General features: G+C 32.4%; 6 protein-coding genes across 6 annotated transcripts; 3 read left to right on the top strand and 3 right to left on the bottom strand.

Moving 5' to 3' along the window:
* The first annotated feature begins 31,786 nt into the window (after nucleotides 1-31,786).
* LOC123695004 (homeobox protein 10-like) lies at nucleotides 31,787-33,794 on the top strand. The gene is made up of 3 exons (XM_045640683.1): nucleotides 31,787-32,437; nucleotides 32,706-32,772; nucleotides 32,859-33,794. Exons 1-3 carry the CDS (start codon nucleotides 31,787-31,789, stop codon nucleotides 33,791-33,793), a joined length of 1,653 nt encoding a protein of 550 aa, XP_045496639.1. The 3' UTR covers nucleotide 33,794.
* Nucleotides 33,795-34,383: 589 nt separating this feature from the next.
* Nucleotides 34,384-35,508, top strand: LOC123695196. Its single transcript, XM_045640960.1, has one exon. It carries the CDS (start codon nucleotides 34,384-34,386, stop codon nucleotides 35,506-35,508), a length of 1,125 nt encoding a protein of 374 aa, XP_045496916.1.
* Nucleotides 35,509-40,869: 5,361 nt separating this feature from the next.
* Nucleotides 40,870-41,331, bottom strand: LOC123695195 (hematopoietically-expressed homeobox protein HHEX-like). Its single transcript, XM_045640959.1, has one exon. It carries the CDS (start codon nucleotides 41,329-41,331, stop codon nucleotides 40,870-40,872), a length of 462 nt encoding a protein of 153 aa, XP_045496915.1.
* A 1,838-nt stretch (nucleotides 41,332-43,169) lies between these two features.
* On the top strand, nucleotides 43,170-44,741 carry LOC123695024 (paired mesoderm homeobox protein 1-like). The gene is made up of 3 exons (XM_045640708.1): nucleotides 43,170-43,375; nucleotides 43,691-43,760; nucleotides 43,956-44,741. Exons 1-3 carry the CDS (start codon nucleotides 43,322-43,324, stop codon nucleotides 44,600-44,602), a joined length of 771 nt encoding a protein of 256 aa, XP_045496664.1. The 5' UTR covers nucleotides 43,170-43,321; the 3' UTR covers nucleotides 44,603-44,741.
* Nucleotides 44,742-45,139: 398 nt separating this feature from the next.
* On the bottom strand, nucleotides 45,140-46,487 carry LOC123695194 (homeotic protein proboscipedia-like). The gene is made up of 2 exons (XM_045640958.1): nucleotides 46,446-46,487; nucleotides 45,140-46,180 (listed from the first exon to the last, which is right to left on the bottom strand). Exons 1-2 carry the CDS (start codon nucleotides 46,485-46,487, stop codon nucleotides 45,140-45,142), a joined length of 1,083 nt encoding a protein of 360 aa, XP_045496914.1.
* A 1,949-nt stretch (nucleotides 46,488-48,436) lies between these two features.
* Nucleotides 48,437-49,768, bottom strand: LOC123695193 (homeobox protein Hox-D11-like). Its single transcript, XM_045640957.1, has 2 exons — nucleotides 49,652-49,768; nucleotides 48,437-49,543 (listed from the first exon to the last, which is right to left on the bottom strand). Exons 1-2 carry the CDS (start codon nucleotides 49,766-49,768, stop codon nucleotides 48,437-48,439), a joined length of 1,224 nt encoding a protein of 407 aa, XP_045496913.1.
* Between the last annotated feature and the right edge of the window lie 22,321 nt (nucleotides 49,769-72,089).

The following is a 72,089-nucleotide window of genomic DNA, read 5'->3' as shown; positions in this document are numbered from 1 at the left end:
GCGAACGCGCCTGCGAACGCGCCTGCGAACGCGCCTGCGAACGCGCCTGCGAACGCGCCTGCGAACGCGCCTGCGAACGCGCCTGCGAACGCGCCTGCGAACGCGCCTGCGAACGCGCCTGCGAACGCGCCTGCGAACGCGCTGCGAACGCGCCTGCGAACGCGCCTGCGAACGCGCCTGCGAACGCGCCTGCGAACGCGCCTGCGAACGCGCCTGCGAACTCGCCTGCGAACGCGCCTGCTAACGCGCCTGCGAACGCGCCTGCGAACGCGCCTGCGAACGCGCCTGCGAACGCGCCTGCGAACGCGCCTGCGAACGCGCCTGCGAACGCGCCTGCGAACGCGCCTGCGAACGCGCCTGCGAACGCGCCTGCGAACGCGCCTGCGAACGCGCCTGCGAACGCGCCTGAGAACGCGCCTGCGAACGCGCCTGCGAACGCGCCTGCGAACGCGCCTGCGAACGCGCCTGCGAACGCGCCTGCGAACGCGCCTGCGAACGCGCCTGCGAACGCGCCTGCGAACGCGCCTGCGAACGCGCCTGCGAACGCGCCTGCGAACGCGCTTGCGAACGCTCTTGCGAACGCGCTTGCGAACGCGCCTGCGAACGCTCTTGCGAACGCGCTTGCGAAAGCATTTGCGATGGCTACGCCCATGATACGCCTTGAATATACATTTTCAATATTGAAGCTTTATGCCAAGATGTCTCATACCAATTTGTTAGCCGTCAAGTTCGAGGGCTACAATTGTAACAATTCTAATTAGTCGGGTTTTATCCGCGAAATGAAAGGCCATTTACTAAGCATAATCTGCTACTTATTCATATTCATTCTGTATTAATTTAATTTTATGTTACTCATAGAATTTAATTAAGCTGAAACTTTCTATTAATATAAATGAGTGTAATGGCCGCTGTGCGAGATGCTAATTAAAAGAGGAAGATGAAATTTATTCGTGAATTACGATATGATTTGGTAATTGAAATTTGTCTTGCGACCTAGACAAATGTTGTTCTGATTTCCATAAAGCAACCGGTAAAATTATAGTAGAGCCATTTTAATAGGCAACATTTGACAGTTCAACTAAATTCAACAACGTAAACGACGACATAGATTAACATGATATTTCGTTTAGTTAGAACTAAACATTTGCTTAACTTTTTTCAATTACGATTACATATTTATAATAATAATGACCGATAGAAGTAATTTTAAGATTTCATTTTACTGATAAACCATTCTAAACATAATAAACAATTTCTGACTTGAAGAACTGACGTCGCTACAATTTTGTGTCATTAAACCTTTTTCCTTTTTAAATACCAGAGATGTTACTCTAAAAATCGAAATCTGACATCGAGAATCGAATGCATTGATTACTTGTGAATAAAAATCATCATAAATTAGTAAATTCGATTGACAAATGTATCAAATTCGTATCGATTAATTCACTTTAATCGATATTTTGAAGCAGGTTACCTCTCTTCGAAGATAAAATTGATAGACGTCAAATGTTGCCTATTAAATTGGCTCGACTATAAAAATGGAAATTCAGTAAAAAACTTCTATATCCATAAAAATAATTTAAATTTTCCATAAAAATAATCTATCAGTAATTAGAAAATCAAAAACATTGTTTTTTCATAATAGCTATTGTATTTTCCTAATTTCGACGATATTCAATAGCGATTGAATCTTCCAGTCTTCCACCGCGATCGTAAAAAGATTTATCTTCTTATCATATTCAGAGAGACCGTAAATAATTTTTCTTCTTCTTATTTTATTCATGAAATCGATTAAAACCAGAAACTTCTCTCGTGGTCGGTTTCATCCCTCTACACGGCAATCAGGCTACTTCGTGTACATTTAACTTGATCCCATTACACAAAAACTTTCCTCTTAATATTTTAGCTAACGAGTTAACTTCAGCGGTGCGGTCTTCAGAGATTGCTTATTACACACCACCGAATATGAGTTTAACTTCAATTCGTTCCATTTAATATTCAAGCTTCGGTAAATAAATTAGGGAAATTAAACGTATTTTTCAGCAGATGTGAATCCCACTTAATCACGTCGCAAAACTTAGGTACCTATAGTAGATACACGTTTCGGTGAAACATTTTGTAAAATAAATTTGCATAAACTTTCTTATGCAAGTCTAGTTACGTGCAACAACTTAGTAGGTATCCAACTTCGACCTCTAGAACTCTCTAAGATTTAAATATTCGAAATTATAATTGTCCGACTTTTTCTCGACGTCACGAGTCTTCAAAGGCTCAATAACTTACTTACCTAATCACTAAAAATTGAACCACTAAATAAAATGAAAAATATCTCCAATCACAGTCAATCATTTTATAGCCTAATTCATATTGCACATTCTATAAAACAGTCAGACACCTAAAAAATACTCAAACCCCTGGAGCACTATCTGTCCCTGCTAGCGCTATCTATCCATAATGCGAGTAAATTTTAACCCTTCTAAAATATATCACTGATAATAGCAATTAGCTGAAGCCCTAAGGCTTGATAATAGGATAGTTGTTTGGCTCTACGCCAGTGACCACGCGAGATTTATTTTATGTCCACCGGTCGATATGGCCCGCCGCGGGACCAACTTTATGGTCCTATCAAATATCGCGTCATATGAATACTATAAATATTTATTATAACCATATTGGATCCCGGTATTGTAGTATTTGCGTGTGATAGTGCTATGATATAACTCTTCTAGTTTTTAGATTAATATCGTAAAGAATATTTTTGTTTGAAAATTAAAGAAATAATGTATTGCAATTACTTTTAACGTTATATTTACTTTTTCGTTTAACGTTTAACATTATATTCCATTTCCATATAATTAATTGTAACTTTATAAAATAAGAAATTATGAAATTGAACGGCATTATAGGTAGGTACCTAAGGTGTGGTATAATAGGTAAGCTATCTACTACCTACCTATTGAACAAAGTACCTACAATATCCAAGCCTTAAAAAAACTTGTATGAGTAAGTATATAACACAATTTTTAAATGCTATCTCGAAATTACTTAACTCAAAAAGTAAACAAAAGGAAAGACACTTATCTGCAAGGAAATTAAACTCTGTCAAATAAAAGAAAATAAAAATAAAATCGCAACAGCGTCCGCTTTCTCAGCGCAGGAAATAACGAACATTTCAAAGTTTTCTGTACAATTCCTTGATTGCTGTAAGTAGGTATATCTTTATAAAAGATTCTATAATTTTGTTTTCTATGTTGACGTTTCATTATTTATGAGCCATTTTTATGAAGTGAAAGAATACTTATTGTAAAAATTCCACTTTATTATATTGTGATCTTTTATTATGATTTTTATATATTATAATAACACTAGCTTACCACCCGCGTCTTCACCCGCTTTATCTAAAACCTAAATTATATACTAAAACCTTCCTCTTGAATCACTCTATCTATTAAAAAAACTGCGTCAAAATCCGTTGCGTAGTTTTAAATATTTAAGCATAAAAAGTGAAATTGGGACAGAGAAAGAGACTTTGTTTTAACTATGTAGTGATTACGCTTATGAAAATGAACATTTAGGTAACATGCCTACATTTCGCTTGTAGACATCTTGCTAAAACACTATAACTTTCTACAACAGTCCACGAGCCACTAGAAATGATGTAGGTAATTATCATTGAAAGATCAAATTGAATCTAAATAATAAAGCAACACAACAATAAACTTGTGACTAAATGCAGAAACAGCTCAAGATTAAATGGCCGAGTGCCACAAGATTACACCAAACTTGTACTGAAACAATTCCAAGGCTTTCCATACAATATATTTCCGCTGGGAAAATTACTTTAGCTTAATTTACTTGCAAACTGCAGTAGTATCTGCATAACGATACAAAGTTAAGCTGTAAGCACATTTGCATGCTTACATTAAACTATGCGCAAACCCATTTAAGCACATTGTTAACTATGTAGGTAGATAGAGAAACAAAAACATGGCAAAAATTTACATTTTAAATATACAAAGCTTAATTTTCTTCTATATTTTTGATAAGGAAATGTTGAACGAATTCTCATTCTCATGTGGATTTCAGAAAAAAGTTTTTGGAGAACGTCTGCATATTCATTATAAAGCTTTTTAATGACTCAATTTTTTTTTAATGTCTTGAAGAAGTAGAACAAAAACTGTTACTGTACATTTTAATATAATCAAGCATTTAGTTATAAAATAAAATACAAGTTTTAAAAGTTATTGCGTTTTGATATAAATTCTCGAAATTCAGTAACTACAAATCTACCATAACAATGCATCTATAGCAATAAGCTAGTTTGGCATTATAAATCCCAAAATAAACAAAGAGTGTAGTTTCAGTCGTGTCCAACCAATTATTCCGCTCAATAAACCCCATGCAAAACTCAACTTTATTTAGTTCTAAACTGCATCTATCTGCTATAACGGAACAAAGTTGAGGCGAGGGTGCTTTTGAGTAAACTAGAAGCTATTTTAACTAACACTACGAACGTGTGCTTACATGACATTTATTTGAGTTTGCTAAAACTCAATTTTCAGAATTGAGAGTGAGAATGTTGGTGGTATGTGACGCTACTAATTTCAGAACATAAAAAAATGTAATTTACCTATAATGGATCTGTAGATTTATGTTTTTAAAGGAATAAAAAAACATAATGAGAATGGAGATAAGTCAAAGTGAATTACGTTATCCGTATGAATGCCATGAGAATAAATGGAATAATTGCTTTCTTTTGAACCAAATCATAATCTTCATACTTTTACTTGCACAGTAACAATAATCGCATTTGTATCTAAAAAGAACACTCACCAAAAATATTTCAAAAGAATTTTAGAACAATACACTAGAGTAAAAATAAGACAAAATAACATAGAATTTACATAAATTCAATTCTCATAGTTACGCTGTCTGGTTAGAAACAGCCAGCTTTAGATAAAGGCTAAAGCTTGCCAGAATATTGTTTGTTCAAATTGCATTTGCATTTCTTGCTCGAGTCTAGACTGGAGGGAATTTACGGAAAATAAAATGTAAGCACTTGAAACTTCGAAATTTGCAACATTTTGGAAGAATTGCTAATTTTATGTTGTAACATCACCACTGCTCGAACGGTGAAGGAAAACATCGTGAGGAAACCGACATGTCGAAGAATTAAAAAGTTCGACGACATGTGTCATCCGCCAACCCGCACTTGGCCAGCGTGGTGGATTATGGCCTGTACCCTCATAGGAGGCCCGTGTCCCAGCAGTGGGAACGTATATGGGCTGATGATGATGATGATGATGATGCTAATTTTATTGTGGTAAGTAGATAGGTAATAAGAACTTTATTGTTATGGGATATGGTGCATTTTGCATAGATTTTATTGTTCAATGTTTATTTCCAGTAAACTTCTGCTTCCGTCGGAGGCTTTTTAAACCCTTCAATATTTATACTTAGTTTCAACGCAGTTTTTTGTGCGTCTGTCCACATTTGAGCAAAAAGCACATTACACAAATGAAATTGTTAGAGCTATGATTTATATGATCTAATACGAAGCAGCATACATGTTCGGATATTTCAACAGTTAACTTCGGAGTTCGGAGCCCTTAATTTCCAATGACCAGACGCGCACTTTTTGTCGTGACCATTAACTTTTATAAGCTTTCGCCATGGCATAAATTCGGGAACGCTTACGCGGTAATCATTACAGCATCAAAGCAGATTCTAATAATAAAAACATAATCTTATGTTATTAAGTACCTATGTCCTATATCATTATATTTTTTTTAAAGTTATCATTATCTTATTATGCAATGTAGCCTAACTTTTCGTATCTAATAATACAATATTTTCTACTTACTCTTTGCATATTTTATTATACTTACTATGTTCAAAGTATTTTCAACTATGTATTTTCCAACACCCACAAGCCCTCACATATATTAAATACCACATAAAGACCTAAATACCAACGCTTACGTACACATAATCCCACACAGACAATTATCCGAACTCATTCTAGAACATACTTATCACGTCACTGGCAAAATCAAATAGCAAGATGGCGGCGGGTGCAAAGGGGTGTGGGTTGTAATTTCGCTCGAGGCGACATCTATAATTCCTGGGCTATCATGAATTAGCATACGTATTAGATTAGGGATCGCCACGAGTATACACTATTCTGTACATATATGCTGGACTTGTTTAATTAAAATATAAATTAGATAGATGCTATCGAATGTAGCAATTTAACGTAAACACGAATACGTATTGTTTGCATGTAATAAATTACGATTAATTTCGATTGTAGTCGGTAATTTTGTCTAGTTGGGTTTTCGACTAAAATTACAAATTCTTGTGAAATTCATATGAAATAAAGTCGTTATGTAGGTACTAGCATTTGTTCCCATGTTAAACCTTTAAAACTTCCCAACCAATTTTTATACGTTTTTTTTATAAATATATATATAGATATAATATATAATAGAGTTGTTGATGAGGAAAGTTTTAGTTATAGGTATCTACTTATTTTTTAAGTTGTAGTAAAGGCGGGCGGGGCTGCGGGCGGATAAAGCTCGTCTTTTATATCAATATAATATATATTAGGTATATGTATTAACTTATCTAGTATGAATAAGTACACGAACAGAAACAAACACAAGTAGATATACAACAAATATTTTAATCACCGTTTTATTACGGTGCATTTACATCAAACGAGCGAATGCACATTCTAACCCCACTATGTCAAATTATTTTAGTGTAAACAGGTGTAGAGCAATCTTTCGTTGTTCTTAGTGTGTTCGAAAAGATTCTATGGAAAGTTCGAATACCGAACAACACTGAATATGAGTTTTTGTTTACACTAAAAGAACACGAAAAATGCTCTTGCTAGTGCTCTATGTTAGTTTGATGTAAATGCACCGTTAGGCAAAACCAAGCCCCATAAAAGGTAAAAAAATTAAATGTCACGTAAAAATGAAGGCATAATCGTAAGGTATTATTGGCATCATTATCACGGGATTCGTTTATTTTTACGACAAAGGAAAACATCAAGAATTATATTGACAAAAATTCGATTTTATTTTTCTAGTAGGTAGATGGACCTATGGATAAATTTGTACAATTTATTGAGAATGAGTTAACGCGTATCTAAGTACCTAAGTAATTGATGTTTATAAAACAAAAGACTAACTTTATTATGAGATACAATAATTTTATAAAGTTTATTGCAGTATTACATTTCAGAAAAGATAGAATGAGGGTCTTATATCTCATCGAGCTATCTCATTACTCATTCATACTCATTTCAATAGTAACTTTGCTAATTTTATATCTTTCTCTCTACGCTTGAAGGGCTGTTAAATTTTACTTTTGCTAATAAATAAGATATTTAATGTTAAATTTATCTTGAAATTATTTGAGTTAAATTCATGAGAAATTTTAATTATAATTTATAAGTGAGCATACCTAGTATAGGCTGAATTTAGTATTTATTGTCTGTTCAATTAAAAAAGTGTAACGCATTAAAATAAACTAAAAAGTATGTTTTTACGAGAAAGTGCTTGGTTTTACGAGACTTTATATCAAGTTTTGCAAAAGAGTATTCATTTTCATGGACATTAATTTTCATGATTAATGCTGATTAAGTGCTCAATATAATAATCCTATGAATTTCGTAGACAATTAATTTCAGCGCGTTAATAACAACACAGCGTCAATGTTTCAAAATAATTATTTTCAAAGAGAAATAAGTTTTCATTTATTTACTTAACATTTAATATATATCAGGTAGGTATATTAAATGACAGACCTATAAAAACTTAATTTTTCATAAAAAATACGATATTTTACAATACAATGTTTTTCTTGTTTTCCTTACCAACTATTATACTCAAAGTTAGATTGCAAATTGAGCCAAGTAATTAAAACGGCGTAATTAAATGTGTTTGATTAAGTAGCATTGTTTGGCTGTTAACAATAATATCCTTGGGGGCTTATAACCGTAACTCGTACCTCTCCTGTCCCCTGAGATTGACCATGACACGGTGAAATCATGGGGATGGGCCGTAAAAATACGTACCTGTTATAAAATATATATACATTTCTGTGATACGATATAGTTATCTATTTTATTATTGAACTGCGCTGCAGTTGTAGCTTTTCTAATTAGCAATGTTTTTTTTCTTCATTCAATAAGTCTAAGGTCAGTATGGATAAAACTGCGATAATACTTATATACCTAACTAGTGGTCCGCCCCGGCTTCGCCCGTGGTACCTACATGTTTAAACTATCCTATCTCTCAAGTTGGATCGAACTGCACATGGTGTGCGAATTTTATTATAATCGGTTAAGTGGTTTAGGAGTCCATTGAGGACAAACATTGTGACACGAGATTTATATATATTAAGATCTAGCTAGTTAATTTATAAAATATATTTTTTCATCCTGAAATATTTAGGCAAATGAGGAGAATGAAAAAAAAGCTTCCGATAGTTAAAAGACTCTCTTCCATTTTTGCTTTCAAACGTATTTGCAATATAATTTTCCATTGAATATAATTGTTAATATCCATACATTATAAGAGAAATACATAACCTAGGTAAACATGTAGATTGTAGACGTAGGTAACCATTTGATTGTACCTATAGGTATTGTATATATTACTAGCTTACTTAGAGAAAGCGACTTTGTTTTATACTTACTATGTAGTGATGATGTATTAAAAAAATTGTAATTGGTTAGGTAGAATTACAATTTTTTTATGCTTTCAAGTAAACTCTCAAAGATCTAAAAATGTTAACATGTAAATCGGAACATGAAAGATAGTTAAACGCACCTACAGATTTTTAATAATACTTAAAAGAATGTACCTATTATAACTTCATTTTATCAATCACTACATAGTCCCTATGTCCCTTTGTATATCTTTAAAACTACGCAGAGTGTTTGAGTTTGAGTTTGAAAATCTATTAGGTTTTAGACAAAGGGGGCGAAGCCTCGGGCGTAACCTATAACCATAATAAAATCAAACTAGTGATTAAACTAATGATTATCAAGATTTTGAATGGGATTTCTTTTACCTATGTAGGGTAACTTAAGGATTTTTTGGCACGTAAAAAATAATTAACACCAATTAAAAAAGATAAAATGCAAAAAATAAAACTACTTTATGTGAATTGTAATATTTTTTTAAGATACCTTACCTAAGGGATTATTAAGTCGATAGATGTACGTAAAGCTTTCCAATAATGTAATTGTATTTTAATTATTACAGGGCTTAATCTTACTAATATTATAAATGCGAAAGTTTGCGAGGATGTGTGTGTGTTTGTTACTCTTTCACACAAATACTACTGAACCGATTACAATGAAATTTACCACACACATAAATGGTAAATTGGATTAACACAAAGAATAGGTTTTATCCCGAAAATCCCACGGGAACGGGAACTGTGCGAGTTTTTCTTTGAAAACGCGGGCGAAGCCGCGGGCGGAAAGCTAGTAGTACAAAATATATCCTATATATTTACTACCGAAATAGATCTGTAGTCTGTACATATGTATATTAATCTAAATCCTTAGTAAAAGATTAAAAGTGTATAAATATTCAGTTTACACTTATTGTCATGCGATAAAATAACGAGAGGAAAATCCAATTTTTCTCAAGTACCATAATTTGTTAAAGTACCCTCGGCGAAAATTTGAAAGATGTTAAAGTTCAGTTTAATAATGAGAAAAGTTTTAAAACCTCAGCTTTCGTGACCTCTCATCATTTCTTTATATTTTTATAAATTCATGAAGAAAAATAAATATTAGAGTAGGTATTAATTTGTATTATTAACCAAGATATTTTGATGCTATTTTTAAAAGTATTTTTATACGCTAAAAATAACCAACGTTCTATTAAATTAATAAAACTGACATGAAAAAGAAACCAAATTGGTTTAGAGCAATTATTGATAAAACGAATAAACAAAAATTTATTATAAAAAAACATAAATAAAATTAGCATAAATAAACTAATGCAAATAATACGCAAGATAAAATATGTACATTACCTTACTCGACCGCCGCGACCGTTCACCAAAATTTGTCGGCATCTGAAATGTAACAAGACAATTATTTTAGTTTCCACAGACCCAAACAACTAAAGGAATAAAGTGAGCATTTTGTTAGAAACGAAACAAGTCAACAACACTTGTGAATGTCACGCGATGAAGGGAACGAAAAGGGAGTCGTTAAGCGAACACAATTTAATTATCACCCCGTTTCGATTTTCCATTCCTTTTAAAAAAGCGTTGTAAATATACGCACCTGTTTTACATTTTCGTCAGCTGGACGTTTTTGAATTTTGAATAAAAATTGAACTCTTGTAGTATCGTTATCCGCTGAAGCTCAGTCGCGTCTAACTTTGCGGCGAGCCGCGCCCCTACACGCTACTTGTACTGAATCTCTACCCCTATTCCGGGCTTTGGGAGGCAGAAATGTTCAATACCAAAACGGCATATCTGATATCTCAAGCCACAGGTGAATTTGAACTCTATCACATTCAAATAAGGTTGCAAATCAAGTAACGCTCCCCATGATACGACCTTTCGAAGTCTGTCGAGTGCATTTCGGTACCCGGGGATGCTGCGCAAAATAGGAGCACAAAATATGAACGAGACTGCGAGGCGCTGGCGGGTGGGGAGGGGGGTGCGAACAGACATGGGATATTTGAAATTTGAATAGACCTCGCCAGCTCTTTTCACGGGCGAGCGCGGGGCGGGGGCGAGGGGGGCGCTGTTGTGTCGGAACCACGCTCCAAAGTACAAATCGGCAATGTACAGTGCGCAACAAATGTGCAATGTCCATCACGTCTTTCTTTTATCAGAACCCTCTGTTAGTACTTTAGAAAAAAACAAAACAACGCTGGATAATTGAATTTACCCTCATTACATTATCTGCGAAGCAAGATGTTTTAGGGAAATTGTATTCATTCTCCTCTTTATTACCACATACAAATGGAAGATTTGTTTTGTTCGCGGATTGATGTTATGAGGTTTTCGTTTAATTGTATAAATTTTATGCATATCTATGTAATTAAGACTTTTCATGAATATTTTGTCTAAGTATGCGACAATTGCCATATTTTGTCCTGGTTTACTTAGTACACCCTAACTAAAAATAAAGAGAATCCACATACATATACATTGTAGAATCGAAAAAATAATATTTATGTTTCATTTAATAATTGATTTAAGTTTACTAGATAACAATATAATATCACTATATAGGTAGAAACATTTATAGCTCTAGTCAGTCTAAGTGTAGTAAAACCACAGAATACTTATTAGCTAAAGCTAGTAAAACTAAAGAGATTCAAAATTTTTAGTGCAAACGTATCCACTTATAGTTAACATAAAGACTGTCTGGGACGGAGAATTTCATAAGTTCTCGAAAAATCTCGATCTCAAATCCAGAAATTACATCCGCACTAAAATGTTAGATATCTAGCGGGTAAGACAGGACTTTCTTGAAACTTGTAATATTCGTGTTATTGCAATCGATATATAAAAGCTATTATCCTATCCAACTTATATGTATTATAAATGCGAATGTTTGTGAGCATGGACATGGGCGTAGCTAGCCATGGGTTCAAGGTGGGGCAAAAATAAAAAAATAATATGTAACTAGCAAGTATATGTACCCAAAGTCATATCCCGGTCTTCGAATCTCAAATGCCGGCGGCACGGCTAATGGCTGATGGTCGATTCGCGATGGCATTCGCGATGGCATTCGCGATGGCATTCACGATGGCATTCGCGATGGCATTCGCGATGGCATTCGCGATGGCATTCGCGATGGCATCTTCTTTACCTTGAAAACTTTTTTATAACACTCACTTTATTCTGTGTAATATTTTCTGAAACTTTTCTTCTTATTCGAATAATTTTTCTAAAGGTTTAAAGACATTTATTCCCATTAAGACATTAAGTCACTTACATGAGAAACTTAAATTTTAAACATAGGTATTTATAAAAAATATCATTCGTTAGTTAAAAATTTAGAGTAAGTTACATACTATAAACATAAGTTTGGGTTAGGTACTCATTCATTGCATTCAAAGTTTAAGCGTGTGGTCTTCCAGGATGTGTTTCGCTAATTGTTTTTTGAATACAATGAATGAGTTTACACTTTTTAATTTGCTTGGCAATCCGTTATAGAAACGTGCTCCCTCGTATGTTGCCGTTCGCCTTCCATAATTCGTTCGGATCTTCGGGAGGGCAAGATAGCTAGCTCGTCTATTAGGATAGTGGCGATTTGATGTTGAGAATATTATATTTGTATTTATGTTTTTATGTAGCGCTTTGTGGATGAACATACACGTATTATAAAAGTATAATTGTTTTAAATTCATTATTTTAGTATCGTCGTAGATTTTCTTTGTAGAAGTTAAAAAAGGATATTTAAAAATGGTTTTAATAATTTTATTTTGTAAAATTTGTAGTGGCGCTAATTTATTTTTGTAAGCGCTACCCCATACTTCTATTAAATACATTAGGTGAGGTTTGACTAACGTGTTGTAGATGGTGTGGCGTAATTTATGAGGAATGCAAGAAGTGATATTACGCAGAGATCTAAGAAGTGCTGATAATTTATTTTTTAGGTGGTCGATGTGATAATTCCATTTTAGAGAGCTGTCGATTCGCAAACCTAGGTATTTCTCGTGGGTTTTATGTTCTAATACAACACCGTTAATTTTAAGTGGAGCGTGTGGTGGAATAATTTTGTTCTGAGCTTTGAATTTAATATAACACGTTTTAGATATATTTATTGTTAGTAGATTGTATTGAAACCATTTATTTAATTTATTTAAATCATTTTGTGCTTGCTTTATCATGTCATGTATAGAGGGACCAAAATAAAACAGACAGGTGTCATCCGCATAAAGTGTTAGATGACCATTTAGTTTTAAATCTTGTAAATTATTAATATAAATTAAAAAAAGCAATGGGCCTAAAATCGAACCTTGTGGTATGCCACACGTAATTGGCAAGGGAATGCTATTGTAGTTATCTATTTTAACGATTTGTGATCGATTTTTTAAATATGATTTCAGCATGTCTAGTGCTTTACCAGTAATGTTAATGGATGCTAATTTCTTTATTAAAAGTTCGTGAGAAACGGTATCGAAGGCCTTTTGTAGGTCAATAAATACTCCCAAAACTAAATTTTTTGCGTCAATGTTCTGTTTTATTTTAGTAGTCAGGTCTATAGTCGCTGACAGAGTGTTACTTTTTGGCTTAAAACCGTATTGACGCACTGAAATAAAATTAAATGAGTCTAAATATTTTTCTAATCTCGTGTGTAAAATTTTCTCTAATATTTTTGACAACACTGGCAACACCGAAATTGGCCTATAGTTACCAGGTTCAAATTTTGAACCACTCTTATAGATAGGAGTTACCTTCGCTATTTTTAACGAATCCGGAAAACGTCCTTGACTTATAGCTTGGTTGAAACAATCGCTTAAGGTATGATTCAATTTTTCTTTAATGCATTTAATTGCTTTTGTGGTAATACCATCAAGACCTGTACTACAGTTTGAATTAAGGTTATTTATAATTTTTAAAATTTCATTAGGTGTACACGGATCAAAAGTGGATAATTCGTACTTTTTTGATGGTGATTTAGGTAAGGTTGAGGAAGAGTTGGTTTGATATTGTAGGGGTATTAAATTTGCTAGACGAGATCCTATTGTAGAAAAATATTGATTAAATATTTGGCATATTTCATTTGGCTCGGTAATATATTCAGAATTTATAAGTAATTTAGTAGGTAAAGTACATTTTACAGTTTTGTTATTAGCTAATTTATTTACTAAAGTCCATAATTTCTTGGGTTTTTTTATATTCCTTGTAAATTCTTGGTAATAGTAAGAATCTTTTGTGTCTTGAATAAATTTTTTTACCTTTATTTTTTGAGTGTTAAATTTTATTTGAAGGTTTTTATTTTTAGGGTTGTTTTTTAGTTGAGACCATAATAAATTTCTTTCGTTAATTTCTGTTAAAATTGCTTTGTTTATCCAGTCTTTTCGGGGCAGATTTAGAAATTTAGTTTTAGTAATCTTACTTTTATCTATAATAGATTTAATTTTATTTTCTAATATTGTATAATCTTTGTTTATTTCAGTATCAACTATAGAGTCAGACAGGGATGATAATCTTTCGTAATTAATTGCTTTATATTGAGTTTTAACACTTTTTGGGGGTAAATATTTTTTTAATTCTACGTATATGTGCTTATGGTCGGAAATACATGAGTTTATTATTGCGAAATGAAAATTATCATTTTGAAGGTTCGTACTTACATGGTCAATGATAGATTTTTTTGAAGAGTCTCTTGTGCTGTATTTTTTAGTTAGTTTATTGAGTAATATATGTCCATTACACTTAAGAGTATATTTGTATAGTTTGGTATTTTTATCTTTTGTTAACAAGTCGATATTAAAATCTCCAAAAATAATAGCTCTGTGCCTTTGTTGTAATTGCGATTCATACATTTCAAGGAATTTTTGACAGTTAGTATAGCCCGGTTTATAGATAACGCCTACATCAATTTTACATCGTTCTAAACTTATCCATAAGTAATTGTTCCCTTCCTCGTATCGTGATTCAATAAGATTGTGTTTTAAATCGTTGTGGATGTATGCTGAGACTCCACCTCCTCTTGCGTCAGTCCGGTAGTTAAAATAATGTGTGTAATTATCAATATTTAATTCTGAAGCTTGCGCATCAGAATTTATCCAAGTTTCAGTAATTAGAATTACGTGGATAGGTTTTATTAATGAGCTCAGGATACATTTTACTTCATCTAGTTTACCTTTTTTTCTTATGCTTCGCGCATTGAAGTATATAAATCTAAGCCTGGATCGGGAGAGTTGCAAATTTTCATAGCTGTCTAGTATTTCGTAGGAGTTGATATTTTGGTTGTTTGTCTTTAAATTTATTTCTAGTTTTTTGACATAATTTTCTTTATAGTAGGCATTCCGTTAATGTATTTTATTGTGAGATCTGTTTCTCCTTCACCAATGCGACGGTTTAGTTCATCCTGTAAACTTTTAAGATATTTTTCCTGAGCTGGCGTTTGATCACTAAAAGCTTTAATATTGTTGGGTAGTTTATTTTTGTTACGTAGGATTATTTTAGCAGATTCAATTGTGTCATAGCAAACCTTTATTCTACGATTTTTCCCCGGTGAATACTTGCCAATTCTATATATATTTACTGGCTTCGGTAGGTCTGAACTTATTAGCGAGGTAATTTTTAAAATTTCGTAGTTGTCTTTAGATATCCTCTCCTCTGAGTTATAAGATGTCGATTCTGGGAAACCAGCAAAAATTACATTTTTTTCGCGGCTTTTTCTGTCTCGTAGTTCCTTGATTAAGTGTTCATTAATATGTAGTTGATTTTTAGACGTAAAACCCGATGGATTGGATGACTGATTTATTGATTGAAGATTTAACTCCAGTGATTTTATTTTACTCTCACCCTGGTTGATCTGGGATTCTAATTGAGAAATAGTACTCTTCAATATGTTTTGTTCAGTAATTATCATACATGCTGATGACTTAATTTCATTGATTTGATTCGTATTTTGGCGAATTAAATTCAAGGATTGTTCGTTGGACGATTTAATTTCGGTAATTTGTGTTTTTACCTCAGAAATGTTTTCATGAATTTTGTTTATTATTTGTTCGTTTGAGCAAACATATTTTTCAAGTAATGTACTAATACGGCTCAACTCCGAGCGAATATCCTTCATATCATCACTACATCTGCAATCTTGTTCTAGCGGTTGTTTCCGTTTTCTGTAAGTGATTTGAGTATCAGTTGACGTAGAACTCGTTGAAAACGAACTTAGCTTCGATAGATCGGGATGCGATCCACCGGCAGTACCCACTGCACCACTGCTGGTTAAACGTGTTGGCGATCGGCGTACACTCATATTTACTCCGCAATGGATAATTTGTGCACGAATATGAGTCGTTCTACGGTGCGTGCAGGACAAAAAATTGCAATTGTCTTGCTCCCGCTTGAAACGCTCGCTGTGTTTCGAACGTAAATTGAAATGATATAAATACCAAACACTTATTATGCAACTTGAATTCTTATTATCATGTAAATAATTATTAAAATCGCAAAGCACTTTATAGTAAAAAGTAATACACGTCTATTCTGATTCACTAACGAACGATGACTCTCTTATTCAAAACACCTTATTGTTCACCTACGACACCACGAAATAGATCCAAAAATGTGTCCCTATCTTCAGCCGTTTGGTCGCTGGGCGTACGACAATTTGTTAGTCAGTCAATGTAGAGGTAAATAATACTAATGTTTAGGTCTCATTTTCTATGTCGACTGTCGACTTTCGAGAATCGAGTGTGAATTTTCTTACGGATATTATGCTTAGTAGTTAGTACCTGGATAATTAAATTTTTAGATTTGGTTAGGTACCTTCCAGGTCAAAGCCTGGGTGGGGCAAGCGCCCCACCCTGCCCCACCGTGCTACGCCCATGAGCATGGACGTATTCGTTTTGTAACTCTGTCACAAAAAAACTGACTAGATGAATTTGGATGATACCTACTTGGAAATGATAGAAATGATGTAGGTTATGTACTAGAATAACACATAAGCCAAAGAAACACTTGCTTTTGCCAACACTTTGGACACTATGTTATATGAGCTCAGTCATTATATTATATTATCAATTTTGGTATAATACGAGGTTAGTGATATAGTCACATAGTCATATAATATATACCAGGTCAGTAACATAGTCATGTACAATAAGGGCAGTAATATTGTCATAGTCATAACAACAGATTGTTAGGATTATCTCGCGTCACAGGTATTAAACGTGGACCATAAATTCGTGTCCTGTCCGCGTGGAATCCACCGATAACTCACGGCTACGTACATGTCATATAATTTACTGGGTGCTAAGATGATTACATAATATGACGAATTGTAAATTAGAATATATTTGTGATTTTTTAAACTGATAGGCCTTTGTGTGTGAATAGGGAGTAGGGTTTTAAACAGTTCGTAGATATAAATCTGCAATTTTAACCAACGATTTGGATTATTTTGTGATAGTTATAAATTAATGTCTTATGTATTAGTATAATTGTTCAAATTGAGCTATACTTAGACGAATTCTTAATTGAAACATCGATAGTCAATAGTGACAAAACACTTTTTACATCAAAGACTAATTCAAAATCTGTACATTTATAAGTATTACACTTTGTTAGCAGAGCACACTGCACAGTATTGTCGGTTTTCTTAAATAAATAACTGCTCTTGGCTGTTGGTAGTCAAATAAAAACTGCGAACGAGTTCATGGCCTCAATACAACGAACATTCAATTAGTTAAATATTTAGTTATTGTTATGACCTCGACCCATACAGAATAAACCCTCAATTTAAAAATAAACAATAATTTATAGTGTTCAATTTATCAAAACTCTCAAGTTCTGAAAATAGCACGCCTAATTAGCCAAGTGATTTATAATATTTCTAGTTTTTATTAAAAACACGAAATCAAATTTCGACAATAAAAAGAAGCTAAAATGTAGGATTATAAATTTACTATGTCTAGTCTTAAGATGTAACTTGAACTAAGTAAGTACCTATTAACACATTAAAGTACCCAGATAATTTATAAAATCAAAATATGATATACCTATTGTAAGATCTCCATAGTAGGATTAATTTAAATATGATACAAACACGGCAAAATCAAATAACTTCTTAACCCAATTCAACCTAAAACAACACACAGAGCAGATGGCATCACATCGAACACAAATACAAAATAAATGCACTAAACACACAGAGTAAAACAAATAGATTCAGTTTCGAACCAGATCCGCTTAGTGAAGCCCCATTAACTACCATGCATTGGGCGTCCGCCAATTTAATGTGTAACTTGGCTCGGCAAACTGTAATCCCTTGGTTAATGGACGTTATGATTGAGTAACAAGCTATATAAAAATGTTCTGGATCCATCATTGAGGATCCGATACATGTTGTGCTGTGAGATCTTGTTTTGTAACTCATATTTCAGTTAATACAAAACATACTTTGATAGTTTTTCATGTAGCTGTAGTAAAGAATTTTTAACAGTTAATTGACATTTGCATATGTTATAAAATTACAACAATATCGTTGATGTGTTTAAAATTATCCGTAAATACAGAATCCTTGATATAAAACTTATAAATTAACATCCCTAAATAGAGTCTCTAAACAAAATGATGGCTTGAGGCGATATAAAACTGTATGAACCAAGAAAACTCTAACGAAAAGACAGGATTTTTATACATTTATACTTAGTTTAATATTAAATGAAACTAGAAGGTTTTGCTTCCAAATTTATGAGATTCTTTGTAATGAGCTTTGTGGCTCGTACTGCACTTATAGTGCCTAATTACTCCTATCCATTCGTTCCTAAATGTTAATAATGTAGAAGATATGTGCTTCCTACCATTACCGGCACTTAGAGACGTACAATTTTAACTCGTTTCAAGAAGGACATCGATTTGCTCCGTAGCTAAAACAGGTTAATTAAGAATATATAAAATTATCTTCTTATGATTATACATACAGTTCCTATAAAATTGCTTTTAATAATATTGTAGTCAATTTTAATTCAAGTAGGTAATTTTTTTCTCGTGTGCCAAGTTCATACCAACAAACACCTCGTTTCCTATATGCAACTTGTACCTATTTGACTTTGAAAAATTTATGAAAATTTATACCCTATTATATCCAGAGGAGTTTACCAGTTACAATCTTTATGTACATGCTGTAACAGCCGTTAACAGCGAGGCGCGACTGAATTAATTGTGAATTTACGATGTCATTAACTTGATGCAGAAATAGTGCAGCGAAGGATGGATAGAACGCAAATTGTACGAGAAATGTTTCTTGTTATTATAAACTCAGTTTTTATATTAACAAGGAAACAACATAGAAATAGTATTTTGTAGTAAAACAATTATTATTAAACGTGGTTATTGACTAATTGTCTCATAAATGTTATGCTGATTTTATATAGACTAAGCAAAATTTAATCGCAACTGATTTCAAAATACAAGCTGTTCGAGTGTGATCGAAACAGAATTTTATTTTGTTCTAGTCACACAAAATAAAATTTTATTTACGAAGATATATTGCGTTATTGATGTTCACGTGTATTATTATAAGGATGAATGTGAAGATTTTTGGCATGAAACGTAGTTCCTCTTTATTGCAAAAAGCGACTGAACGGATTCACTAGATATAAGATAACATAGATTTACTCTGTAGTTAATAAATGATGAAAGATGATAATCGTAGACGTGATAAATAGCAATAAAGAAATTTTCTCATACTCCAAACATAATCTAAGTTAAATCGAAATCTTTAAAAATCTTATCGGTGCTTCGTGTAAAATATTTGACCATTACTTTGATATAATAGCTACACTGTTGCCTTAAATCCCCTGAATTTATGGATTGACTTCGTATATATATTTCTAGAAGGAATATGAACTCAGTAACTTGGAAATATTAGTCGAACTATAAAAAGTATCGTTTATAATTTACGGTTTGTCTATATTAGATATACTCATACGGTTCCAATCTTTTCTTTTCTATGTTCTTCTCTATTTTCTTCGTTATTCTGCACCCTGCCTGCCTGGTCTATAGTATTTTATGCTCTACGATTATTCGGCTTTCATAGTTTATGACTAGGTTCATTTCAATAGTTAATTCTCACCACCGTCTTGGGCATAAAGCATTGTAACGTCACCTGCGTTACAAGCGTTTATTATTGGAGGTAAAACACCGTTTATATTCTGCGAACGGTACTGTGTCTATAAATCAGAGCGATAATAATTATACGGCACCCATTTGTAGCTATAGGGTGAATGGAGGTGATACAACGACAACAGTTTGCAATTTCATTGGATTATAGTTGAATAACGTCTACGATATGTATTCGTTAAAGTTACGTGTGTTACTGCTGTTTGTGATACTTTATTTATTATGATTTTTAAAACAGCTTGTATGTGAATTTAGTTCGGATCCTTGACAAACTTTTCCCGATTTTATTTTCAGTACAACCATTAAATTTGATACCTATAGTGAATAAAAAAAAACAATTGAAGTATCGTACTGTATACTAAATATTAAGTTTACATTGAACGATTGTAATAAAGATGCGTCAAATAAACAACTAAAAATAAGAAAAAAAATTACAAGGAACATTTGAAATGATACAGTTTACCGCAGTACCTACCCTCGTCAACAATAATGCAATTATCGCGAACTCGGGAACACGAGTTGTGAACATAGCTAATAGATTCGATTCAACAACTTTATGCCAACGTCATCTTATGTTCGAGCCTTTATGTATTTTCAGGACGAAACTGATTTGTGTGAATATTTTTTTGTCATTTATATAATAGTTAGGTACCTATGATCATTATGATGCCAAATGTACGTATTAAACTGAGAAGCCAAAAATTCTTTTTTTAATTTCTTCTGGCGAAGAATTCTGGAATAATTCCGAAGAAAGAAATATATTTCTTCTTTCTTCAATATTTATTTTCAAATAATCTCGCTTTGATTCTCATCATGATGAAGGAAAGCAGTTTAAGAAAAATATTATTGAAAATTCAGAAAATTGGATAAAAGCTTATCTCTTAACACTGTTACATGTAATTACGTCGAAAAAAACGTGCTACGAGACACTATCAAGCTACCTTGATAGTGTCTCGTAGCACGTTTTTTTGGTTGGCATACCTACGTATCTTCAGTTTACTTCTCTACTCAAGTTATTGAGCAATTACTGAGTTACTTAGTTTCATAATATCTATAGGTGTTTCTGAACCTTATCATAAAAAAAAATACTTTACCATAGAAGTTATTTTTATTTAATTCAAACTTTCTTATTTTACTGTTCGGTTTTTCCAAAACTTTCAATCTATTTTATAGCTGTATTCGCTTCTGATCAAATTATTCATGTTATCAACATTGAGATCAACACTTGTCTTCAATATTCAACTCGTATGCTTGTGACCTATGATATATAAAAAAGCTAGATACGTTACCCGCTCTCTATTTTGGCAAGAAAAAACTCAGCTAAGTGCCCGAGTTTCATTTAGTCACGCACCATTCAGCGTCGTGGCTGGACGTTCTTTTTGTATTTTAATCGGCAGTTGTTATTACGAAGTACATGAGTGAGACATGTATTAAGTCTCGTGCGTGAGAGTGAAAGAGAGAACAACTGTATTGGTGATAATGCGTTAGTAAGTAGGTATGTATTAATTACGCTGTTTTTTAGTGCAATGATATTGGCGTATGCCGCGTCTACTAGTATAATAGGTCATTGCTTGTGACACGTAAATATTTCAAGAGGCATTATCCGGTAGGAAATAAACGTTTTGTCTCAGATAACAATAATTCTAAAGATAGACTACATTTTTGGTTGCATCTGCATTCTTGTAGACCGTGATTTATTGAATACATGCATGATGCAATGGTTACCATAGACATTATATTTTGTTTTGTGTTGTTTTGATCTGAATTTAGCAAAGCATATTATTGAATATCGATTTGTTATCGATTGTTTATGTTCATGCAATTGTTCAGTGTTAACAATTTATTAAAACAAATAGTTAATGTAGTTATATATAACTATAGCAAAGAAATATTCACAAAAAATTATAATATAAAGTGAAAAAACTAAAACCCAACTACGACAATAACCGGCGCTGAAAAAGTATAAAACAAGATTTCAGAATACTGAACTGAACAAAGTTGCTAATGTAGTTGCAAGTAAATGGACACAGTAGACTCTACCAAGATGCCTTCGTTGTAAATTGACAATAATGTCATACAATACTATTCTGAAGTATGCAATATTCCACTATGTAAAGATAAATTTTCATGTTTGGAAAGGCGTAGTCACACGTTACATAATATACCTATCTACCGTAGCACTTCAACAACGTGTGACTACGCCTTTCCAAGCATGAAAATTTATCTTTACATAGTGGAATATTGCATACTTCAGAATAGTATTGTATGACATTATTGTCAATTTACAACGAAGGCATCTTGGTAGAGTCTACTGTGTCCATTTACTTGCAACTACATTAGCAACTTTGTTCAGTTCAGTATTCTGAAATCTTGTTTTATACTTTTTCAGCGCCGGTTATTGTCGTAGTTGGGTTTTAGTTTTTTCACTTTATATTATTTGTACTATTTTGGTGTTAAAGTGTATTTGGGGGCATAATATTAACAAAAGTTAAACTGATGAACTAATAAAGATGTGAATTATATGCAATCAGCCCATGAATGCAGGTAAAGTCACGAGCAAATGTTAGTAATATATATATATATATTCAAAATATACAAGGAAAGCGCTTTCAAATGATACCAAACACGGGATATTTATCTTAACTTTATTTTTTTACTTTGTATGTTTTGTCCGATAGAGGACGCCACATTAGATTTTGTGAAACCCCATATAGCCTATAACCAGCGGACAATTAAGACGCTTCTAATGATATGTCATTTGTCAAATTCTGATTAGTAGTTTAGACGTTACGAGGGAACAGATGAACATACATACATACATACATAGCCTGTCAAAATCATAACCCTCCTTTTGCTTTGCCGTAGTCGGGTAATAAAATAACTAGGTTTCCGCCCGCGGCTTCGCCCGCGCAGTCAAATAAAAACCCGCATTAGTTCCCGTTCCCGTGGGATTTTCGGGATTGCGTCATTTTCCCGGGATAAAAAGTAGCCTATGTCCTTTCTCGGGTATCAAAATATCTCCATACCAAATTTCATGAAAATTGGTTCAGTAGTTTAGGCGTGATTGAGTAACAGACAGACAGACAGACAGAGTTACTTTCGTATTTATAATATTAGTATGGATTAAAATTAAATTAAATGAAAAATTCATAATATATAATTATATGTATAGTATATTACCTACTAGAAGTTTTTAAAATTGCTTGAGCAGTCAGACATATTAGGTACCCACTTATTTGGTAACCACGATTTGTCGTATTCACAATGCTTAGGTATATTAGGCAGGTCTACCGTGTAAGCAACGTTCACTACACACACTAAATTCATCCTAAATAATTTTTGACCGCCAGCCCGCAAAAATATATATACAAACTTCAATAGAACCCCTATTAAGAATATAACAAACGAAGTAGCTGTCACCGCATTTCGTCCGTGGGACCCTTTCTGAACATACCCTTTTTATCTCCACTCATTCGACCCTCACAAACTTTCGTAGAAATCATCGCTCCAATCCCACCCTTTAATACTATTAGATTCCTTACATGAAATAATGCAAATATAAGATATTTAATATGACTCGTCAAGTGGGAAAATATGTTTCTTATTACTTCCAAATTCTACGGGAATATAACCTTATTATCACGTATCTGTTATTACGTACTAAACATTATATCAGATTTTAATCAACGTACACAAATGTTTTATAGGTAACATTTTTCCAACTGTCGCACAGTTTTACATGATCAATATTTCACGAATTCCAAAGACATAAATAAGTTTGGACTATTGCCTAACGAATTCGATACAAACTGTATTTGTCACTCGCATAAATTTCGCTTGAAATAACTGAATCCAGACGCCCCTATACAGATTATACAAAGTTTTATAATATTGGATTTTCGTAGGCGACAATCAAATTACCATATTTTATTATAACGCCTTCTTGTTTTAGGCAAACAGCTTATTCTATCGGAGCGTCAAATGTTACACAAAATAGGAAATTGTTGGCAATCCCGAGATGCGTACCATGTCTCAAAATATGTTACGCGAATTATTCAGTTTTTGCTTCTGCCGAGATCATCGGTTGTCTCAACACGACCGTCGTAACCAACATAGTGGTGATTTCCGAAAATGAACTTACTGTTCAACGACTTATGGTCCAAAAAATGTTTTCATACGAAGATAAAATATGCCTAATAAGTAGGCTTAGATTTGTTCTTTTACTCTCGCGGTGGGATTTGAGCGGTTTTGTTAAATGTTCGGCTTGTTCACGATGACGGAACGGAAAAAATTTCTTATCTCTCTGAAACACGGTTGAAAAACAGATTCGTCTTAGGCTTTTCTATTTTAATGATCTTGGAAGTAGGTTAGGCAAAATTCGGGCATCTACAAGAATGAAAAGTTTTATGGTTTAGCATTTTTAACTTTTTATTGTTTCATCGACAAAAGTTTAAAATTTTAATTTTCTAAAAACATAATCCAATAACGATTATATTGAATAGGTACTAAATCTTATCAAAAATTTGCCAAACTTAATAATTCATACGAATTTTTTAACAAATATACAATCAAAAGTTCACATAGATACACCTCCTCTACGAGCTAAAAATGACTCTCAATAGATGAGTGCAGCAATAAATTGGGCACCTTCGGACCCGCACTAACTCTTCGATTACAAGCGACCCGCGAATTGCCGCTGAACAGAACTTAATGAAGATTTAAATGAAACTTACCCTTTTAAAATATTATTTATAGGTACATTATGGGTACATTATTGTACATAGAATTAAGTACATACAATAGATGTAATCCTTAAAAAGTGATGGAACAGAATAATTTATTAATTACGTATCAAGCAAGGTTTTATATTCAATCATTGTAAAACTACCTACCTAACTATGGATAGTTTATCTGTAGTAGTGTAGTTTTTATTTATTTATTTACAGGACGTTTAGAGAAGAAACCTCGATACTTTCCCAAAGTTTCTAGATATACCTAATTTATACATGTCTAAAAACGTACTCAATTTTAATTTCATTTCTACATCATTTTGATCAACGAGAAAAAATTGTATTTATAAAAATTGAAATATTGTAACAAATAAAGCATCTTACCGCACTATCGATAAATATTCTGTTGAATTTAGACATTAATTCTTCTTATCGGCAGGTCCCAGATTCCAATTCATAGAGCCTGTTATCTACGACCGGGACACTCCGTATATTTAGTCGATTCAGATTTATAGCAAACTTATATACCTGGGAGGTTCAACGAACTAGAAAGTATTATGAAACGTTGTTAGAGCCTCTACATCCTGAAAATAAAAAAAAAACATAAAATAAGAAATACAAACATACCATTTTAAAGAATAATAGTAATATTATAATGCAAATTCGAATAAAATGAACCTTTTCAACCAAGATTGATGATAATAGAAGAGAGCATCTCTAAATGATAAACTCATAAGGTTCACCACAAATCGTTAATTCCCTGCAATGTCTGATTTAAATATTCCAAGTCTTTACTCTGAAGAGATATTCCGAAGATGTAAGAGAAAATTTTGCAACGAAAATGTGACCGATCATACGACGTACTGTTATTGTGTCGCGACATTGAGAAGGAGTGGGACAAAGATACGTATTGTAGGAGTGCAATAGAGAGAGACATACCTTTTGGTAGTTCATATTGATCTTTTACCCGCCATTTTAGCCTGTGCCATTTTCGCTCCGGGCGTCACATGTACGCCAGGGCATGTCTGAAAAAATAACAAAACGTTTTTATTCAGCTATCACTTTAAATTTTAATAAACACCCGAAGGATTCCTTTATTCCCACAATCGCATTTTATGATAAGCCAATGACGAGAAAACGGTATCACAGAATAGGTTTTCATTATAAAAGCAGTTTCATTCTGAGAGGTCCCCGTTTTCTGGGACCGTAAAGATTTAAGCGAAGAATATTATTTAGGAATATTTCAATCGCAAATCTTCTTGCAATGTTAAACAATGTGATTGCTTTTGAATAACTCTCATTGTTGTTGCCGTGATATTGGATGCCAATAAAAAGTAACGCGAATAATAAATTCGGAAACAAAATTCGCGCTGCGCTGTTTACGCGTAGGTAGCAATTACACCTCCCGCAGCGTAGCGGAACTTTTTCATTTTGATATATGAAAATTAAAAAATATTTTCCGTAAACATTTGTATATTTAGGATGTAAGCGTATTTGCTGTGTTAATTAAACACATCGGATGGAAATATGAGGAGATTATGCTCGTTTACGCTTGCATTGCTTACAAAGATAATTAATACTAAAGGAAATATAGGAATATTTCATTATACATTTTAATTAATGCAACTGTTCTACAAGCTTTTCTTCTGTCTTCTTTTGTAGAAAGAGCAAATGATAATGTATAATCCTTTTATTTCTTTTATAAGCTCGATTTATAGCTTCATCTTAGGCTATATTGTTTTGTAAAAATATGTGGAATAAAGAATTTATATGGCTATAAATAATGGAGCCTATTATCCTCTATGAACATAATGTATTTCTACATTTCATAATAAAAATTACTTAATCTACTTACAAGTAAAATCATTGATCTCATTTCACTTTACTGCTACGAAAATGTGAGCGGCCTTATCCACAAATTATCTAATTATTTCACAAATCGTAAAACATGAATAATTATCCTTGTTTTATTTTCTCCGCCAGATTACTGACTCTGGCATAAAAAATAAATTATCCCGTCTATAATTGGACGGTAAATTTTATAGCCATCATAAAATTACCATGAAACACTGCAAATAGCTTTTCAAATCAGCATTTTGTTCAGCCATTGTGAATGCATTTTTCTGTTGCATGCCAGAACTAAAAATTGAGGTTTTAAAAAGTTTGTTTTAAAATTGAGTTTGTCGTATATTTGTATAGGTATCTGGTAATTATAGTATGCTCTTGTGGTATAAATAGTGCCTATTAATTATTATAAATTTATTATTTTCACTATGGGATAACATCTTGTCATTTTTTATGATAAAGACGGGAATCATTATTCCCGTACTAAGAATATATGTAATTATATTGCTTTTTGCGGGTTTAAGTCTGTTGTTCTCTCATAATTATAAAAAGTCATGTTATTTTTTATAACAAAAAGGTAGATACTTATTAGTATGGATTTAACCATTATTGTAGCAATATTCTATACGTTTAATCTTCGAGTAGTGTCAATTCCGTTCTAAAATCCCAGCTGAACAACTTTAATAAACAAATAAATTAGATACGTCCCTACTCATTCCATCCCTTCAATACATGATATACGACTTTAAAATTAGCACGCATATTCATAGCAGTTAGCACTATTATTCACAGGCGATCGATACTGGGCGAACAATAAAAGGCTTAACAAACTCAGCTAGTTGGTATCTACAGATCTGGCATGAGTTCAGAACTATGGTGCTAACGTGAGCATTTCGTACATCTGTCAGCATATGAACGCTCAGACGTTTTTAATATAATTTCTTGTTACATATGAAAAGCGTGATCGTTGGTTATTACTTGCCAAGATGGTATTTATAAGTTGTATGAATAGATGTGTATTATTTTATAGCGATACTAATTTTATTGTGCTTCGTGATTGATACTTTTTTACGATTTGCCTCACCCTGCGATTTTAAAAATTGTTCACGTTATAGTACCTACCTAAATTTACAAAATATATAAATACTTCTTCGTGTTCAAAATCATTGAAAATCAAGAGCTTTCACTGCTTTAATATTGGTATAGGTAGTATGGTCTCTATATCATAGTGGCTTCGTAACATCTATTAAAAAGCCTACATCTTTATCCAATACAATTATGTCAATGTCTTTGCATATATAAATTATTTATTTATTTATATAAATCAGCCTCAAAGTCCCGTTCACACTGTTTTTGTACACGAAATGAGATATTAAACAAGACAACGCTGCATCATGCCCAAACAATAACAATTGCCACTCAAAATTAATACTAAGCGTGTCTAAACTATTTACAACTTGTATCCCATATAAGTTACTCCAATAATGTAATACTTAGGTTGCGACGGGCGCAAACTTTCCCAAACTTCGGCTGCAGAATCTGGCACGAAACTATGAACGGACAGCTTAACACCGTCTGTAAATTTGCAAGAGCAAAATTAATTCCGTTGCCAACGTTTTGCGCAACGATTTATTTTTTTAATTTTTACGTGAAACTTCATGAAGCTCGTGTTTTATGTGAACTTATTTTGGTTTCTTTTTTACGAACTGTTGTCTAAAGTTTATAATTAAAGTTAGATTATTTGATAAGCTATGTTTCACCCACATTTTACCGATCTTTTGTAAAATATCTCTTTATAAGACGTATTATTAGGTACCTAGATATATCGTTAAATTACGACTTAAGCTACGTTTAATTTACCACATTCCCAGACCCCATAATAACTGTAATGATCAAATAGTTTGGAAAATCCAAAAGTGCACGCCTCATAATCTCATCCTTTACAATAAAATTGATTATTTATAAAGAGTACACTATAAATATAAAAAAGAAATAAAATAAAACAGTTGGAAAAGTAAAGAAAGCGGTACCGTAATAATTGAGCTATTTTTCTTGTGGCCCCACCTAGATGTGAAACTGCGCAGGTTTAAGGGACTGACTACCAACTTATTTTTTTAAACCTTGGCTTATAGTATAAAGAATCGAGTTTATAATGGTGAATTTTGAGTACACTATAAATATAAAAAATAAAATAAAATAAAGAATATAATATATAGATATACTAAAATTATGGAGGACAGTCGATATTTTTTTTTTTGTTTATTTAATAACAATTAAACCACATCGAATCAGACCCTGAAAAATGAAAGGGTTCTATTCCTGAGCATACTCAAGCGTATGAGAAAAAAAAAGACTCCATTAGTAAAGTATTTCGGTCGCTATCGTGTTAACAAGAAAATCCTCCGCACATACAGACACACGGACGTCCAAGACAGAACTTTTTAAAACTGTTTTTTAACTAGTTTAAATAACAAAAATGACATCAAAAATATCATGAATGTTAAAAATAGTGTTTTTTCTTAATATGTGTGTGTATGTATTATCTTACAAGTGCAATGTATGATACATAAAGACATTTTAAGTTTGAAAAATCAGATGTTTTGCGCGAAGTGACAGTAGTACCCACCTCAACGCTTCGCTTATGAGGCGTGCAATAAGATGCATTATATTTTCAAACCCCCTGTATGAAATCAATGAAAATATAAACTTTAAAAACATCTTTGTGTATGTGTGTGTTCATACCACGATATTGTGCCAATTAGATTATTCATACATATTCATTACAATATAATTATAAAGCAGTTGGTCAACACTTCAACAGACATCATATCGTATACAAATTATAATTTATACGGCGTAAACTTTTCCTTCATCCTTATCCAATTTGATATCAAATGTACTTCATTTGTAGTTACAGCATAAAACATAATATATTATACCCACCCTAGACTTGAATCGATTTTTTATTTTTACAAAAATGGCGGTAGGCTTAGATGGAATTATAATAGATCAGCTATCTGAACATAGATGGCGTGATATTTACCATTACCAAGACCATTACTATAAGAATATATTCTTGAATTTTTATTTTCTTATTGACATAAATTCAACAGGCTACTTAAACAACCTGAATAACCAACAAATAATGTACCTAAATAATAGTAAGTACAATTATTTTACAAAGCAATTCACCATGAAACCAAACAGAAGAACTGTTACTAACGCCATCTATTCAAATATAGCAGGTTTATGAAAGCCTACAAAATCCTCTAGAACCTTAAAGTAAGTTTCTAAACTAGAAACAATTGCTCGTTTGTGCTATTTGATAAAAATCACCGAACATTATGAAGATGTCGTTCTTATCAAACACATGTTTATTCATTTATAACTAATGACATAAATACAAAATGTAAATACTTACTCAGTTGTTTTTAATCATATTTACACGTCGCGAACTGCTGTGATTCCAAACGTATCCAAACAATCACTATTTTTTAATTATCACGTCAAACAAAACCACAGATGAAGAATAATTTTTGAAATTGGAATGTTGAAAATTCCATTCTTTAATTTTTATTTATTTAAAGTTGTAACCCACAGTCCATAGCCACTACCAACAACAAACTGTTGATAATTCTAGCCATCTTCTACTCAACGTTTGAATCATTTCTCTTTGGCGGGAACAGATGCATTTCAGCTTGCCATCTCGCTCTCACATGCACCTAACAAATAAGTGCATCTCACAGAAGTCGATTAAAGTAGGACCATTACTGTGAGAACAAAAAAGGGTCCCCTTTGAGTAAATTGTAATATATCATCGCCTTGACATTATAGGCTTGGGGCATTTGTGCCGAATCGTCGAGTTAAGTCAACGAATTGCGAAGTTTGTAATCATCAAAATATTAATCTCATGAACTTAAGTATTTTAAAATGTTTCTGTAGATTAAACAGAATAGGTATAAACAACCATCAAGACTACATATGTCTAGGATTATCTGTGGTCAAGTTATAAAAAAAAAGATTCTAATCCCTGAAAAAAAAGCTTTTTGAAAATTCATTTATAATCTTTTTATAATAGACCTTAAAAAGTTTTTATTGAAAAGAGATTAATTATCTAATAATATTTTATTGAAATATGAATCACTCACTTAATATTTAAAAAATACCATTTTGTGAGATAAATTTCAAAAGGAAAAGAATGTATAGTGTATTTTGCTTTTACAATATAGTGTAAAATCTGCTTTAATATCTACAGGGTGATCACAAAATTAATCCACGGACGCTCCAAAGTTGCACGGGTCAGAGTCATTTATCAAACTATAACAAAGGAGCCACTGAGCAGCTGACTGCAACTATGAGAAGAACAGAATCGTCAATAAAAGGAATAAAACGCTTATTCTATAAATTATGGCTAATTCCAGGATATAATTTTTATGAATAAACATTTGTGTTTAAGTTTTCCTATTCTCTAGTTACGATTGAAATTTCATATTTTACAAAAATATTATTTTGTATATGTCGCAGTCATCTTGTTGAATCTGCTTTTTGATTGAATGACTAGCGCGTTCATTGAATAACGCCATTTAATACAAAACTTATGGTTTAATTTACTGTTAGTATATTTATGTCGATATCTTTTCGTATCTGCCTAAAAAATCTGCGGTCACATAAAGTTATATAAGAATGTTTTATCTTAACGACATTACAATCAACGCAGGTATCTATTTTATTATATATTTACTTTTTAGGGTTGTACACAATATAATCGATATTGTATATAATTTACTACTTATACAAATTATATACAATATTTATTATACAAAATATAAGAACGTAGCCATGAACGGCAAAGTTAATATTGGGTTCGGCACAGTATATAAAATACTTCCCTATCTTTTTACAACGACTCCAATAAATAAAATTCAAAATGAATCTAATTTATTTTTAAGTAGGAAGTTTGGCTTATGTTGTTGAATAAACAAAACAATAAACATTGTTTGAAATAAATGTCATTTAGTTGTTTTGACTTAGGTGTCCCCATAAAGATTTATCGACGAGCGTTTGGCTACCGAACTGCATTTTAAACTATTATCTAGTGTCCGTTTGGCGTTTACTATCAGGGAGTCGGTATGTCCGTCTTATCGGTAGCACACAAAGAACTCTACGACGTCAAAATATAGCACACAAACGAACAAAGTCATTACCAAATTAACGACATTCAGGTATAGAAAAAAGCATTTAGTAAACAAATCTTTAACAGTGCGGTCGCCTTATTGTTTTGTGAACGTGTGTAAGTGAACCTTAGTTAATTTTTTGAGGTGTGCCGAACTAAATGAGCCAACGCAATGTCTACGATGTCACCGTCTCCGCCGCAGAGCACACGTTCAGACGAGGATTCGAATGATTCCCTATCGTCGGAATTCTCTTCCGAAATCACACCCAAAAACACCGTTCTGACATTGGAACAAATGACTCAGAACAATTTCTACAAAGTTAGTGCACTTACATCACATGGAGTTGAAGACATACTTGCGGACGGCTCTAGTTATAATGTTCACGATGGTTCATTTCAAGTTTGTAAAACAGAAGGTGTAGCTTCCGTCCCAAATTCATTTGTACATGATTATAATTCTCGGGATTCTACCGCCTTTACTATACACGATATCCTAGGACTACAACAGTCATATAGTACTAACGCTCAAGAGGATAATATACAACGATATGAATATCAAATACCCCAATATGATAATATCAGTAATAGTTCAAACAATAATTACGCATCAGGTGCAGAAGAAGTTATATCAGAAGAATGTGGAAACAAAAATGAAAACATATTATATTCAGGTCATTCACAAATGGAAGACCAAATAATATACCACAGAAATTACTCTAATGAGAACATGCAATGTCACCATAGGGACGAATTAGGTAACGATATCACAAAAGATGCTGATGTTGAAATCAACGACCTGAACGAGTCCAACTTTTCCAACCAGGTAACTATATCAAATTTGAAATAAACCTTAATGGCACGGAGATAGATACCACATAGTGATTAGTTAATATCGGAATGAACGTCACTTATTGGTGTGATTTACCGCAAGTCAACCGGATTTTTAATGACAATTTAATATTTTTGTAGATTGTGTCAATTAATAATTGGAACGTTGATATTTTCATTCGCGTCTTGGCTGTTATATTAGAAACAACTCAGTATTCAATCTAAGTATTATTTTAATTTAAATATCGTATAATTTCTTTCAGAATACCACATGGTGTGATAAAGTTGTAATCAATAATCCTACTGCATCAGCATCATCCATATCAAACGGTATGTATTTTAAGATTATAAATGACGCAATTTATTGAAAATATTTATATTTAAATCAATCTAATATATGGTTTTCTTTTTTTCAGATATGTCTTCTGATGCATCATATCAAAAAGGATTTACAAAAAGGGCTAGAACTGCATATACAAGTTCTCAACTAGTTGAACTCGAAAATGAATTTCATCAAAACCGCTATCTGTGCCGACCTCGTCGAATAGAGCTGGCAAATTATTTGCAGTTATCAGAGCGGCAAATCAAAATATGGTTTCAAAACAGGAGAATGAAGTACAAAAAAGACAACAAGCATAACAAACCTTCGTCATCTGTGGACGATAACAGCCCATCGACAAGTTCCAAAGAATTATCACCGAGTCAAGATCACAAATTAAGCCATGGGAGGAGTTGTGGGGGACATGATAGACATAGACGCTTGTTATCTGACGGCCATTCGAGTCACCATAAAATCTATCTATCGCCTAATGAATCAACACCGAGACCACCAGAATATTCACCACAGAACGCATTAAAAACTGTGATAAAAAGTCCTCAAAGCACGTTGGATTTGCCCTCCTATACGCCAAACTTAACTTATTCGACATATTACTCAGCGGGCTCAGGCAGAGCCGCTTACTCACCGATGGCCGAAGTTTATCGTTACAATGGCGATGAATCATTACAGCCAAATTCTAGTTCCCTATCTACGTTGCCACCGGACAGTTACGTGCCTAACGGAGTCAACTTCAAATTAAGTGATGATATGATGCGTTATCCTACAAGTGCATCGTACTACAATTCTTTATCTACGGGGGTTGTGATGCCGCCTTCTTCTTCAGATGTTTATGGATATTCGTCGAGTATACCCACGTTGCCGTCTCCCTATGAAGACAATTTGCTGAATAGATCATCCAACATAGCACTGAATCAAGATGCTTACTTCTCCTATATACCAACTTCAGAAACTTCTAGTCAAAACACTACGTCTGCTGTAAATAAATTCTCTTCATCGTACATATCATTGTAAAAATAAATTCTGTTTTATAATTACTTGTTTTAACTTAATATTTTAAAAGAGACATTGTATATGTTTTGATGTTATTTGATGATGAGGCACTTTGCCTTACTTAATTTGTTTTTATAATTGTGTTTCTAAAATGAAAGAGTGTACTTAATGTATAAATAAATATATTATTTAGTTCTGCAAAAGTATTTTAATTCCCATTTCATGAATTTAAATGTTGTTTTGTTAATTAAAATATTTTTGAATAAAAAATTAACTCAGTTGAATAAGTAGTACATATTGCATACTCCAGAAGAATTTATGTAATGATATCAATTAACAAGTATCTTGTTACATAACCTCATATCAAAAAAATACTTCTCTCCTTTTTTACTTCTAAACAATGAAATTATCAACTAATGATACAAATTCGATAAATTACAATTATGGGGTTTTTATAAACTATTAGTACAAATAAACCAGTTCATTCCTCGTCGCGGCGTTCGTGCGAGTGGTCGCGTCTGTATTTCTCTGCGGGATATTAGTTTGTTTTTGGTCTTGTGTATAAACTTGGACACGCTCGAGCGTGACGGTGCTGAGCGCACGGCGCCAGCATGTCACATGCGGATAGTAACAGTGTGTGTGTGAGTGAGTATGAAGAGGCGGATCCTAGGAAAGATTTAAATAATGTGTTAATCGATGAAGTAGTAAGATCGAATATTAATAATACGATGCAGGAAAGTGTGGAATGTGAGAATGTGGAACAGAACAGAAAGAGGACTAGGACAGTTGAGGGGAGTGATGATACTTCAGAGGAGGGGTGGAATGTGGTCTCGCGATCTCGGAAGGCGGTACGGAGGTTGAGCGGAACGTCAGAGGAAAGAGTGGATGTGTGCGTAACTAGCACTAAGCAGCTTCCTAAACAATTAACGCTAGCGAAATTATTTAAAAATAATAATATAAAGGGAGTTAAGCGAGTCAAATACACACATAGTTATAAAATGATAGTAACCTTTGACGAGAACATTTACGCTCAATCTCTGATCGAGTGCAAAACATTTAAAGATATGGAGTGGAGATGTTACAAAACTTCGGAGGTGGGTGTGTCTTACGGGGTTATCCGGGATATAGATTTAGAGGCTAGTGACGAGGATATTTTAAGTAACCTTAAGTGTGAACGTGAAATAGTGGCAATTAAACGACTCAATAAACGAAATTTTGATGGGACCGCGTCTTGGATTAAATGCGAAGCACTTCGGCTGGGATTCAAAGGAAATTCTATTCCATCTCATGTTTTCCTTTATGGCCTCGGAATTAAAGTGGACCCCTATATTTTTCCGGTGACGCAATGTTCTCGGTGCTGGAAATACGGACATAGCCGATTCCAATGTTCGTCGACTAAAGTGATTTGCCCGAAGTGTTCTCGCGATCATGAAAATTGTGACACGATGGTATTTAAATGTGTGAACTGTTCCGGTAATCACATGGCCTTGCAGAAGGTATGTCCAGTCTTTCAGACAGAAAGAAGACTTAGAGAGCTTATGTCGCAGTTTAATTGCACATTCAAGAAGGCACTTTCATTATACGTCCCACCGTCACCAGCACCTGGGAATAACGCTAACCCCGAGCCTCATCAAATTGATTTAGACGAATTCCCCTGTCTGGGACCTGGGTGGGGACCCAAAATGAAGAGAATTCACATAATAAAGAGGAAGAGGAGGATAGGCCGAGAGAGTTAATGTCTCAATTATTTACGATACCCAAAAACAAAAGGAGCATATTAAAAAAAAAGAGACAGTATCGTCCACCATCTCCATTCAATACTCCGGAAGCTCCACAGACCGAAATGAATTGGAGTGAGGATTCTGAAAGAAATGAGGAACGGGAGGGAGACCAGGAACACGTCAAGAAATCAAGTAGGGACAGTTTTAAGGATTTAAGTTTCTTTCGGTTTCTTTCACGTTTATATAAAATAGCTACATGCAAGGATTCCTTAGAGGTAAAGATACAACGTGTTGTTATTATGTGTACTGAATGGGTGTTACATAAATTGATGAGTGGAATTACTGCAAAGTCTGTATTTAGCTCATTTTGTGATGATGGATAGTGAGTCTATTAATGTAAGTATAGGTATCATGCAATGGAATTGTCAGAGTTTAAGACCGAAAGCTAAATCTTTAGAATCATTATTGAGCCAAGAAAAAATTCATGTAGCCGTTTTAAGTGAAACGTGGTTAGCACCCGATTCTTTTTTTAAAATTAGTAATTATGTAATTCACAGATCAGACAGAGCCGATGCTTATGGTGGCGTGGCTATTCTTTTGCATAAGTCTATTAGAGGTTATAGTACGGGAGCTAGCAACGTTAAAAAAAAGTCATTTTAGTATAGTTGGGTTTTTGATATACTGTTTCTCTTGCTATTTCGGTTAGAGTCCGGGCTGTCTGGCTGGCCGCAGTGGTTGCGTTTATTAGTGCGCATCTTATCTGCACAGGAAAATATCCTTAATTTAAAGTCATTTTTTAACGCGTAATTTTTAATCTTTTGCCTTTAGATAGATCCATCAGACATAATTTTTTTATTGCAAGACGTTTTTTTCGTTGTAAAATAGGTGCCATACGCAATTTTTATTTCAAAATAACTAAAATGTCATCGAAATAAGTGAAATTACATCAACATGAGTCCGCTTAAAAGGTAAGTAATAACTTTATTATTTATATTATATTATCCTTTTTTAATACTTATATTGAATAATTAGTAAACTAATATTTTTAATAGATGGTTTCATAATTATAAATATGAATTTGATGATATTTGTATTTTCTAGTGCTTAATTTTACGCGAGTATTATACATTTTGAAATTAAAGACTTGGGAAAATAATACAATGAATAAATCGCGTTTAAAATCCGTTAAAAAGTCTTTAATTTCTTGATGATATTTGGTTTTACATTAACGTCCTATTTGAGGTTCGTTGGGAAAAAGGAGGCGATATGGTAGATTGTTGTAATAAAACTGTAAATAGTAAAATGAATATTATGTATAGTATAAGTAACACAGTGATTACTTATCCTTCACTGGGACTCATGTTGATGGAATTTCACTTATTTCGATGATATTTTAATTATTTTGAAATAAAAATTGCGTCTGGCACCTATTTAACAACGAAAAAAACGTCTTGCAATAAAAAATGTATGTCTAATGGATCTATCTAAAGGCAAACGATTAAAAATTACGCGTTAAAAAATGACTTTAAATTAAGGATATTTTCCTGTGCAGATAAGATGCGCACTATTAAACGCAACCACTGCGGCCAGCCAGACAGCCCGGACTGTAACCGAAATAGCAAGAGGAACAGCATATCAAAGAACCAACTATACTAAAATGCTCACTTGTCAACGTTGCTACCTCCTAGAATATTATAATTGTAATTCACATTGTTCAAATACAGGAATTGAATTATTACATATACGGGTTTTAAATTGTCAGCATATTGAGAATGTAATATCTGTTTATTGCCCGGCCGGTATATCAACAACACAAAACGATTGGGACTATATTTTTTCTTTTACAAATAGCAAATCACTAATTTTAGGAGATTTTAACGCTCATCATACTTCTTGGTCCAACAAAGTAGATCGTAGAGGTACACTTATTTTCGATTCTATGTTAGAACACAATTTTGCCTGTTTAAATAACGGAGACGCAACAAGAATAAGGTATGTCAATGGATTATTGCTGGAGTCATCACCAGATGTCTCATTTGTCTCTTCTGATTTAGCTACTTATTTTACCTGGAATGTAAGTAATGAATCTCTTGGCAGCGATCACCTCATTATTAAATTAACCTCTCCTATACGAGTTGTTCCTAATCATGAAACGATTAAAATACGTAATTTTAAAAGAAGCGACTGGAAGTCGTATGCTTTATTTTTAGAAAATACTTTTAACGATTACAGCAATCCGGAAAATATACAGGAATTTTATGATTTTTTTGAACGCGCGTTAAAGTCTGCTGCTGATAGATTTATCCCTTATATTAAATTTCCGAAACATCCTTGTAATAAATTTATTCCTAAATGCTACTGGAATCCAAACTTATCCAAAGCGGTAGCCGAGCGTCGTTTGGCTTTGGCTAATCTCAGGCGTAACCCATCTGCAGAAAATTTAGATACATTGCATGAAAAAATCAGTAACGCTCAAAGGCTAATTAGGAAGGCCAAGAGTCAGGCGTGGCAGAAGTTTTGTTCGTCTATTGACGAAACAACTTCAGCCTCTAATATGTGGCAACAAATGCGGTGGATTAAAGGCCATGCCTCAAAGTCTAGCAACAACTGTGTGGATAAAGAGAAGGTTGTAGATTTACTCAATAGCCTAACACCCGATTATGCGTTACCCCCACAACCACGGTTTTGTTCAGCAAACAGTAATTTAGAGTCTTATATCACATTGCAATTCAATAAAAAGTTCAGACACTGCTCCGGGGCGCGACGATATAAGCTTTTCTATGATTAAAAATCTTCCTGATTTTGGCAAAATTCTATTGATTAAATTATATAATTTGGTATTTAGCTCCGGTGTCATACCAACACAGTGGCGTCAGGTTAAGATAATTCCCATACCCAAGCCTAACAGGGATTCGAATTCTATTTTATCTTTTAGACCTATTTCTCTTATCTCTTGTGTTTGTAAAATCTTTCATACTATTTTGAACAAAAGGCTTGAATGGTATTTGGAACACGAATTGCTGCTTCCGCAAAATATGGTGGGCTTTCGTAGGGGGCGGTCGTGCTTAAGCAGTCTCACTCGGTTAGTGTCCCAAATCCAAATTGGTTTTTCTAAAAATTTATTTACTGTAGCTTGCTTTATAGATATAGATAATGCCTATAATAATGTAGACGTCACTTCTTTATTAAATATTTTAGATTCATTGGGCGTTGGAGCAAGAATATGTAGATATCTATGGCTATATTTGAAGGAAAGGCAGCTAAATATTCGGGTTGACGGTTGTGATGTGGCTAGATATACATGCCGCGGCTTGGCTCAAGGAGACCCTTTATCGCCTCTTCTTTTTAATGTAGCGACAATTAATATATGTAAATCTATTCAAAACGTTAACATTTCTCAATATGCTGATGATTTGGTTTTATATGTATCGAACAATACTTTAAATATTGCGTTATGCGAATTGAAGTTTGCATGTCAAGACCTTAATTATTGTATGTTAACGAAATTAGGACTTTCAATATCCCCGTCTAAGAGTAAAGTTTGCGTTTTTAAAAAGGGTGGTTTTGGGGGTTATTTTAATTTTGATATTGACGGTCAATTCTTATCAATAGTACAGGAATATAAATACTTAGGCTTGTGGTTGGATAGCCGTCTAAGGTGGCGTAAACATATAGAGGAAACTATTCAAAAAGTTTGTAAGTTCATTAATCTGCTTAAAGTATTGTCCGGGCCAGGGTGGGGTATACATCAAAGACATTTAAGACGCTTATATATTTCCCTGATAAGAAGTAGAATGGATTATGCGAGTTTTTTATATGACAATGGTTTCAAATCTAATCTTATTAAATTGGACAGAATTCAAAATCAAGCTTTGCGCGTCATAGGTGGCTATATTCGCAGTACCCCTATCCACGTGATGGAGTGTGAGCTAAGTCTCCCTCCACTCCAAATTCGGCGGAAATACTTGGCGGGGAAATTCTGGTTAAAATGTAACTCCTTCAACAACAGCAAAGAAGTCGAGGCCATAAGAAATTTAACAACCCATAGTAATTCCAGGTATTGGATAGGTAAAAGACTTCCTCTGCTTGTTTATACTCATGGATATTTGAACTCATTGCTTATGCACAGTAGCGCTTTGCCCGAAATGTTTGCTATGAATACCTGGGTTGGTAGCATCGATCTTCGAAACATTATTTTCATTTCTATCCCTTCTGTAGACCGCCCGAAACGTACGTTTAACTGCCAAGAATTAAACTCTATTTGTAACCGTTTTATCGACCAGAAATATTTAGACTATTATAAGCTTTATACTGATGGCTCTAAGGATGGCAGTGGAGGGGGTGCAGCTTTTCTGGACCCATCTTTGGGATGCTGTACTAAGATCAAAATAGATTCCATAATTTCAATAATGCACATTGAATTAATTGCAATAGCAGAGGCATTATCATATATTCGGTCTATTAATCTTAAAAAATTTGTTATCTTGACGGACTCAAAAATTGCCTTGCAACATTTGGCTCGTTGTACCTCTCAGGGGAAAGGAAACCGATAGCCTACCAGATTTTGGAATCAATCTTAAGCCTTAAATCCGAAGATAAGGTCGTAGTACTACAGTGGATTCCTTCCCACATCAACTTGCGAGGAAATGATGATGTTGACCGATGCGCTAAAGAAGCTTCATCCGATGGGATACCTCTCGCTGTTTCTCCGCTTTATTCGGAATATTTCGGTTTTATTAAATCTAAATGTAGGGATGATTGGCAAGAGTATTTTGACGAGAGGTCGCGCACGAAGGGAATTTGGTTTAAGACTATCCAACCACAAGTTAGCCAACAACCTTGGATTGATAATGTAACCTTTGATAGGAATTTACTTAAGAATATATTGAGGTTACGTTCTGGACACATTGCGTCAAATAGTTTCGCATACTTAATGAAAGTAGTTAATTCACCAAACTGTAACGAATGTGGAAGCATTGAGGATGTGTTGCATATTTTGACGGAATGTGTGCGGAACGAAGATTTAAGAAGAAGTTTGTTTAGGAATAAATCGTACAGTGTCGGGTTTGTAAACAGTATCCTGGCTTTTCCGTTGTCGGAGGAAGCCCGGATGCTGGTCAAGATCGCAGAATTAGGTTTAAAGAAAGTGTGAATTGTTATGTGTGTGTACTGTGTATGTTATTGTAATATGCCTCAACAGGGCGATGTTATCGCAAAGCGATAAAGCCCTTTAAAAAAAAAAATAAAATAAAAATAAACCAGTTCAAACTCATATTATAATTATATTTAATAAATTAACTTAAAAATAACTGGGCAACATAACTATTAATGTAGTAAACGTAATTAATTAATAAATCTAGTAAAAAACTTTAAATGTCACAATAAAAATTCATCAACAACACTTGCTGGTGAAATAGGTTCGTATATTGGATGATTTTCATAGCTTTCTGTATAAGTATCTTCAAGATTAGCATTTGGTATACATTTATCATTTTCCATAGGAGTGGGAATGATTAAAGTTTCAGCTTGTTGAGAAAGATAATCATCTATGATTCTTGCTAATTCAGTTATCACATGGTCATCTAACGCTACATTTCCATGTGCATCTACTCTTTCGTTTATTTGAGATTCAATATAAGCTAGACGATCGCAATTTGAATCACATGTATCTATAGATGATGGTGAATCTGGAATGTATAATTTTTCCCTTTTCTCCGATATGCGCCGTCTATTTTGAAACCAAACTTTAATTGACTTCTCACAGACTTGCAGCTTTTCTGTCAATGCCAATCTTTCTTCTCTACAAATATATGGTCTTGTTTTGAAAATCTGCTCCATAGCAATGATTTGTTCTGTTGTGAATGTGATTCGTTTACGCTTTTTCTTCGAAATCGTTTTCCTAATTTTTTCACTACGGTGGCCTGGAGAAAAAGATTATTCATAAATACACACGTACATGGTTCTATGGGTATTAAATGCTATTTTGAAATCCAACGCTTGCTGCTACGCTTTTAAAGCTAAACGGATGTTTACCATGCAAATAGAAAAAGACCATCTATAAAACTATATTGTTATATGTGAGATATTGTTATTCTTGTACTACAATATAATATATTTTTAATATCTTACTGAATCGATATAAATTTTTAAGTAGGTACTTACATATTTCTGAGTCTCGTTCTACTTTTGTAGTTTGGTCAAATTGTGGGTTTTGATAGCAGCAATTAGAATAACCCACAGTCTGTTCACAAGCCACATTAACCTGTAAAGAAAAATGTCGTAATTAGTTGAAAAAAAAACATTTTCCTAAGATACTAATTCCCTGTATATTTGGGTATTTTTTGTCTAATCAAGCTAGTAGGATTTTACATTATGTTTTAACTATTGGAATCTGGAATTATATTGAATTAAATTAATATAAATAGGTACCTGATTAAACCATTCCTGAGTTTCGTTAGTATTGCTATTAATACAGGCATCATTTGAAACCTCTGTTTCTTGTGAATAGCACGAAAATCCAAACAAACATTCCTGAAAACAAAATTGTTACAATGAAATAAAAAGTTAATACTTATAATGATATTACTACCTATAATTTATTTATTATCTCTCTATCAAATTACAACCAAGTTAGGAGAAGAAAAATTGAACGAATATTATATTGTTCCAAAATAATGTTCTTGTATTAAACTTTATAACTGTTCTACTGCTGCTTGTGAAATGTTCATGTACATTACTTTAAATTAAACTTTTGCTAATGGAACTTGCTAGGATCTTAAACTTTACGAACTTTTAATATAGAATTGTGTCACACATTGTTTTTCTCGCATTCGTGTTATTTTTCGAAAACTGTAAAAAAATTTGGACAAGTAAAATATTTTTTTTCTTACCTCATTGCTTTCAGGGTTGAAGTTTTCATAAAAATACTGAAGTTTACTGTTAGGAATGCTTTGAGCGGGTAAACAATTCTAAAAATAAATAAATAATATTATATTAATATAGAATTTCTTAATTATTTTTAAATTGATGATTATTTTGTGTTTTTTTCTTTGTAAGTCACTAAGTATATATATATATATATATATATATATATATATATACTTAGTTATATATATATAACACTCACTTGTTTAGTAAGTTCATCCTCTATTGAAGAATACATCTCAAAATTTGAATTTGACATTATTTTTTTTTAATATTCACTCTCACACAACCCTTGCACTATCACTTACACTTATAGAATGGTGAAATTATTTTAAAAAGTTAGTTTATATACATAATTAAGTGATTAAGCATATCCCAAGTAATCTGGAATTTCCATACATTTTTATCCCTAATTAGTGAACAATAGCCACCCCTAATGAGGTTGTTTATATCACACAAAATCCTGTTATGTCATAAACGATATAAATAATTAATTAACGCAAAAAAACAAGTGTGATGTTCAAAAAACTATATTATTATTATTATACATTTTTAAAAACTTATTAATTACATAGATAAAAAATAATAATGCTAAACATTGTCATTTTTTTGTGTTGTTGTTATTTTTTATATTATCATCCAATTTTAAATTATACAGTACAACAAAGTGGTCTCAAAGTATTACTAATTTTTATAATAATAAATGCGGGTACATTGAAATTTGTTCAAGTTTCTAGTTCATCGAAGAAAAAACAGTTACGTGGTGCATTCGTGTCATTCATGTTTTGCTAGAAGCGTGCGACGTTCAAATATATGTTTTATATTGCTTTTTTAATTTAATTTCTTATTTGTTTGTAAGATTTTATAAAAATTTACGTTCTTACTTTTGCTCGTATTTATTATAATGCTCCATAACATGCTGATGACTTCGTTAACGGCCCTTGGCGATACCAATGAAGTAAGTTTAAACTTTTCGACGTTATATTTTTGTTAACTTTATTTTAGCATACTTATGTGTTTGAATTAAATGAACAATTTCAATTTACATGCCTTGGAAAATCTAAGACTAACCGACATGCGAGTTAAATGGACTTGTAAATTGTACGGAAAATTCTCATCATTTTGCTACTCTCTACGATTTGAATTATTGACATCTAAAAATTAACTAGCTATATTATTTAAATTGAGTGAACAACCATCCTTAACTAACGACATATTCACCAACGGACTTTTAGCATGTTTAATAATGTATCTAAATATATTTTTTTTACAGATCAATTGTTGGGAGAACAGACCCTTCATGAAGTCCTGGCCTGAAAATAAACAACATAATGCAACAAAAAGTAAGTTCATTGGACGAATATAACGTTAAATGTCAAACGTCTTTATTTTCATATTTTAATCTCTGATAAAAATTAATAACACATTTCAAAAGAATTATAGACTTTTGATAGATAAGGTGCGTGAATTAAATGAACAAATGTATTATTATGATGTCTGACTTCCTGTATAATAATATTAAATTTCTACCTTTACAGTTCATTCAGTAACCAAAGTGATAAAGAAGAAGAATAAACGTAATCGCACCGCGTACACGACGGATCAATTGCGGGTGTTAGAGAGAACCTACATAAAGACAAAGTACATCGATGCCGAACGTCGTAAAGAGCTCGCACAACATCTGAACATCGGCGAGAAATGCATCAAAGTCTGGTTCCAAAATCGAAGAATGAAGGAAAAGAAAGAATCTTCCGAGTCGAGTTGTGATTCCTCCAGCGAAAGCAACGCATTTGAACCCATAACACCGCCACCACCTGCTAATATTACAGAAGATATCGTAACGCCTAATTTCAATACAAACTATTCTCATGATATTCCCCAAACTTACCAAAATACAACGCAAAATTATGTATTTCCCACCGACGTAAATCAGAATGGCTACGATTACAATGCAACTCAATTTTATAACAATTTTGCACCCGAAAACTACAATTATAATAATTGTGGGTATTATTTTCAAAATGAAAGAAATGTTTATCCAACTCAATATTACCCAAATGATTCTACGCCATATTATAACGCAAATGATTTTACACAATATTGTAATTATGAAAACTGGAATGTTAATGGTTTTGAAACGGTTTCCTATGATAATTGTAATGGAAATGGGCTACAAGGTATGTAAATGAAAACAGAAATTTTATTTAAACAATTATCTTATATTTAAATATATCATAGATCTTAATTTATTTTTATTTATTTATAAATGACAGTGTTACTTCGGTACTCAGTGAATTTTACATTATATATTTTGTAATAAGAAACTAAGATAATTATTAAGGTAATGAAATTAATTATTTCTAAATTATTTATTATATTTTTACTCATTGAAGTCTTGATTATGTTATTAATATAAAAATGTTTTTCTTCTTCTTATATTAATTGACAGTTTAATACTCTATTCTGTTATGTCTATAAAGTTTATTATTTATTTTGATTGTAAGTACATGTCTTTCTATAAAACTGACTCACTTATGTTTTCTTATTTCTTTAATTATTGCTTGTACAAAAATAAAGCGGCTTCTATGTAATAAAATAAAAGTGTGTACAATAATGCTTATATTTCTTAATTAATTACTTATAAGATAGATAACAATTTGTATGTATTGTAATATTAACAAATGGAAATAAATTATTAAAACTAAAGATATTTTTATTCTTATTACAAGTCCGGGTTTGGGTATGGAATTGTGAATATAGGGATATATTGACCTTGACTCTGATCTTGAATGACTTGTGGAACAAATTGCAGATGGCAGTCACAGTGACAGTTATTTTTGCGAATATTCTGTTGATTGAGGACCAATGATCTAGGATACGAATTTTGTAAGGGAGTAATCCCTGGTACGAAAGAAGTGTAGGGAACATTTACTGGTTTCAGCAATACATTCCCAGATGTAACACACGTAGGTGTATAACAGTTTTGCAGATAAATTGGCGTACTCCCGGAATCGCTTCGAATATTATCCGTAAAGTTAACTTGATGACAATCCGGAACTTTATTGCGTCGAGATAAATCTTCAGGTATTTCTTGGGCTTGTGAAGAATATTGAACCTGGTTAGGTAATTTGTTATGCTCGCCTACATTTGGTAATATGTTGTTATTTTTTGTAGAAAACATTTCCATTTTATTAACTAGAGATACACTCCTTTCAGGCACTTGATTTTGTCTTTCATCTTCATATCTATTAGTAGAACTAATAGTGAAATATGGTGATGTAATATTTTCTGTAGTTGTTGTTATTTCATGTTCTCTAAAATCAGCCAGAGCTGTTTGATTGCATTGTTGATTAGGCAAACCTGCTTTACATTCTTTCATTTTTCCATGATCGACATTAGAATCTTCATTAGTACTTTTTAATGATGTTGTGATACGAACTTCATCATTAGTCGATTGCAATTTATTACCATTATTTAATTGATCGTTAGTTAAATTCACAGTAATTAATTTATTTTGATTCACGTTGTTTATTTCTCGACTTGTATCTTTTTTCTCCTTCATTCTCCGGTTTTGAAACCAAATCTTAATGGCTCTTTCTGGAATGTTCAGAACATTTGCTATTTCTTGTCGGTTTGTGTTTCCTATGTACGGAAACTTTTTGAACTCCTTTTCTAAATATTTTATTTGCTCCGTTGTAAACGCACTGCGGAATCTTCTTGGCTTTTTAGAACTTCTGCACATTATGTTTTGTGTTGATGATACCTGTGAGTAATGAAATGTTTAATTAATTATAATATATTTAATTCACAGTAGGTATATACTTTTGTATGGTATTACTATTGAAAAAACTTGCACACATACTTAAACATCGTACATAAAGAACTCGGATACAAGATTAACAGAAAATTTCTATTAGTTAATATAAGGAAACACCAATTTTGATATAATTTTATCTCTTCAATATACATTGCAATAATTAATAATATTAAGTGATCCTAATACTCTTGATTAATTCATAAAAACTTACCGATCTCTGCATTTCCATATTACGGGCATTAAAATTATCCATGTCAACTTTCATAGAACACTTCGATACGGTTAAATTGTATTCTACAGACTATATGACGAAGTAACTTCCATCACAATACTGAATGTTTATCATTCAGATTTCTATATAAATAACGATTGTCTCGAAAACATTATTTAATAGCTAACAAATTACGCTCATCTCATTACTAGTTAATTAATATCATTAGGTCGCAAAGACATCAAATATTGAACTCTTAATTTAACGTTAATTATTCTTTACAATTACTAAATTAAGATCACTATTAAACGTGTTTGGTGTTTTCCTTGGTTGTTATAATAAATTCGTAAGTTATAAATTTCAAGTGTAATATTAATACAACATACAATTAAGTACCTATTTACTAAGACAGCGTTTCTTTCAAACAATTAATCTTAATGTAAGGTTCATGGACTTATAGGTAATTTATAGGTCCATGGTTAGGTTTTTAATTTAATTTTATTTTAGAAGGTAGTACTTGAAGTGTGCTTGAAGCATGATTATTGATTAGTTTCTCTCCAGTCAAATTAATTCAAAGTGCATTATATAACAATTCAGTGACTTTTAACATCCTGGTTATAACGTCATGACCCGGGAAAAAATGACGACGTTTTGTCATTCAGATATTGGCATTACTTTCCTAATGAATTTTATTTTAGAGGTAGGAAAATCTAATAATATTTTTAAAAAATTTCTTGATTCAATAAACTACAAAAAAAAATTAAATGTTTGAACCTTAGAGCATTAGTTGGTTTAATGCTCTAAGGTTTTAAACTATCTCTTTGGGCAAATATTTCCTACGAATCTCTTTTGAATTAGCCAACTTTGTTTAGGTTTGATTTTGATATTTGTTTTGATTTATTTTCTACCTAGGTATGTTAATGTTTCCACCAGATTATGTTTTACTTTTCAATATATTATTTTCTTATGAGAAGAGAAGTTAGGTATATGTCAAGCCTAATTTTTAACCGACCTTTTTTGTAATAATTATTTGAAGGTGACGGTGTCATATTTTAATATCGCACAGGGAATTGGAGGATATAAGCTTCTTGCACAGGGACTACTCACTACATTTACAACAAAAGTAACTTTTCAACTATGCACAAATTCTATATCTCCTTACTTATTTATTATTATGCGAAAGATGATGAAAAGCTAAAAAGTATGTGTATGCTTATAGGGCAACGAAGAACACGTTAGATTGAAATTCATAATTTTTTTACAACAATAATCTTAGTATCAGATCTTAGTGGATTACTGATGTAAATTAATTTCCTACATCACTAATAAAAAAAAATTATATGCATCATCATGCATGCAAAAAAGCTATTCGCAGCGGTTTCGTCCGAGTCGTAATTATTTTTTGTTTTTCAGTGGACTTATTTAAAATCATTATTAACTGGTCACCCTATATTCAGTTACCAGTGGGTGAAACCGCAGAGCACAGCTAGTTACAATATATAGAACTGTCTTTAGTCATTTAGTAAAAACAGAATAGAATTTACGAAAAAGAAACGTTTCATTTAATATTTTTAACAAAATACCTAACAGAACGTTTTAACTTAATTTATGACGATAATATTATTATGTCGGTAAAAAGATGTAAAATAATATAAACTTAAACTTTATCAGTTATTATAATTGTAGAATAGAAGTGGCAAGTGAAATGAAAAAATAATTACATAATATCTTACTACCTAAATGAAAAAAATGTAGTTGATCTAACAAATAATATGTTATCAAGAGGTACAAAAAATAAAAAAGTGAAATAATTTTAAAACATTTATTTATTTTATCTAACTTAGGTCATACATACTCAAAATATAGATATTAATAATACCAGGACATTAAATCTTCAAAAAAATATAAATTATGACAAATAATCGCAATTTTAAATATGTATCTATCTAAATTTATACCGATAAGTTCTATTTACAAAACGACGTATAATATTAAACTTCATCATTCATATCCATAATCCGAACCCACGATAATTCTCCCCAATTTTCTCCATTGACATTAGCCTTCGATGCTTCACTATCTTCATTATTAAATTCAGGAGAAGATTCTTCTGTCTTTATATCGCTCACAGTTTCTTCCGTATTGCTTATTGTCTCATCATCATTTACTTCTATCGATGCGTTATCAACTTCGTCATTAACAATAATAGATTGAAACTGTGATTGTAAATTATCTTGTTCATTATTTAAATTATGATTAACTGTATTGCTAGTAGTGAAAAAGTTAGGATATGCATTCACAACCGCATTCTGCACTGGTACAGGAATTGTACTTGTGTCTAAAGTAGGCATAGGTACTTGATATCGTTCATCGTGCATAATCTGTCTTGGGTGATAAACAGTATTATGCACGGTTTGATGATAGGTGTTGTATGGAGGTGGAGGCATGTTATTTTCTGGCGACGACTCAGTTGTACTAGTAGCTTCAAAATCTTCACCTCCTTCAGCTCTTTCTTTTTTATCTTTCATACGCCTGTTTTGAAACCAAACTTTTACTGTCTTTTCACTGAGTTGCAACGTCTCGGAAAGCTCGATGCGCCGATTGCGGTCAAGATATCTTGTTCTCGCGTATTCAAGTTCTAACTCCATCATTTGATTTGTTGTGAAGGCTGTACGCGCACGTTTTGGTTTCTTGATTCCATTACTCATTACTTTGTTCACATTCCAATTGGTGCGTGGTACTTGTTGACCATTTGCAGGAGCGTTGTTCCATACATTATTTGCATTCACGTATTGCTCTGTTCTAGGAGGATTAGGATAACTATTTGTGAACACTGGCCCGTTTCTTGGCATATTAGTAATAGTAAAAGTAGCATCAGGAATGTTTACGCCGTTTGGTATGTAGTGACCATTGCTAATTGGCTCTCTTTTTTGATATGATAAATCCGCATATTCCTTGGTAGGCTGGCTGAAGTTATTGTTCATATTGAAGTAATTCGAATTCTCATGTGCCATCGATTTTTGCATCCCGTACACAGGCGCAGGAACAGTATGAGCATTATTATTTTCATATTGAACAACACCTGGCCATGGAAGAGCCTGGAAAAGATAAAGCATGGTTATTATGACAATGCTATATTAGTTGATGTAGAAATAATTATTTCGAACTAAAGATTGGGAAATATTGCATCATATAAGTTCACTTACCATTTCAGGTCGAGGATTTTGACTGTTATTTTCAGGGCTCCATTGTTGGTCGCTAGTATCGCTCAAATAAGTTAGCTCTGCCTGTGACTGACTAGCTAAAGACGATGACACAGACATTTCAAAAACAATACCTGTGTTCGTCACGAATACGAAAGCAACTTTAATTGCAAACCATTAAAGGACCAAGTATATATAGGCCCCACTTTTCACTCATTAATGAGCTGTTCAAAACAAGGAAGCCTCAAAATCAGGTGATTAGTGATTAGGTGTTGACCATTTGTATTTTCTATATTTTCAGAGATAAACAAAATTTATGAACAAAATAGGTGTTTGTTTTTGTCAAGAGTCACTATATGCAGCTTTGTAAAGAGAAGAGAATTTTGTAAAGTATAATAGTCATAATCACTTCAAATATTATGTAATTCTATTTTGAATTTATATTTATTATAGCTATTAACAATCCATCAAATACGCTAAGCACCTATGCTCAAATTATAATTAATTTTGTTCATATAAATTTAACTCGATATATTTCGTTTGATTTAAATTTTAGCCTTTAGCAGAATATATAATAATTTTGCTCGAAAGTTATTATAATATCTATTATTTATCACCGTTTCTTTACTGTTTTCCTTAAAACTAAAATCACAAATAAAAATGTCATAATAGTTACTAACTTTATCATTCTGTAGGTCATTTTCTTTAGTTTTTTAACGTAATTAAGAAAAATCGGTAATTATCGGTATACATACCTACGTTATCCAGGATCATTTATAAAGAAGATACGTCTATATTATATTTAGTTACATTCTAGGGTTACCTTATTTTTTTTATGTAAATCTCACAATATTAGCAGACTTTTATATCGATATTACATAATGATGTATTTAAACATATAAAACAAATTACCAATTTTTTTATTTTAAATAGCTTAAGAAAAGCATACCTAAGTCACATGTGTTAAGTGTTTAATAATTATATATTAAACCCTTTATTTTATTAAGCCCTGGTATAGGTAGGCTATAGCTATACAATATGGAAATTTTCGATGGGCCCTGGAGATTGCAAATTTTTCTGAAAGGAAACATTTCTTTTTTTTATAAAAAAAAAATCGAAAATTTCCACAATATAATTTCGCTAAGACCAACATGAGCGGGTAAAACCGCGGAGCACAGCTAATTTTCAATATATCTAGATCATTATATTATTATTATGTAATTGAGTTTTATCAGTATGTACCTACTTTTGAATTTCGATTATATTAAGGTGGGTATGTACATATTTATTTTATATTATTTTTTTTTAATTAATTTCAACACCAAATATCCGTCCAAGCAAGCTTGATTACTTATACAAAAGATGATTTTTTGTATGTTCGTAATTTAACTCATAAACTTATTGGCCTTTTTAATTGTTGTACTATTACAAAACTATATTTTTAATGTGTAACATATGGCCTATGGGTTTATCATCACTACATAGTATAAAACAAAGTCGCTTTCTCTGTCCCTATGTCCCTTTGTATGTTTAAATTTTTAAAACTACGCAACGGTTTTGGATGCGTTTTTTTTAATAGATAGCGGAAAAAGCGGCCTTTCAAAAGGAAGCTGTTTTAGTATATAATTTATTAGATTTTAGACAAAGCGGGCGAAGCCGCGGGCGGTAAGCTAGTTGATAGATAAGGTATAAAAGATATGCTTCTATTTTAATTTAGATACTTATTACATAAAAAATATAGCACTGTCATAATTATTAAAGCCACTAAATAAATAAATAAATAAAAGAAGTTATAACAATAATTAATATCAATCATCATAAATTAAAGAAAAAGGTGAAAGATAATGAGTTAAATTAAAATATAGATATTTTTAATTATTTATTGTCTTTAAACATAATATGAACTTAAAATTAAACTTATAATTAAAATTTTTGACTGGTTTTGTTAAGAATTAAATTGGAAAGTGGACTAGATTCAGCCAGTAATGCTTAAAATATTAAAAATAAGTACATCGATTTTTATATTACTTATTAATCTGACAATTCGTTAATTAACTCCCATGATAGTTCCAAATCTTCATCACTTAAACGTTTAGAAGTATTTTCTACACATTCAATAGCTGAAGACAAAACATTTTGTTCTTTTATGTGTTGAACATCATTTTCAAGGAATTGCACGCATCTACTGACTGCTTGTTGCTTTTCTTGTACGTTAAAATTGTCATCCTTTTGCATTAAATTAGTTGAGAATGAAATTATTGCCATATTCTGTGGCTGTAAGTTCATTCCATTAGAGTATGTGGAAACTGAATTGTAGTTATTGTAATTTCTATACCAATCTAGATCTTGTGGCATCACTGGTGTTGTCTTCATAGAATTCTGTTGATAATAATGTGATGGTATCTGTAGCGTATATCTTTCAGGTGATGATTCGGATGTACTGGTAGCCTCATTTTCTTCCATTTCTTCAGCTTTGTCTTTCTTCTCTTTCATGCGTCTATTCTGAAACCATACTTTTATAGTTCTCTCTCCCAAGCGTAGTGTATGCGATAGTTCCAAGCGTCGATTGCGTTCCAGATATTTAGTTTTTGCATATTCTTGTTCTAGCTGCAGTATTTGCTCAGTTGTGAACGCTGTTCGAACTCGCTTCGGTTTCTTCGTGCCATAAGTTTTGTTATTATTAATAGAGTTAAGCTTATTAGGATTTTCATATGTATTTACTCTATCGTTCACGTTTATATTATATGTTGGAAAAGTGGGACCGTTATAAGCGCTCCTGCTATTCGGAATAGAATCAAGTGAATTTATAGTTATGGGATAGTAATTCACAGGAGAATGTTGGTCTTGATACGTGATATGAGAAAAATGTGTATTATTTTCACTGTTAGCTGTACTTCTAAAGTCTGTTGTTAAATGCGATATTCCATAATTTACGGCGTTATTCATATCGTAGCGTTGTTCTAAAATCGGAACCTGAAAAAGAAAATAATATTTTATTATTCATCTATTAATCACTAGCTTCGCTTCGCGGTTTCACCCACATATCTTAGCTCATGTTGGTCTAAGCGTAATTATATATAGCCTTCCTTGATAAATGGTCTATCTAACACCGAAAAAATCTTTCTAATCGGACCAGTAGTTCCAGAGATAAGCGCGATCAAACAAACAAACTCTTCAGCTTTATAATATCTGTATAAATAGTATAGATTATGAAGAATTTTAAATTGCAAATTAATAGATAATTGTTCTTACCGATTCATTTTGAGCACTGCTTTCAGAAATCCATTGATTACTAAAATCCGTTATAAATTCAGTATCCATTAATTGCAAACTGTTAGTAGAAGCTGCCATTTTCCTCTTTTTCTTTTTAATTGTACAATATTTATTTGTTGGTTGCACTTGTTACGAAATGAAGGGCTAATTTAATTACTGTCAATTACAGAACCTCTTTATATACAACCCCACTCCGGATCATTAGGGCTTGCTGACTCAAAATTTTGAACTTCTAACAAATCATTTAATTAACATATGGATCAATTATGGATTACTTTCCGGTATAATTTTTATAAGCTAGAAGGCGATTTACTAATTTTTAAGTCTTTATCATGCAACTCGTACCTCGTAGGTACTTTCGATTGAATAGATACATATTATGTTGAATATCGATATTAACTGATTCAATGTATACTTTTAGTATGAAAATATAATTGAGTTTATATCATCTGTATCTATAGGTCATATATAGTTAAATTAGACTGGTAGTAGATACAAGGTCCTCAAAATATTATGAAGTTATCAGGCATTTAGATTATATTATTCAAATAAAAATTTTTATCCAAATATTATGAACATAACTGCCTATTATTTTGGATATCCCTTATTAAAATTCCCTACATATACTTACTTCTTAAGTATTTTTTTGCACGAAACTTTGTCTAAGCCGAGCACACAATTATTACTAACACATATTAAACCTATTCAAAACTCAACAAAATTAATTACAAATTATGTATTACATAATGGACCTCTTAATTAAACGATTATAATATAATGATAAAATTGATTAATTATTAAGACAGTCTAAGGCCTTCTAGTTTAACGGAGCATTTGAAGAACTCCACTTCTGAATTATATTTTTATTAAATATTATTGTATTAATTTAATTAATGATAATATTTATTGTTGTTATTTGGACGTAAATAAATCTATTGATATTAGCGCCATCTCGTGATCTATGGAAAAAGCTCACTGAAAGCTTTAAGCTCGTAAGTTCTACAACTACGTGCACCGTAGCTTTCAACCGCTAGATAGAACTACAGAACCTTCAAAAGTAAATCGTATTTTATTTGTTATTTACGCTTTATACATAATAACAATCTTCACATAAATATAATTATAAAAATTTTAAAATATTAAATAAAACATGCATCGGCTCTATAAGCAAACACATATACTTATGTATATATTTTGATCTTACTGAATTTCATGTTATCATTTTAGATCCTATAGGTGGCAGCATCTTTCATCTTATAGAGAAGCGGCAAAATACATTAATTTTGCAACCATTGCTCATAATATATGATGATATTACATCTTTATTAGTAGAACACTACTGTTTAGAATATTTATTATAAACTTAATAACATAATATATATTATTTGACTAAGTATTCTTATTTAATTCAATGTTGTATGAAGTCAAATCTTGTTAGAGTTGTAGTTAGTTAGTTAGTAGTTGTAGTTGTTGTTAACACTGTTGTGTTACGGGATATAGCTAATAATAACCATCAATAAGTCGTAATGAATTCCATTACGTAATGCATAATATAGGTACCTAACACTTTCTGATTCGAATTAGTCAATTCACTATTTTATATTATTTTTAAACTAGCTTTCCACCCGCGGCATCGCCCGCGCAGTCAAAGAAAAACCCGCATAGTTCCCGTTCCCGTGGAATTTCCGGGATAAAACCTATCTTATGTCCTTTCTCGGGTATCAAAATATCTCTATACCAAATTTCATGCAAATTGGTTCAGTAGTTAAGGCGTGATTGAGTAACAGACAGAGTTACTTTCGCATTTATAATATTAGCGTAGTATATATCTGTCAACTGTGATATTAGTATGGATTATACATATAAGAAAATAACTAAAAAGCATTAATATTAATTTCATAATTTCGATCACGTTTGTGCTGCAAATAGAGAATCAACTAAAATTCTAAACTTTGTGTTACAGTAGAAAGTTCGGGACCTAAATATAATACTTTTATAAACATAACTGGCTATTATTTTGGATATCCCTTCTTAAGTATTTTAGAAAGTTCGGGACTTTTTTATCATATTGCTCTCCTTTCAGTAACAAACAAGAGAACTTTTATTATTCTGAAACATTTTTGTCAGGCATTTTTAACATTTAGAATATACTTTAGTACTTATACCTGTTATGAACTTCATCCTCTACGTTTGCTTCTTCTATATAAATTAAATATCTAATAAATAAATTTTACCATTTCCATGACAATTGTCGAATGCAAAATATTTCGGCAAAGTATGTCTACTGTGGCCTATGCTTGAGTTTGCTTATATTTAATAAACGTGAGTTGAATTGTGGATTAGGGTTGTCAATTCGTACTTTTTTATTCAATATTATCTTTAATACCTAGTATTCGTAAATAAGTACCTATTTAATTTTGAATGAAATTTTAAAATCATAGTTTCAATTTTGTAATAAAAAATTTAAGAGCACTATTTTCCGTTGACCGTTAATACGTTGTAAACTATTATTTTAATCTTATTTCCGAGGATATTTTCACAAATTGTATTAATATTCGCATAAGTTAAACAACGCAACTTCGATTTTACATTTCTTTTAATATTGATGCTACGCCAATATTAGTCGTAGCGTTATGTATTATAGCCTTCTTAGATATCAACACGAATATAATTTTTCAATTTGTATCAGTAGTTCATACGATTAGCTCATTCAAATAAGCAACTAAACAAATTCTTCAACTTCATAACTTAAGTATCTTTTAATATTGCCTTAAAATTTATAACACATTTCGTTTACCATTAAACATTTCACATTCACAATCTTTTTTTTTTAATATAAGCTCAAACTGTCACAGTATTTTTAAACAAGAGCTAATCATAACAATAGATAAATAGGGATTATACCAGATCTCGATATTTACCTACCGAGTTTTTCCACTTGTTTACGCCGTGACAAAAGGGATTATGTTGACTTAATGAACATGTTTACACAAAATTTCTTCTTTTGTAGGATTTTTTGAACAAACAATAGTGTTTACATTGATGGATGTTATTATACCGTTTCCTTATTTGTTTTTAATAATATTCCTGTTTATAAAAAATCTAATGATGAAACCAACCGTAACCGAACTAACCGTCCCAAAGAACATTTACACATACTAAATAAATAAACTCAATAAATTGAATTTATGTTGAGTACTGATTGATATAATTAATTATTATTGCGATGTTAATTAAAATTATAGGAACGTAATCGGTAGCGAATTTCATCATTTATGAAAATTACAACAAAAGAAATTCAAAATAACGATTAATTATTTACAAACACAAGCTAACAGCAAAAAATCATTATGTCACATTAAACAGTGAAAATAAAATGAAATAAAAATAAAAACTGCATTACTCGCAGCCCTACTCCATCCGTCGGAGATCATCAATCATCGAGCAAGACAATCACAACCGGCGCATCTGCCGTCGCGCTCCCAGCCCCGTCTACCACCTACTTACCGAATATTTACTATAACCTACTTGAGGTGACAACCCTAATACATCTCGCTAGAATTAGTTCTAATAAATTAAAGAAAGTTCTAGCTATTTATCGTAATGATCTGTGATTAGTTTGTATGAAAGGAATTAAATATAATAAATTCAAATCGAGTTTAATATTTTGTTTATACGAGAAGTCACAAAAATTTCATGTTGTATCTCACAATTCAGGGTTGATAACATAGGTATTTTAAAGTAAAAAAATGATTTTAACACAAGTAATATTCAACGTAATTCAAACGTATACAATTTCTTGAAACATTTATTATTTATACCAGTATTTATGCTACATTTCCTTAAAGTGATTATACACACGCATTTCGTTTCATAAATCAACAACCCTCTCCTAAACGCTACTTTTAATCCCGACGCCTATTCCACCTTGTTATATTCTCGTAAAAAATCACTTTCCATATTTCACTAGTGGAAACATTGTAATATCGCGTACAACCCGCGTCTTAATAAACATTTTTTTTCATCGCATGAAAATGACATTCGGGCGTCACGTGTGACATTGATGAAAAAATATAAAAGAAATGACGGCTTCGACGAGAGACGCGAGGGCTCCTGCCTCCAAACCATCCGCTCGCATCCTTGTTGTATTCTTATAAAACATAGATATCTATAGATTCAATAGAAATGAACTTCACATACTTTGTAGCCAGCGGCATTTTATTTCGATGAGCTTAGAATAGTATCTATATCTATAATATACTAGTAGTCCGCCCCGGCTTCGCCCGTGGTACCTACATGTTTAAACTATCCTATCTCTCAAGTTGGATCGAACTGCACATGGTGTGCGAATTTTATTATAATCGGTTAAGTGGTTTAGGAGTCCATTGAGGACAAACATTGTGACACGAGATTTATATATATTAAGATTATCTACTATGCACTGTAAGCTTGTTGTTGTTAATAAACTGAATTTAAATATTAAAAATCTGGACAAATGAGAAAGACTTATATCGGTCCACTTAATGGTTGATAATAAGGGTTGTTATGGTAGATTTGGCAATATTAAAAAAATGAACACACTTGATTAACATAAGTTAAACAGAAACTTTGAAGAAAGAAGTGATCTTTGTCAATGCTTGACATGTTGTGTGCTGATTCATTAGGCTTATTAAAGTAAAATAAGGTGGCCTGTATAGTATCAGAGATGGCCTACAAAGTATCGGAAATATTTCTCACACTCCCCTATCTTCGCCCGTGTTAAATCCTCGATGGATGTTCATTACAATTTATATAACAAACCAAAGATACCATTCTTTCCACTAAATAAAAACCTCGATAAACCTTTAAGAATTCATCCCATGCACGTAACAATATTGTATTACCTACCGTTCCAGTGTATTTGTTATGTAATAAAGCGACAGCGGGCCCCGATTGCGTTTGACAAATGAGTATCATTATTTGACAGCCGCGATCGAGCCGGAAGATGACGGCGTGTCAACATGCTGTTGTCTTATGTTTTATTAAATCCGAATATTGGTATGAGATTTCGTTATTGATGTAACGGTTAAAGCATCATTAGGTACCTACTCCAGTTCCTGTTTGTCAAAATTCGAATGTTTAAATCTGGCTCGGTGTTTTCCGGATGATTTAATTTTTATGTGATAATTTGTATGAGAAATAAATGTACGTGTATGGTATAAATGTATGTGTTTTGTACAAAATAGAGAATTAATAGATACTTACTAGAACTACTACTCCCCGAATAAAGATTGCAAAAGTAAAGGGTTGCGTAACTAAAACGTTAATTCAAATCAATTTAAAGATTTATATGAATAGCACAATCTCTGTATTTCAAACAAAACAGATGAGCTTGCTAATCGATATCTAATAGGTATTGAAATGAAAAAAAAAACAAGATGGCGCCAACGAAAAAAAGCTGAATAAAAATTCCTGGAATGCAAATTAAAAATCGAATCATCGACTGTCTATTAAGCTGCAGCTATAATAACCGTCAAAGAAACCGTGAAGAGCGTGGAAACTAGTAGCGGATCTCGCGCCATAAATCATACTGCACCGCGGAAACTCCGTGATTCTACGCAAGGGTTTGTTTTAATGTTCTGTTGTGTTGATTTAATACATTATCTGTATTATCTAAACAATGTTTGAATCAAGTTTGAATCGTTTGCATGTTCTAAATTTAAAGTTTAGCTTTTATTTAGTGTTTTTTATTTTATTTGGCATGGGCTTTGACAACTGTATAGTCTATGCTTTTTTCAGTTATCAGTTAATTATAACTAATAGGTAGTCTGTGAGCTGTACTTATAATTTTTCGCTATTATTACATTCACAAATTCAATAAACTACCTTCCTTTCTTTTCATCTTTCAATGTAGTGTTTCTAATATAAACGTGTATAATTTCAGTTTCAATTTCAAATTATGACTAACCTTTTAACCTCATTACTAATTAAATAATTTCATAAATTGCATAAAGTAACGATTTTACTGTATCAATCTAATAATGTAATTTTAATTATAGCCTCACTAATGTCGGCAAATAATTTGTTCATAGTATTTCATTAATTTGTCATAATTATAATTATGGAAATGTGATAATTATTAATTATTAGGTATCATTAATGTTTACGAAGCCTTAATTAGTGCTTAATTTAGAATGACGATGTGTGTCTTTAATTTTTACTAAATTAATTGGGTAGGTACATTCGATTTGTAATCATTTTAATAAGATTCAAATTGAACTTTACATTACCTATTGAGAGCTGCTAAATCATTATCGGATATTAATGTATCGTGTTTATTAACAGATTTGCGTAAAGTTACATTTCTTTGATCTTTTTATGCATTCATTTATTAGTTTCCGATTTCTTATAGTATCAGTGTTTTGTTTAATAATCATCTAATGTAAACCGAAATTAATAACAAGTTTAACCTTCAAAGTATCATCAAAAAAAAGTTCAGTTACATACTGTTTCTCATTACCTAGAAAAAAGTACCTACGAATTAAATCGAACTTCCTAAGAGTTGTAGTAACCGCTCCATATAAATCCCGATCGTTTATTAGTATCCTTGTACACTGAGAGGCCATGATAAATAGTCGAGCACTGGCGATAGGCCAACCTCGCGGAATAATCAAATTTTGTACTCCACGCTGACTTCTCCATACAGTACCGTGTCTTTTATGGATTTTATTCCCCTTACAAGATGCTGGGGTCTTGCGGTCGCTTGAATTAAATTGTCGTTGATAAAGTCTTTTGAAGCGCTCTTATTTCCTGTTGAAACTTGCATAGATAACAAATGTGGAAAGGGCGGAAAGCTAAATAGGTGTTCCCCATTTTATATCGTGAAATTTAAAACAACAAGATTTTTAAACTTCTAATTTTATTCGCTACTACAACGATTGTGGCTGTGGTGAGATGTAATTTTAGTGTGATTTTTACCTATAATAAGACAAAAAAAATACTATAAATAAAATACTGTACTGTACTTATAAATAAAATACGCTGCATAAAAAATATTCTGTAAACATTAGGTACAGTAGACATCAATTGGATATGTTTGCCCATTGATTTCCTATTAAATGACATCGTATGAATCGCATTATTATATGAGAGCACTTAAAATATTATTTTTAATTTCTCGATGATGAAATAAAAAAAAATCTAATTAGTGTATTGATGTGATTGATAAAAAAGAAACAAATTGGTAGCCATGTCAAGTTTAAGCAGCATAAGAACTTAAAGCGAAAGTCATGATCTGAAAAAGTAGGTAATTCTGTAACTCAAAGAAATGTGACATAATAAGACCAAAGAGATGAAAATCATACAAAGGTAAATGAACACGTCAATGGCAACGATGTGTTTATTTTCGCACAGAAGTTTACTGTTCAGTACGATCTTTATAAATAAACCGAGCCCATTGCCTATTCATGACCGGGCAGAATTTTCCCCCTCCCCGTTGTCACCTCACCCCCGTATCAAACAAGCCCCTTCATGTCAAATACTCCGCGCCCCGGGCCTGTCAAACTCTTCGCGAGCGTTTGACAGGGATCCTCCCTAGCCGCGAGGAGGTAGAGTGCCACCTTGCACCATTCCGCGGCGAGTCGAACAGCACGTTAAATAGGGGTATTTAAAGTTTGATTTCGAACTCCGGGCAGGCCTCTCCCCGCAGGCCGCTCGGCTGTCACGAGTCTAGGTGCAGGCGCCACGGCGAATGATGGATGACGTCAGGGAAGGTCGGCAGCATCACGCGTCATTCATGTGTACACAGGCGTAAGGGATACGTTTTTCGCGTGACGATATAATATCGGTGATATGCAAATTTGCTGTCGGGCTCCCGTCGAACCGCCGCGCCAATAGACAATCGCCGATATCGGGTTTTATTTAACCGTAACTGGACATGTTCGGAATCGAATCTAAAAATACTTGATCGCTTTTTAATAATTTAAATTTTGCTGCAGGGTTTGGCAAATGTTTAAATAATTATCATAATGGTGGGGCGAATTTCTTGTAAATATCTCCCACGTATCGCTCCGCCGGTGAGACGTCTCGTTCCTCTAATGTATACTTTATGAAAATTAAATATTTCACTCGCAGCGGCTTCGAGATGTTCCGCCGAGTGGGGATTACAACAAATTTGCATTATTTAATGGATACTGTGCGTGAGGATTTGTCACGAAGTTCACTTGTTTAGTTCACGTTGCTATTTTGATTGATTGTTTGCTTAAAGTTTTGAAGTGAACGTTTCAATCCACGGCTACAATTAGACCGAGCCTGATAACGCAGCGTTGCTTAACTGATCTTCGTGTTGCAATGCGATCTCCTCAGACTAGCTAGAAGTGTTTGCCTCTTTTTATTTTCCTTTCTCATTTTTTCATGAATAAAACAACAGATTTCTACTTCCGTCGGATAAGTTCGCCCTCCCACCTTCGATTTATTCCATGGATAAAGAAAACTTCTTTTAAAAATGTAAGAAAAGTTCCCTTTAATATTTTCCGTCTGTTAGCTATCTCGGCTTGCCGCTTATATTATGCGCATTTAAAATTATGTTTTTATTTTTGTCCCCGTTATTGAAATGCTCCATTTATGTAAATTGCTATGTTGAGAATTTTCGCTGTTTTATACAGCATTCTAGTTTTTGAAATGAAAATCTTTCAGATATCTTGACCCAGTTTACTTAATATGCATTGCTCTCTTATGTACACATGAATATAAAAAACAGAGATGCCTTCCACGCATGCAGCACCGTAAAAATTATCATGTAGGTTTTTGATAAAAATTTAAGCCAAATTACGAATTGTCGTAAGTTTAACTTCGAGCTTTACGAATTGTCGTAAGTTTAACTTCGAGCTTTAAGCAGAGACTGATATTATGTGCTTTCTGTTTTTCGTCCGTATTTTACATTCCTGTCCACGTAAAGGTGGCCACTGATAAATCTCAATAACAATTTATACGTAATTCAGCTTCACGGTGTTTCGATCTTCAAGGCAATATTATCCTTGAATCATCTCTTTATCCACGCTGCAATATTCTACCGTCATGCTGTTACGCGTAGCCTGCTCATTTGTAATTCTAATGCATGTGTGCGATGTAAAAGATAATATTTTATCTATATTCCATGGTGTGGGTTGGATTCGTACGATACGGTTACCTATGTATTATAACTACTGAAATTTTGTATTGGATTCGTTCAATATCGTGGATGGAAGGACAGGTTCAAATCAACTGCCACGTTTCTAAAGACATTCTATTTTTTACATTTTTCATACTAGGTGTTGTAAATTGTAAAACTATTATAATATGATACTTACCTATTTTTACTTTTTATGTCAGTTGCAGAATAATTGGAATTTTTACTGCAGCTACTAAACTATTTAGTTACAACTTACAAGTCGATCATCAGATTTCAAAAAGTCTCAACATATTGCTGGAATAAATAACAACAATATCCTGAGCTCAATACAGATATACCCAAATTAATTTATTTTTGTATCATATAAATTTTCGAAATAAAATCAAATCATTGAAATATGTTTGAGGATAACTTTACCAAAGATCATACGAACTAGATAAAGCAAATTACGCATAATAACAGAGGTGTGCCCTCTTTCTAGACTGTGATAAGTATCAACGGCAAAACAAGCCTCGTTTTAACAAGGCGTTAAAATTGACAAGGCTATAATGAAACTTGTATCGGACGATCAATCGATCAAGATCACGTACTATCATTTGACGTCACCGAGATTGACGACGCACTATTTAAATTGGCTGTCTGATAGCTAAATAAAATCCCTGCATTGTAACTTGTAACCCCAATGGAAGGATGCAGATTATTTTTCTCTCACTAAAATGAGAAAGGTTATTTGGTTAAACTATCACACATTTAGCAGAATACACACACGTATGATAAGCTACACCTATAATATAATGGCTTCGAAAGATTCACATAATGAAGTTACTTCCTAAAACATCTTCCTCATAATATTAAATAATAAAACCATTATAGGTACTTACTGTTATAGTGTACAAAGTTAGTGAGCTAAAAGTGATAATATATTTTTCATACTAGGTAGGTATTGTAAATTGTAATATTATATGACACTTACCTATTTTTACTTTTTATATCAGCTGCAGATAAACTGGAATATCTACTGCAGCTACGAGTTATAACTTACAACTTATTTTTCTATCACTAAAATGAGAAAGGTTATTTGGTTAAACCACAGAACATTGTGGGTTAAACTATCACACATTTAGCACATTTATGTGCCTACTTTCTCAACACGCTGAATAAATACGTATATGTACGTATCTACGATCTTATTCCCTAAAAACTCTACAAAAATATCAAGAAATACCTACTCATCAAAAACTTCTATATAAAAAGATTTTTGCAAACACAAACTACATACGTACGTATTAATCAACACAACAATTCGTTGCTAAAACGCGGCTTTATCGTAATTGTTTTTAGGAAAATATTTCATAAATATTCATGCGGTATTAGCATGCGGGATCTGAATCCCGTATCGGCGGCGGTGTCTGTCATTATATCACCATTTGGTCGCAAAAACATGCACCTTTATACCTAGCGCGCGACAGCCCCTCGCGTTGCGTCGAACTTGATTGACGATTAGGCTGGATGAGGAGGAGATGTTGAAACGCGGCGGTCAGAACGCGATATTATAAGCATCGAAGGCGCGTTTGAAAATTGAAACAGTGCCTTCAGGATGACATCATGGTTCCAGTAATGAGGGTTATGTGGCGAAACATCCCTAATTAGTAGCAACGATTTTAATAGGAAAGGTCTCTTTCAGATGAGTAGTTAAATACCTTAATTTAAATATGAAAATATATAAATATGAACCACATAAGTCGTTTTTCACAACTTCGTTTGTGCCTACTAGGTACAACTTCGTTTGCATGCAAACATAAATCTAAAAAAAACCCGTGATCATTATAAAATTTAAATTTGCAACATGCTTATAACCACCTGATTAGTTTTAACGAAAAATAATACAAGCTGAATCGAATTAATTTAAGCTCAATTCTACCAAAAGTTTTATGAAGGTCATTCTTGTATAAAGTTCTAGCTACAAACATAAGGCTAAAGTAATTGCATCATAACATTAAATAAAACATCGCACGTCTAATTGAAGTTATATAAAAGCCCGAAAAATTATACAGCTCCCACCGTTACAATTACCATAAAATAGAAAAAAATAAGATTTAAATACCCCAAGAACGCTCTCAAGCGTTCTGAATTAATAAAGGAGTCCACGCCCACTCGCAAGGGTAAAAGAAAATTATAATCCTTTCTTTTAAAATGCAATGAGGTGGTTCAAAGGGATTACTGAGGAAATGTGCCTTTAGCAATTAGTGGTCCGTAATTAAAAGCATGATGCATTGTCGGGCAATAAAACTAGTAATTCCGGGTTTTATCGAGTGTAATTGTGAGCTTTTCATTGTTAATTTTGTATGAAATATTGTTATAATTTTTCACATGTATTCTTATTACAATTTTATATTTTAAATAATTAAAAAAAATATATCAAAACTACATAATATATAAGTTCAATAAAAAAATATTATGTATTGAAAAGTTGTTTGTTATATTATTCATTTGAATACAAATATTATCTAGCTTGTTATTAACATTCATATTATAATATTTAACATCTTTCAATCAACCATTTCTATTTTCTAATGATTTTTAAGATGAATCTTGAGCTTTTTTCATAATTACACGAATCATAAGAAACTTTATCTCAGCACATTGCACTTCAAAATATACAAGACTTATCAAGAGTGCAGTAAAACGTCCGTAGATGAACGGGAAGCCGGGACACGGAAGTGACGTCACTATCAGGCGCTGATTGCTCGTAAACTTCGCGCGCCCAAGATAACAGTTGCCATGTATATTGTATATTATGTATATGCTGTGTTATGTAGAAAGCTGAGACTCTTTAAATTATTCTGAGTTTGATAATGATTTTTTTTAAACGTGATGTTTTTTCATATGATTTTCTTCTAGACCTGATTTTTTATAAGTACCTAAACGCAAATATACCTAATTGCTATAATACATATCGATAAAATCACGTCAAAAAATATTTGTTCAATTCAATTTATTCTTCTATGGCATTAAATATTTGTTTATAGCCAGTGTAATCATTTTTTTTCTTAGCCAGTGCGCACAATTAAAAAAAATACCTATTAAAAAATGGAATATCTATTTGTCGATTTCCTTTGTTCTAGGAATGCGCGGGAAACCACTGAGTGATGAGGAGTTTTAGTGATGTCATCATCGACGAGACCCAAGCGAGCTTGACATTGTTCTACAACGCCATGTTATTGTAGCGCGACCGTCGGAAATGATGCTTTGAAGTTAATTTCCTTTGTTTTAAAGTAAGATATTTTGTAATACATATATGGATTGATATAAATATATCAAAACAAGGCAGAAACAGTTGTTTCGTTATTGTGAAATTATTTTTTTTTCTTTTCTTATAAAAATTTTAACATTAATTGCTGTTTATCAATAAATTACCTGGAAGTTAAATTTATATATGACTGAAATCTGAATTTAACTACCGTTTTTGTGGCCGAAATTCACAATCACTCCACGTCAACACCCTCCAGCATATTTAATAGATCTTTTAACATTATTCATAGCTTTAAACAGTATTAAAATGATTATTTATAAATTTTATTTGGTAGTGTAAGTAAAAAATATCCATATAGCAGACAAACATATTACCATACATGATTAACATCAGTAAAAATTAAATAAACTGAATTAAAAATGTAGAAAATCCAAAAATAGCAGGGTCTAATGCCGGGTCCAGACTGGTGAAACGTAACATGCAATGTAACATTCTGCCTTTCATTGCATGTTCGCTGTTGGTGTGGACGCATAGCGCGCTCTTAACGCGCATTCACTACGAACATCCCGCGTTCGTCTGTTTCCGCCATTCTGCCGCGAACATACACGTTTTTTTCGTGCGCGTCAAACCGGTAGATCACACGAAGCATGGAGTCCGAAGACCACGTTCTTGCTATGACGATTATCAGTACTTCATTATTAATAATACCAAACATAAATTATCCAACCAAAATATACCAAAATATACCAAACAAAAATTCCACGCAGTCTCGTCCTCCATGTTCGTTGCGTTCTCAAACGACTACCTATATATAAAAGTACTCTGTGCAAACGACCGTCCACATTGGCTGCTCTGCGCACACTACGCGCCCCTTTGTGTTCGTCGAAAAACCGACAAATTTCGGATCGCTCCGCGCGCGGCTTGTAATGCTCGTAGCATGCGCGTGTAATGCACAATTCGCGCGCGCAAGACGTCCAAACTATGAGAAATTGTTACAAAGTGTGTTACCTTTCATGATACATTGCAGCAATGTGGACGGTGAATTCTTTCATTGCATGTTACATTGCATGTTACGTTTCACCAGTCTGGACCCGGCATAATGCTTTTCGTTAGATGAAAAGAAGGCATTAGTTTAAGTTTTACATTAATAATATTAAACGACGCTATATGAGAACAAACATTTTCAATAGCAATCTTCGAAAACAAGTGGATTTAAAGCTAATAAAAAATAAAAATGTGTGCATGTACCTACTAGTGTACACACGTAAAAAGTTAAACTTCTTTATGACCTTATTTTTCAAAAAATAATTTACTATATGCAACTTTACAGAAATACGTCGAATCACGCGTGGTAGGGATAAGAAAAAGATGGCGCGTAACGGAAAAATGTCACGCGTAACGAAAAAATGTTACACTAAATATTTTTTCCAACCCCGATAAAGAAGTTTCACTTCAACAAAGAATTCACAAAACAAAAATCTCCATTTAATTTTAAATAAAAAAGTGTGCAGATTTAGGATATTACGAGGATTACCAATCGTGTAATGAATTAAATAGTTGCGGAAGCACTCTCTCATACTTCGCATTATGAGTCGTGCAAAAGTACTAATTTCAACTATCAAATCGTTCCAAGCGCTCTTTAACGTCAACAAATGCGGACTAGGTAGCGTCATTTATCACAAAATACCGAATATTACTATGCGAACATAGTGATATTATTCTGTCTCAAATTATAATATGCACTAATATATATTACAAAATAATAAATTCTATAATTTTTTTATAAGATTTTCCATGTTTTAATAGACATGTAGTTAGCTAATAGACAAAATACTATCGTCTTATTTGAAATTTACGAATACAAGGTACCTACAAATTATGAATGAATTTCCTAATAAAATCATCAACATACTAGGTCAACGTTCATACATCCATAGATACATAATTTCTTATTCCAAATATATTATAACTCAGCCCCCGGAATCACAGACACAATAGAAAATCTTTTGTGTCGTGGACCGATCGGGCCGGTGGGGGCTCAATGGGTTATGTGCACCGGTATAATCATGTAGTTACTAGATTATAGAATCTCGTTAATGATGCTCACATACACTTGATTATTACAATTTGTATGATTATGTTATTTAAAATGATTACACAATTTTATTCCAATAGAAATACAGAGTTATTTGTAACCTTGCAGATTATTATCTGGATTAATTTCTACGTCATTTATATAGAAATTTGCTATGATTAAATGTACAATGATATATGTATAGACATATAATAATACTGGTTTTGGATAAATATTATATTACATAGTAATATTGAATACATAATATTATAATTGAATAAATTTGTATTTTAAAAATTTAACCTTAAAATACTGCACATCCATTTTATGATATAGATATGAAGATCTAATGATTAATTAAACACAGCATTAATTTGTAGGTACCTACTAATTTATTTATTGGGTAAAATACTTCTAGTTTTGTTTATTTGGAAAAATATTTTTGGAAAAATAATTCTAGTTTTGTTTATTTGGAAAAATATTTTTGGAAAAATACTTCTAGTTTTGTTTATTTTTGCTAGATGGCGCTCTGCGTTTATTATGTTTATGTAGGTACTAGCTGCTCCGCGCGGTTTCACCGCCGTGGCTCCACTCCTGTTGGCCGTAGCGTGATGTTATATAGCCTATAACCTTCCTCGATAAATGGACTATCTAACACCGAAAGAATTATTCAAATCGGACCAGTAGTTCCCGAGATTAGCGCGTTCAAACAAACAAATAAACTCTTCAGCTTTATAATATTAGTATAGATTAGGTTTATTAAATGTTTGAAGCAAGCACCTTAAAAAATAAAAAAAAACAAAATCAAACTATAATTATAATTTGTTTTTCTGTTTCACTTGAAAAATCAATAAAATACAGTTTCTAATAAACATAGAGATGAGAATATTAACGTATTTTCAAAATATGCAAAAACATTATAATATGTATGTATGTATACAAAATTACGACCATTATAATAAAGACATTTACAATTGATTTAATGATACCATAAATGGCATATCTTATTTTATTTAAAACCCCATTACACCAGCGGTCGGTCGATTATTATTTGAGATTTTTATCGTAAAACCACTGTATCATTGTGAGATAATAAAAGCGAATGACAACGTATTATTCGCTATTCATTTCGAACGAAGCTCCAATCTCTGCGGGACTTCGAGAATATTCGCGAAGGGATCCAAGTACAATTGGATTTTTGGTTAGAAAACCGGAATAATACAAACGGGTATCCTGAAATCTCTGATTTGAATCGTTTCAACGGGGCTTTAGTGTGAATTGGGGCTCTAAAGGTATTTTTCGCTTTTCGCTAAGTCACGGTGCGGGCTCGGAGGAAATACCACGTCCAGGACCTTTGCCTTATATTATATTATTATTGAGACGGTATCATATCAGTCATCCATCAAAATTCAAAACTAGTGTTACTTTTTCCTATTCCCATTTACCTAATAATTAATAACATTATAATAAGAAAAAATGTACTTATAAGGGAAAGCATGAGTAGGTCAATCGCGTCTCAATTTAAGAAACATGAAATCTCACAGGAGACTAGTGTTATATTTTTCCTTTTTAGTTATTATATTTTTTCTTTGCGTATCTACAATAAAGGCAAAGTCAGTCGGGAAAGACAAAAACAACTAACTACCTATTCCGAAATAATTATCACCAGTAGGGGTACGAGTTACACTTACTGCTACCTATCTAATACTATAACCGAGGAGGCTACCTAATATAAATTAGGATATAGGTACATAAGTATTAAAGAAACTATCATACATCTATGTTAAGTATTTAACCTAACCAAACTAAAAGCTAAGCAACAAAATATAAGTACCTAACACAAAACACGAAACACCCTCACATCGTTATATAGGTAAACCAGAATCTGATGGCAATTAGGGAAATCAAAATTTTGAGTGTGCAACCCTAGGGAAAAGGGACTGAACGATCTTGATACTGCTTATTTTTTATTTTGTCCTCATTCATATCAAATATCATTAGTCACATTACATAAGTGGACAATACTGTACTTAACAATGAGAAATCCACTTAATATTATGTAGGTACATACTTACATGTAGGTATAATATACAATTATACATATTACTTTTATACAGGTAATACATATTATTATTTACACATACCTATATTTGTATATTCATTACCAGTATGCCATTTGAAAATATCGATATAATGATAATGCAGATCAAAACTGCTTATAATTTTTTATAAAATAAAATAAAAATAAAATAAAATTATGTTTATTTTCGTAAGTATTAACAGATACACACATTATAAAATTGACTTGGACAGCTTGGACGTGACGAATTGGAAACTCCTGTAATAAGTTTTCATAAAATTATATTCTAATCAACAAACAATATTATAGTTACCTACATATAATATTTTTTAATTTAAAGTATCAAAACGGGTAAGTCCAATTTACCAATAAAATCTTCAAAATTGAAAATTGTGATGTGTTTGACCCCTCTTCATCGAATGTTTTTCTATACACATTATAAACAACACCTCTTGCTTGTGATCGCAGCGGCTATTTCGACATTTTCGAAGATTTTTTAGACAAAATCCTTAAAATTATTCAACAACTGCAAAAAAGACAAATAATTTGACAACCAATTTAATAGTTGTCAAATAAGTTGCCACATAAAAATCTTTTATTTCTTAAATGTAAATATGCCATCAGATTCTGGTAGACCTATACAACTCTTTTCATCCACGTTGTATTCAGCATTTCCACATCTTTACATTGAATGTTTATTTAAAATTTTCCACATATCCTTTGTACGTGATCTGTTTGCTGGCGGAGCCTTTGTGTTTGTTGATTCTGCATGCTTCTTATGGAAACTTAATGTTGGCAGATAATGTGGATTTCGTCATACGTTTGATACGTTTGAGGACTGAGGTGCTAAGTATGAAATGACAGTGTGCAATGTATATGTAGTTAAGTTTTTACGCATTCGTTGTGTAGATAAATGGAGACATATTATTCTTGAAATTGATGATTTATTTCAATAATATCTACATGCTTACCAATAATTTCTCCAATTCAATCCAATATCGTAAAACTTATTTCAATAAAATTTACAAAGGCAATATAAAAATATGTTTATCTATATAGACCCGAAATCATTATTCACCGTAGTAGGTACCTACATTTCCAATATTCATTAAAAAGCGTACCTACAAGACAAATTATTCTTATATCAGCTATCGTCATTAACATGCTAACTTCCAACTAGAAGTTTGGCTCATTACAATGAAAGCTTATAAGATAGGTATTTCACGTCTAATAAGAAACTATATTAAAGATTAATATTGATTTTAACAGAGCATTACAAATATTTGTACGTACTCGTTGATACTAGAGGAAAATTTAAAATTTCCAAGGATTCTCTCTACAAAAATTGTACCTTCCTAACATAGAGAAAAAAATGTTCTCAATAATGTACATAATTTTATCAACAAAAAATGGCTTGTAACTCTAAAATCTAAAAATAAGTAATATGTAGTTTTACTAACATAAGTACCTACTACTAACAATATATTATGGGCCATTGCCGGCATTGGCCTGCTGCCTGATATAAATAAAGAAATAAATAAATAGAGCAACATTTAGCCCTAATAGCAAACCATTTCATAAACCCACTTAAGGGGCAATATTATTGTAATCTGCTAGCATCAAGCAGTAGTATGCCTACCAAAAATTACTAAAATACATCTAAATCCCCCCACTTCTGACTTCAACCGTAAAAATAAAGACGTAGAGTACCAAGAGAAAGCTGGCATACCATCGGGGCTGTGATGAAAACCAATACCGTTAGTTTATTCTATTATTCAAGCATATATTTGTTACTAATGTACGCGGTGCCACAAAGAGCTAGGCGTGACCCGCGGGCGTGAGAACGTGCTGGTACCGCCTCGGGTCCCCACTACCCCCCATTCGAAGTAGGGCTGCCAGAAGGAGGAAAATTTTATAAAAAAAATAAGTTCTTCATTAAATAAATGATTAGAATTTAGCATCTAAAGTAAATAAATTTTAATTGTTGAATGTATTAATAAAGTTTACTTCCGAAACATAATTAATTGTGTTATTTATAAAAATTTTATGAAAAAGAAACATTCCAAGTACCTACATAGGTTACATAATATGGATATGCCAATCTAATTGTATGCAATACAAGAACATACCGTAAATTATTTATTATTTTATTTTCCTACGAGATAATAAAATAACCGAGTAGCAACCCTAATCTGACCGCATAGCATGCTACGGGTCACGAACAATACCGACCACCGAGAAATACTTTGAACCGTGAAACGTAAATGTATAGAAATTTCCTAAGATCTCACCGGCCCAGGAAATGCGTTGAGTAATCGTCCAGCTATTCAAACTGTAAAAATTATTGAAGTTATGCGTTACATGGTTGCCAATGTTGAGAAATTTAAAAGATAAAATTTATGCACTGGATGTTACGCAAACTTTGTTTATAGTAAAAATTTGTATTGTATAAGTAAATTAACATTGCGTAATTTTAAGCCAAGCTAATGTATTTTATACGACAGCCTTCTGAACAAGGTTACGTTATTACATATACAACTTAGGGGTCCTGGGTTCCATTTCCGGTAGAGATCTAAAAAAGTTTCGCTCAGACAGGACACAGAACGCTAATCA

This window comes from Colias croceus, chromosome 10, assembly GCF_905220415.1.
Source record: "Colias croceus chromosome 10, ilColCroc2.1".
Classification (NCBI taxonomy): domain Eukaryota; kingdom Metazoa; phylum Arthropoda; class Insecta; order Lepidoptera; family Pieridae; genus Colias; species Colias croceus.
Note: the sequence above shows the minus strand (reverse complement) of the source record. Positions and strands in the feature narration are given on the sequence as shown.

Excerpts from the sequence above, each read along its gene's own strand:
- LOC123695004 (XM_045640683.1), top strand. The coding sequence starts at position 31,787 with ATGTCTACGATGTCACCGTCTCCGCCGCAGAGCACACGTTCAGACGAG. Across the intron at positions 32,438-32,705 it reads AGTCCAACTTTTCCAACCAG|AATACCACATGGTGTGATAA; the intron begins GTAACTATATCA and ends AATTTCTTTCAG. Across the intron at positions 32,773-32,858 it reads AGCATCATCCATATCAAACG|ATATGTCTTCTGATGCATCA; the intron begins GTATGTATTTTA and ends TCTTTTTTTCAG.
- LOC123695196 (XM_045640960.1), top strand. The coding sequence starts at position 34,384 with ATGTCACATGCGGATAGTAACAGTGTGTGTGTGAGTGAGTATGAAGAG.
- LOC123695195 (XM_045640959.1), bottom strand. The coding sequence starts at position 41,331 with ATGGAGCAGATTTTCAAAACAAGACCATATATTTGTAGAGAAGAAAGA.
- LOC123695024 (XM_045640708.1), top strand. The coding sequence starts at position 43,322 with ATGCTCCATAACATGCTGATGACTTCGTTAACGGCCCTTGGCGATACC. Across the intron at positions 43,376-43,690 it reads CCCTTGGCGATACCAATGAA|ATCAATTGTTGGGAGAACAG; the intron begins GTAAGTTTAAAC and ends TTTTTTTTACAG. Across the intron at positions 43,761-43,955 it reads ACAACATAATGCAACAAAAA|TTCATTCAGTAACCAAAGTG; the intron begins GTAAGTTCATTG and ends CTACCTTTACAG.
- LOC123695194 (XM_045640958.1), bottom strand. The coding sequence starts at position 46,487 with ATGGATAATTTTAATGCCCGTAATATGGAAATGCAGAGATCG. Across the intron at positions 46,181-46,445 it reads ATATGGAAATGCAGAGATCG|GTATCATCAACACAAAACAT; the intron begins GTAAGTTTTTAT and ends CATTACTCACAG.
- LOC123695193 (XM_045640957.1), bottom strand. The coding sequence starts at position 49,768 with ATGTCTGTGTCATCGTCTTTAGCTAGTCAGTCACAGGCAGAGCTAACT. Across the intron at positions 49,544-49,651 it reads AAAATCCTCGACCTGAAATG|GCTCTTCCATGGCCAGGTGT; the intron begins GTAAGTGAACTT and ends TATCTTTTCCAG.